This window comes from Amblyomma maculatum, unplaced genomic scaffold (assembly GCF_055883805.1).
Source record: "Amblyomma maculatum isolate TAMU_Amacu unplaced genomic scaffold, ASM5588380v1 scaffold_13, whole genome shotgun sequence".
Taxonomy (NCBI): Eukaryota; Metazoa; Arthropoda; class Arachnida; order Ixodida; family Ixodidae; genus Amblyomma; species Amblyomma maculatum.
The window spans coordinates 1,500,860-1,572,948 of NW_028146738.1; the positions used below are offsets into that span (position 1 = coordinate 1,500,860).

Sequence of the window (72,089 nt, forward strand, 5' to 3'; positions counted from 1 at the left end):
GATGCTTATTCAACTGCCATGTTGAGCACCACTTTTCTATTCGCAGTTATCGAAAAATTTGACTCCTCATTTCAACGTGCCACTACAGGATTTTACGTACTCTGGTAGCGTACATCGAGGAAGGCGGCAGAAAGAAGACAAAGTAGGTGAACGAGACGAAGATTACAGGATTATCTAAATGCACATGAACCCTGATTGGATAACTTTCCCTTTACTCTAAATGTCATTAAAACTTCATTCTAGTTTTTCTTCGGTTAATCAACCTTACTATTTATTTCGTACCGTCAAGAGCTCTTTGTGCAAGGTACTACTCTTAAGTACTTGGGTGTTGTCTATGATTCTTCAATGAGTTGCGGACCTCATATTGAACATATTAGGCATAAAGGAGAGCGTGCCTTCGGTCTACCGCGTCGCATCTGCCACAGGAGATAAGGAATGAGATCTGCCCTTGTTATGATCAATAGAATTTATCTGCGCCCTATTGTGGAATTCTGCCGCTCCTTCTTTCCAGGCGGCGCTGCTTACAAACTTCGACAACTTTTCTTAGTTGAAAGGAAAGCATTGCGGCTTTGCCTGGGCCTTCCTAGTTTTGTGGCATAAATTGTCTTGTACTCTGTGGCCCGAGTACTTCCTTTAGATTCCCGTTTTCAGTAACTTGCGGTACAGCCTATTCTAAAATATATGATTTTTTCCTATAGTGTTCGTGAACAATTATCATTGGTCACCCTAATTTATTTTTTCGCGGCCATTGGTCTTCCTATCAAAGACCACATGTACATGTGCAGTCGATATTAGCTCGGTTGACAGTAGATGTGAGCTCTCTTTCAAAGGCCAGTCGTGGTAAACATCACGTTAATTTGGTCCACGATGACATTTATCCCAATCATGCCAATTCCTTGCCAGTGTCTAACTTGGTTTCCATTTAGAATGACCACTTGCAGTATTTTCATTCGGATGTTGTGTAATTGCCCTTTTGCTGCACAGCGAGAGGAAAAAGCGCGAGTGGGGATTTTTTCTTCTGAACTTGATTGGACCTTCTCACATCACCTTATTGATTATACCCAATTATAAATTGCCCTCCCCCCCCCCCGGGATCCAAAGGCAACAGTGTGGGAGAAAAAATTCTGTTGTGTGATGTAATCATCTTAAAGCAGCGTGAAACACAGGACAAAAGAACAGGAGACGACACAAGTGGTTTCCAACAACTGAATTTTATTCATAGAAAGGTATCGTTATATAGGAACCAAGCACAGATTAAATCAAGACGAGACACTTGAAATCACCGCGATTGCCTTAAAAAACAGTACGCGTGCGCAAAGTGAGGATTGAACACGTCAACACAACTAACAAAACTATCAACCTCCCACATGACAAACACCCGCTAACACCTCGTCGCCAAATATTCACCGAGAGCGTGAATCTCTTTTTCTTCAAGATTAACGGAAGGTGTAGCTACGCACGCGTCAAACTCTTTACTTATCAGAAACGCGTCGACCAGCTCTCTGCATATCCGATCAGGGTGACTGAACAAAATATTGGTCCGGTCCAGATGGGGGTAACAATCTTTACATTCCCGGCAATGAGCGGCAAGGTTGGATGACACAGCTCCTTTTTCTGATTTGCGGTGTTCATACAAGCGCTCATAATTACATCGGCCTATCTGGCCAATGTACGATTTACCGCACGAAAGCGGGATGGAATATACCACAGCCCTGCCGCAGTCAAGCGATTTTCTGTGCGTTACCGTGCACTTCATCCTCCCCTGGGCGCGTTTGGAATCCAGCTTCCTCCATACTGCACTACAGATGTTGCCCAGCATATTTTTAGCTTTGAAAAGTACTTTTATACCGTATCTTGCTCCAATCTTTTTCAAACGGTGTGAAATTCAATGTAGGGACGGAATCCCTGCTATTCTTGTTTGCTCTCTAACTTTATCAGACTCTTTTCTAAGATTTAAATCCCTATTCATTAACCTTTCCGATACTTGTGCCAACGCACCATCCGGAAACCCAGCGTCTCTAAGTCTTTCAAATTGCTCCTGGAAGCTGGCCTCAACCCTATGGGAGCACGCCTTCAGCAATGAAGCCTTGAGAGAGGAAGTCGCTATGCCTGCCTTTACCAACTTTGAATGTCCCGAATTGTAGCTGAGGAGGGCCTTAGCGGTTCCTGGGGTATACTCCCAACACACCCCTGTCGCATGGCATATGACCTTCAAATCGAGAAACCGTATAGAACCAGAGTCCGGTCGCACAAAAGTAAACCCTAGACCCTGGCCCCTCTCTTTGAAAATCTTAATTACATGAGTGACAGTCTTGCGCGATCCTTGGATCCAAAACACCAAAAAGTCATCGACACAACGAAGCACTTTCACAGCTACGCCCTTCAGATCCTCTTGCAGTCATGTCCATCCTGCTGAGAAAAATGTCACTTAGCACAGGGGCTACCCGAGATCCAACACAAACACCGGAAGGTTGGACGTAAACCTTTTCACCCCATCCAACAAAGCTGGAACGCAAGTAAAAGAATCAAAGTTTAAGACAACTCTCCACTCTGACACCACACCTGCCAATGAAGTCACATTCGTCGTTATCCTTGACGATACATGCCATAACGTTCTCCAACAGCTGTGCATGGGGCAGGGAGTAAAAACGAACCTGTACATCCATGCTGAAAGCATATTGCCGCCTGTGCTCCAGTGCCGACAGAAAACCAATAACCTCTGTAGACTTCTTAACCGCAAAATGGTCGGACAGCTACAGGGAACCTAAATGTCGTTGTAGATAGCCTGAAACAACATGCTACCAGGTATCACGTTCTGATGCAACTGCCCGAAAATGTACATCAGGTTTGTGGGCCTCGACTGTAAAAAACAGATCCAACCTTTACTCTTGCGGACGGCAGAATACAGTCCTTCCAGACTCCTCTCGTGCAACATACTCAGGGCTTGTCTCTTGGTGGCAGCAGGCCTCAAATCCCGTTGTATAAAATTCTTTCCCAATGCCTCTTCTGCCTTCTTGGTGAACACACCTTCTGGTGCAAGAACAAAGAATCCTTCCTTGTCAGACAGGAGAAGTCTGAAGCCTTCCGGATGTTGCTTTGGCACAGGTATTGGAAATGGTTATGAACAGGGGTTTAAATCTTGGAAAAGAGTCTGATAAAATTAGAGAGCAGACAAGAATAGCAGGGATTTTGTACTTAAATAGAATTTCACACCGTTTGAAAACAGTTAGAGCAAGATACGGTTTAAAAGTACTTTTCACAGCTAAATATAAGCTGGAGAACATCTGTAGTGCAGTACGGAGGAAGCTTGATTCCCAAGGCGCCCAGGCGAGGATGAATTGCACGGTAACGCAGTAAAAACCGCTCATCGACTGCGGCACGGCTGTGGTATATTCCATTCCGCTTTTGTGCGGTAAATCGTACATTGGCCAGATAGGCCGATGTAATAATGAGCGCTTGTTTGAACATCGCAGATCAGTAAAAGGAGCTGTGTCATCCAACCTAGCCGCTCATTACCGGTAATGTAAAGTTTATTACCCCCATTTGGACAGGACCAATATCTTGTTCAGTCACCCTGATCGGATATGCAGAGAGCTGGTCGAGACGTTTCTGATAAGTAAAGGGTTTGACGAAAATCTTGAAAAAAAGAGATTCACGCTCTCGGTGAATATTTGGCGACGAGGTGTTAGCGGGTGTTTCTCATGTGGGAGGTGTATAGTTTTGTTAGTTATTTTGACGCGTTCAATCCTCACTTTGCGCACGCGTACTGTTTTTAAAGGACATCGCGGTGGTTTCACGTGTCTCCCCTTAGCAAAAAGAAGTACGTTTGGAATACACAGCGGCATATTTTTTACGCATTTTAAATGTAATTCGTATTCACGAATGTGCTCAAAATATGTCTGAAATATGTTCATCAAATTCCTTGCTGAATATTCAAAATGTATTTTTAAAATGTGTCAAAAATATCGTATCTGAAAGTACATTTCGAGTATAGTTCAAATAGGTGAAAAAATATGTAGGCATTTTTTACATACTTAAAATGAATTAAATATGTACTTTTGCAAATATGAAATAAATTTGTCTGAAGTACACTTCAGGTATAGTAAATGGGTGGCCCTTGAAGATATATTTGCAGCACCCTTCAAGCATCCTTAGAAAAACCATGCTTAAAATCATATTTGGGGCAGCATCTTGAAAATGAATTTAAAATGTACTTTTGTAAATGTGAAAGCAATGTGCCTAAAGTATACCTCAATTATGAAAATGGATATTCCTTGAAAATATATTTCAAGCACACTTCAAGCTGCCTTCAAAGATCAGTGCTCAAAATCATATTTGGGGTAGCATATTGGCAATGAACTAAAAATGTATTTCTGCAAATGTGTATTTAATTTGTCAAAAGTACAATTTTAATAAACGGACACTGGGGACTAAATTTAATGATCATTAAACCTTGTGCAAATAAAAATGCATTGTAATGATGTAGATGTGGATGACAGCTCGTGCGGACTGGCCACACGTGCGCATCCGAACAGTGATGCCGTTGTTAGCTGGAACGGTCAGGTAACGTGGCCGCGTGAGACTGGCATTCGGCAACGCATCATGGTACCCTGCCAGCCGCCAGCCCGTATGTTATCTGACGCAAGCGCTCAGCGCTCCAAGCCACATGCAGGCGACGCACGCTACTGTCCCACACCTCGCTGCCAGCCATTGGCATTAAACAATGCCATTCATGTAGGATGCTCTTTTTGTTTTATTGTTTTCCTGTCATTTTCGTTGCCGTCCGTGGGTCCACTACATTGCCATGTGTGTTCAAGCTGTCTCTGGCTCCTGGTGGACCTGGGGCCACTAACAATATCACAGACATTACACTACCTATTACCGCGCGAGCTTTTTTAAACACATAAAACAGTGCTTCGAATAGTGTGCAGAACCCATATTCATTGCTCAACCCTTAATTCCTTCTGTGGATTATTTCAAAGGTAATGAAAGATATATTTTTTGCATATGCAACAAAGCTACATTCACAGAAAGAGTGCTCAACAATTTCTGAAATTTTAATCCAGCAGAAAAATTGACACACACATAGGCGCTATTGCACTGTATGGTGACAAGCAAAAGACATAATGTTGCATTTCAAGAAGAGAGCTTTGTCGGGCTGGCTGGTTCATGTTGAATGGAAGGAAGGAAATGCTCAAACGGACGGGACGTGTAGGAAGGCGAGACAGACACATGAGCTGCTCATGCGCCTGTCTCGCCTTCCTACGTCCGGTCCGTTTGAACTGTTCCTTACTTCCATTCAATGTTGCATTTACCCACAAGCTCCTGTTCCAAGAAACTGCCAAAAAGTTCTTGACCAAAGTGAGACCGAGCAGGTCGGGCTTTTTACTCATTCTGGAACACACTTTTTTTCCAACTTTTGCATGGTTTTAAATATTGATAATGTCAAACTGAGTTACATTCATCAAGCTGACCATCTTTCCCAATATTTTTTCATTTAAAAGGGACTTCTTGCTACTGCGGGTCTTAATCTCTGGCCATTAATGAGCTGGTGGCCAAGCAGCGCTGAATTAAGATGTGGGCTAAGGAGGCTGCGGCCCAGGGTCTTATCTCCGAAGATAGGAGGAGAGGGCCAATTTATTCTAACCTGCTTCATATATAGGACGGCAAATAACGTAACTTAGCAACAGGTATGAAGAGGAAAACTAAGAATGAGACGGGGTCCCTGCTTAATCCGACTGATTTGTTTAGCAACAGGAGAGACCTTGTCGAGCTGCAAAAGCAGGGATTCCCCACCATTTTTGGAGGCCCCTTTCATGTGAGGTGATCTGCACCTGCTTATGTTACCACAGAAGTTTTAATTATTTCCCCTCCATCCTGTGACATATATTATGTTGAGGCATGCAAAAGGAAAGAAAAATAAAGAGCCTCTGCCCGTGCCACAAAGTATAACGGGCTTCCATCCTGTGACAGTGGACTACATAAAAAAAATGTAATTGAAAGAGCTGATGCAAGTAATTTTTTTTTTACACCGCCACCTTCATCCCTATCACTATCGCCCTTCATCTCTCAAATAGTTCTGTCTGTTCTTTTCTGCTTCTTTAGGGGAGGAAAATGGGCTATGTCAGAGTGAGTGCCGGACTAGTCATGTCTGACTGTTAATGGCTTTGCTTCTGTTCTGTGTGGTGCCAAACTAATGCATCACTCTCGCACTAATTGCAATAATCACATCTTGTCCTTCTTAAATTTAATATATATAGAATAAAATGGGGCATATTGCAGAAGTGTAGGATAAAAGTGAGTAAGGACAAAAAAAAAAAGGGGGGGGGGTGTTTAGGTAAGCGCTTTAGCCCAGGGCTATTTTTTAACTCTGCAAAAGACAGAAAATTAACGCTCAAAATCCAGTCAGGCTGAGCAAAATGTGGTTATTTTCATCATGGTAAAAGAAAACAGCTTTTCTTTATGCCCTCTAACTTTCCAAACAAGTGTTTGTTGCAATCTATAGTTGTTCCTTTCTGTGCAAAAAAAAAGGAAATCTCTTATCTGGCATCTTTATTTTAATGAATCTGCAAAAAACTATGAAGTTTCGAGCTCTAGACTCGCTGCTTCATCAAGTAGGCATGGCTGAAATCATATTTAAACAATGTGTTGAAACTTTACGGATATATGGAAGCACAGAAAAAGTGGAAATCATGACTCATGTGTCCCTTTGTAACTTATGAGCTGCTCAGTGATGTATGTATCATTGTAGGACAATAATCACGAAGGTTGCAAGACATTCAAAAAATTTATTACACATTTTAAACCAACAAAGAATGGTGACTGCACAAAGAAAATAATAGAATCAAAATATAACAGCACCTGTTCTACAAAATGAAATGAGTGAGAATACGAGCCATCCATTAGAATCAGCCAAGTGACACCCGAAGAGCAATGGAGTCAAAACAATAAGCTTAGCCCATTCACGAAGCCAGAGACAACCACGGCTTCATCTTGCGTTATGAGCCTTTGTTTTAGCCATCCTATGTAGTTCCCTGTAACCCAGTTGTTTGAGCATCAAAAAAAAAAAAAATTTAACAATCGAGTAAGACGTGCGAAAGCTTTTGTGCACAGGTGGCAGTTGATGGAGACGAGGACATCCAGTGCACAGTGCAAGAGTGTGTTGCAGTCTGCACATGGGGGGATCCACTGCAGTTATAGCTACAGCACTTCATACTTGCTTCCCATGAGTAATTCCTGGGTTTGAATCCACTATGTCCCCATTGTTTCTTTTTAGTGTGAAAGCACTACAAGCAGACACACAAGCATTAGACAATTTGGCTATGCCCTGAACCGCTGGATTAGTGCTAAATACATTCATGCTCACATAAGGCACAATAAAAGACACTAACTTCAAAGCATCCTGCCCATTCGTAGCTGACCATATTTTCCAAAAGCCTAGACAGTCAAAGCCTAAGAAGCTGATGCCCACCTGCCCCCTTTGCCCCATTACTGCTGCCATAACACTCAACAAATGGGAGGAAGCCGCTGGCTTGGTAATCGCTGAACAATATTGTTATGAAGACGAAATAATCTACAATATTCTTACTGATATTGCCGCCAACTGACCCTGCCACTCTGTCACTGACACAACAGCTCTAGCCAACTTTGGCACCGACCCTGCACAGAACATGCAAGTTCCAACTGTCGACTTTCAGAATCGGCAAGCCTCGCTGCCTCAAGCATTCACAAGAGCAGTGAATGTTATATGACCTTGCTGGACTCCTTGATTGTGACTTTCAATGGCAACAGAAAGCTATTAATGAATAGATGTCAAGATGAACATAAGTATACCCAACAGCTTGCCTTTTCAGATCACTTGCCCCCCTCTCTCCCGTTTTATATCACCCTTTCAAAGCATGATGCTCCAAGCCTTCATTACCATTTCAAAAGCTGATCAGAGTGGAAGCAAGTGCTTATAGTGCAGTTCGGCAAGCAACTTTTTCTTATAAAGGCAAGATCTTGTCAATGTGCCTGAGTAAGCAAGCAGCGAGGAATTCACTTCACCAAAGACAAGATATCTGGAACGTGCCCACTCTCATTAACTGACAAAGATATATTAGTAGCAGATTTAGGAGGAGGAACAACTTTTATTTCATTTATCTCTTTCTTCCCAAGTGGAGCCCTGCGTTCAGTGCTCCATGTGCCACCACTTTCCTCCAGGCCCGTTAGACTACAATTGTAAGAGGTGCAAAAGAAAAAAAAAATGAAAGGCCAGAAAGTGAAAAAAAAAAACATAGAGACAAAAAATAATCGGAAAAAGAAGATGCACAGAGAACACATCCTTCACTACATCAGGTTTAAACTGTACCCAAATACTCGCCAAGCAGGCAAAATTAGGAAAGATGTATGAAAGGGTAAATGAAGCACAATTATAAATACATACCTCATAGAAGCCACATGACAGGAAAAAAAAGCAAGCTTACTTGTAACAATGGCAAAACACTTAGCAGGGAGAAGGAAAATGTACATATATATATGTATGTATACAATTGGAAAAAGAATGAGCAAAAATGACAAATGTAAAAGTAAAGGCAATAAAAAACTCAGTAAGCATCCATGACTGGAAAACTTCCAAAATGCATAAAGCTGCACAAGTGGAAACAAGGAGTGAAAGAGGAAACCGACACTTACTAAAGGTAATGCCTATTGCACCAATACTGCAGGCTTCTGGAGCTCAAGCCTCAGTGAATAACAGTGCACCACAGAGGAGTTATGAAATGTATCGACACAACTCGTGTAACTATTGTTAAAGCATCTAGCAGAGCTGGTTCAGTCTAAAGGAGTAACTCAGACCTGCACATCGCAGCACCTCCAGCAAAAAAATGATAATAATAGAAAATAAAAGAAATAATAATAAAAAGAAAGAAGTGGTATGCCCAAAGTACCTATTTGCTCGACAAAGAAGCAGGAGCCCTCCTCTGTACAGAGCATAGTAGGGGGTCTGCAGGGGGTCTGACACCTTCCAATTACCTAGCTCAGTCTTCAAACCTCATTGGGGTGCAGATGATCTCTATTGGAGGTGAGATGGTCAACACCAGGCTATTTAGCTGAGTCAATTTGTTTCTTTTCTACCAAGGGCAGTCATACTCGCTTTCTAGCCACAGTGTGAGTAACTGTCACATGACACCAAAGCAGGCACAATGTTGGTAATCGGGGATGAAACCATCCACCACATCAAAACGAGGTCACGGCAAGGCAAGGTCCCTTGACTCTATTAATAAACAGGCACTTAAGATGTGCCTTTTCTAGCCACTTCAATATGCTTCACAGCAGTCCTGCACACTGGAGCAGGATCTCAATATTCGTACGAAGAGCCCCCGGGGTAGTAACACCAGCCACACCCATAAAAACCATTAAATTGTTTATAGTTTCCGACTGCTGAACGAATGGCATCCACTGAATATGCAGCTGCAAATACCCTTATTTGGACCTGTTCTCCATGTTTAACTAATGAAAATCCTAAGGAAAGCTTCTGTAGCTCCTTTGCAAAGAGTGTAAAAAGAGTGGTCATGTTTGGCTTTGAAAAACCAAAACAAATAGCAGGCATAAGCCTGTTCTGCTTTCAGACTGCAAGGTCCAGCTCAAGAATATCACACTGAACTGGCCAGATGTCAAACGTTAATTTTTAAAACACTTTAATTCTATCTGTATTCCACAATAGTGAAATATTGTGAGTTGAAAAATCAGCCGACAGCCTGGCATGTTCTATGCCATCCACTACGTCATCACACTTCCTCTGATTCTTTGCGGAAGCAACTTCAAGTTTTGCTGCCCAAGACTTCGTTGAAGCTGCTCTTTCAAAGGAATTACAAGGAAGGAAGAGCAAAAGGCTATGTCAATATCCCATTCACAGTTCTCGCAGTGAATCTCAATCTGAGCTGTACTACCCAAGTACCTGGTACAATGAAGACAATAAAAGTGGTTCTCAGCTTCAGGAATGTGTACACCCAAAGCTTTGAAAAGCAAGTATATTTCAATTTTTTTAGCTTTTCCTGGGTACTAGATGATATTCAGCAGGTCCAGCGGGTCTGTCATCCCCCTGGTCGCTGACTTTATGGCGCATCACATAGGACATGAGAAGGGCTGCAACTTGTGTCCTCTCATCAGCAACTTGCAAAGTACTTTGTTGAGCTCTGCAGTCAGCATCTTAAAATAAATGAGATATTCCACAAATATTAATTGGAGGAAAATGTTAGTTTACATCAAATTTTCCTACAGTCCACTTATACATAAGTGCCAAATAGCAGAGTCTAACTGATACAATGACAGGTGTATTTTACTGACAAACAGTGCGATATGGTTCCTTGCATGATAAATTCCATTTTTTTACATTTGTTAGGGTCAGCATAAAGGTGAGCATGTACTGAACATGCAAGCCAGAGAAAGGTTATCTGCCCAAAATGCTTAACATTTGCACTTCATTCAAAGCTTTTGGTGTCAAGATGGAATTATCTGGCATTTAAATCTTCAGCATTTCAGAAAAAAAGAAACATGCTCACTTGAGGACCTCAGTCTTCATCAGAACCTGAGCTGTCTGCATCACTTGGCACAGGATAAGGTACTGGCACTTCTTCCTGCTTTGATAAAAAAAAATGTGAGTCCAGAGGAGAAAATCTTGCCTCACTCAATAAGAACTTAGCCCAGCTTTCCTTTCTGAAATTACTGAAGCTTAAAATATTCATATCATGGTAAGCTTCATGAACAGCACTGCACGCCACTTACAACTATTATATGACAGTAGCATATTAATCAATGTTGCATGGCAGTTTCATTAAACCAAGGAGGGGGAGCAGAAAAGTGGACACAACAGAACCAATTCTTTAAAAAAAGAGAGGATGGCCACTACATGCAATTCATTTTTATAATCAGTTTATGAGGCTCGATAAACGTTTAAAGAGACAATAGCTATCCCTGCTAGTTTCCTATTTAACTAAAATTTGTTCAATTACTTTTTAAATCTTCACATAAAGGCTGGTTCACATGCAAGCAATTGAGTGAACTCAGTGGTGAGCGGCATCGACACAGCAAAAAATTTCCAACAGGTTGGAACTGGAGAGCTGAAGCTGCCGGGACAGCTCAAAATAAGTTTTTTAGTTACTCCGGCAGAAATTGCTGGAGTTCTCACTTGCATGTGAAAGGCTTAAGCGCTCATATGGCAATTATAATCTTAAAAGCAACTGTTATAACTGAAATTGATTGAAACGCCCACCTAAAGCCGTATATGTAAACACTTTGGATGTTAAGGGGAGTCAATGGAACGAAAAGGAGAAATGCTACATGGTGAACGCTGGAAGGCCAAGTTTGCTACATGGCCGCTTGCCAACTGCAAGCCAAAAAGTGTTCGTAATTTCAGTATCTGGAACGATATTCAGCCAGGAAGAGCACCTTTTTTAGTAGTCTTGGCGGCATTAGAGTTAAAATCAGCAATTCTCCAGAACTAAACATTTAAATAACTAAATGTACATTGGAAAAGTGTAAATCTTAAGCAACTACATTGCCATAGGTCAAGCACTCATCTTTTATGTCTTTTATGATAACCTGAGTCTCCTAACATTGTGGCATCCTATGGCAGACACGAGTAATTGTGTGCAGCGAGGGGTAATTATGGCGTGCTCTTGTTGCAGCAAAAACGTGAAGATGCACGTGGTAGCACTGACTGACCATGATTTTGCTTCTTCCAGAGCCACACATGGCTCCTCCTAATGGTCAGGCTAGATACGTACATAGATCTGATTCTGCTAAACAATATTTAAGTATATATTTAGCAATTCTTTGCTTCCACCTTGCGCAGCTGCTAAATTAGAGGAGAAAAGAGTAATTCAGGCCCTACCAATCTTGATGCATAGAAGGTGACAAAGCCCTGACAAAGCCTTGAAGCATATTTTTGTTTATCCACTTCCCTCCAAAATCACAGTGACATACCTCTCCAAGTCACTGAACTGCTTTTTGCATAATTATCGCAGGCATTACTGATCACAGAATCTCACTCTTGGTAGCGCGAGTGACACTCAAGCTGAAAGAAAACTAAAAAACCTTCAGCGTGGTGCATATCAAAGCCACATCCCTGTTTATGCAACAATGTGACCAGGGCTTAAAGTGCTGTTTTGTGATATGGGTCAGGTATTAAAAGGTGGGAAAGAAAAAAATAAAAAGTATCTGAAGAGCCACTGACTTTTCAGTAAATCCATACAACTATAGGTGTCATTTGCATTAAAATTATGATTTTAAAGTCATCAATAAAGCTTGACAGAAGCAAATTAACAGACTTTAGTGAGTGACCTTATATTTATTGATGACCAACCTCAGATAGGGTGTCCCCTAAGCATGGTAAACACACTTGATAACACTGTGTATTTTGGAAACTGCAACTTGGTGACATTGGAAACCCTGTCCTTCTACAGGTGCTCTCATTTTTCAGCTTTTGTCAAGCCATTTCCTTGCGTTAGCAGCAACTCAGCCACTAATTCCTGTTTCTTGCCTGAGGCTATCAGTGTTCAGAGCGATAAATGGATTTCAAACCTGCAAACCTGGTCCTTTCTCCATGAATATGAGCATAATACTATGCTTTCATACATAGTCATCTTAATTACTGCATTACGACTTGGGATTTCACATATCCTTCACACGTGACATCACACCACTACAACACGTACAAAACCAAGCTTTACGTATATTTACATTCAGCCCATACTGTGCCAATATTCCCAAGTTTTTTCCGCAACTTAACATTCTTCCCATCTCTGCCTTACTCACGTATAACTTAGGCACTTTCACATATTGTTTTGTTAGTAACAACAATCTTCTCTAGTTTATATATCGTCAAGATCTTACTGACCCCAATACCATTAGATTTTCATCATGAAGTAATTTTCTCCTGCCAAGAGTGTGCACTAATTACCGTAGTTGGATTCACATCAGTCAAAGCATGGAATAACATACCTCCGGACATCAAATCAAGTCTCTTGCTACATTTGTTTAATGGCGCTCATTTTGTTCTTCAATTCTTCAATCATTCAGTGCCACCAACTAATGAAATACTTTACACACTTCGTAAAAAGTTACTTTTAAAACTTGTTTTCTTGCACATGTTCACTTGTTTGTATTAATATTTGAATAATGGATACTTGTATTTTCTTGTATTACTTTAGGCTATGCTGCTGTTCTTCCTTTCATTTTTTTTTATGATATGATACTACTTGTCGCTCTGTCTACGGCTACTTCTTTGTGGGGTATTCTATAATTTCAGAATGAATTTTTCTTCCTTGCCTCTATAACATTTATTTGTTATAGAGGCAAGGGAAAAAATTATTATTGTTATAACATACTATATTTTTACTTTGTACATTTGCTGTAACCACTGCTCCCTTTCATAACTCGTTTTAATTAGCTGAGGAGGTCCCAGTACAGTACATTTCACTATGGGACTCCTTTTGTATTTATTTATTATGTATGTAATGCTATCATATATGAAGTGAAATAAACTTGAAACTTGACAAAAAAAAAATTGAAATCTTGGACCCTGGTTGCAGTTTTAGTTTGGATCTTTAGACCTCAATCTTCTTTTTTTTTTCTACTTGCAGCACAATAGGTTACAAAAAAAAAAACAAGCACTAGAGCTACTGTAACGTTTCCATAACAAATTCTGGGACAGGCCAAACTAAAATGTTACAATTTTACATGCGCTGTTGCCGGCTGCTCCAGGAGAGTGTCATGCACATCTGTGCCTACTGGCAAGCAATATCTTGCTTTGGCCTGGTGTAAGAAAGGCAGGGTTATTGGTTATCACATTTATCACTTTTTAGTGGCAGCTCTAATAGGACACCAAGTTTCTCAACAGAGAAATAAAAGGTATTTTGAAACATCTCAAAATAAAGACCATCAAGGAAAGAATGCAGTGTGAGATGTCATGTGTAAACTATGCTAACTGTGCTTAGTTTGAACTGTGCTGAAAATTAGATACCAGATTATAAATCGAGAAACTTCGTACTGTGCGAATATGAAGTTCCTTGTAGTGGGGGCAACTGAAACAAATATGTAATTAAACACTGACAACTTTGTGCCATGAGCATTCTCTTTCTCTGCCAAAAGCTTTTTTCATACCTGTCATCAATCCAGGGGCACCTCTCTATCCTCGTCTTCATCAATGCTCTGTGTAACCTGGTAACAAAGAGCATAGATGTTAGACATTAAATCAGCCGACTTCATGAAACATCGGGCACACCGTTAACATACATTCAAGTAAAGCTTCGAATGCAGAGCTCTATGCAACATGCTGAAGTGCATGTGCCCCCCCCCCCTTCACACACACACACACACACACACACATAGCGGCCCTTCCTACTATGCTATATATCTAATAATGTAAATAATATATCCTGGTTCATATGTTAACCGCATGGAACTAAAATAGTAGAGTTAGGGCAAGGGTGATGCATTAGTTTAATTTCAGCTCACAGAATCCAAGCACAAGCTATTTAACAATCAGACGTGGAGGTAATGCATAAAAGACTAGTCCTGGACTCACACTGATATGGCCTGTTTTCCTCCTCCAAAGCGGCAGAAAAACATTGATGGAACTATTTGAGAGATGTAGGGTAATTGTGACGGTGGTGGCAGAAAAATATTTTCCTCATTATCTCATTTATTGTGCAGTTCCATTTTTTCAATGTTGTCTATCACCACAGGACTGTGAGATTCACAGTAAACCATTAAAATCACTTCTCCAGTCACTAAGCAAGTGCAGATCACCTCACAAAAAGGGACCTCCTAGAAATCCTGTTTTTGCATCTCGACAATTGGTCTCTCAACAGCTAAACAAAGATTATGCGGGGTTCTGGTTTTCTCTCTAAGTGCCTGTTGCTGGAAGTTCCATTATTTGTGATTGCATATATGATGCAGCTTAAAACAAAGCCCCTTCCCCCCCCCCTCCCTCCCCCTCCTCCTACTCTCATAGGTTGCAGCCCACTGGGAGCAGAGAGCTTATTTAAGTCTATGAAGGTGCTGTACGGAATACCGTGCCAATTACTGTAAAAGGTCAGTAAACATGGCGTCAGTGTAATGTCCAGCGCCCAGGCAGTGAGAGATTCAAAGTAGCAACTTCCGGGATGTTTGGCGTACTTATAACCCCCCCCCCCCTCCGCCGCTTTTTTTTTTCTTTTTTTTTTTTTTTTTACGAGAGATCTCGACTGCGCACACACTTATGCAAATGAGACGCTCCTCAAAGATCGCGCTTTCCGACCCCAGAACAATTATTAGACTCGGCTCTATGTTTTCAAATGAAATGAATTAACACCATGAAAGCAAGCCCAGATTTGAGTAAAGTCTGTCCGCGCGTCTTTAGCCAACCGAGCTCGAACGTATATATTTACCTCTCCGGCCGCCTTGTACTACTGCAGAGTGGTCGGTAGAACTGTCGTCGTCGTTGATCTCGCCAAACTGGGGGCGTCGAAGTCAGAAGCTCCACCGCTCGAAGAGGCATGAGAGGTCTCGGCAGCCATGTGCATTCTGAACCGCCGATTTTCTGTTTTTCTGTGCATGAGCACATATCTTGCTCAAGGTGGCGTTTGCACCCTAAAGGCATAGCGCGCGTCGTTCCACAGGTTCCACAGTCCCCCTTTTGTCACAGAACTCTCATCGACGAATCAGTCCAATAAAACGTATCCAGAAATCGTCCTGCCTTTACAGCTAGGCCTAGGCCTTCCCTTGGCAAAGCGGTGTGTGTTTGTCGATTAACTCTATGGATCTATGGTTTGGTGTGGTTGGTGTGGTGATTAAATAGATAACTGCCACATATCTGGTGAATAGTGTAGATCATGAACGTAAATGTACATACCACTGAAATTAAGTGGTACTATGCGCCACCTGCCTTTTGTATTTTCTGAAAACTACCTTGCAACAGTAGCCTTTAAGCCACAGAATCCTTGGCCTACATCGTTTTAATTCACTCGTTTTCATTCTCGGGATAAAAATTCAAACGCTGAAGAGCGTGAAGGACTGTCCGTTGAACATGCATGCATGGGTACATGAGCGCAGCCGCGGTATCCAAGTTGAAACGGACGTTCAGGGCACAAGATTAATTCCCGGGTCGCTCGAAATTGAATTTGGCTTTCCTGCAGTAACGCACTTGCACAATTGAACCGCTGAACGATTATGGTCTAATTGCCATAGTTTTCTTCAAGGATCATATATAGTTATTTGATACTGCCCATGGTAAATTGCATGGTCTAATTTGTTTATAGAACTTAATTCCCAGTTGATATATCTGGCTGGCTTATAGAAATTTCTTGCAAAAAGGGTCCTGGGTTCGCGCTGCAAGCTTTCATGCTCTACGTGCTTCCAGCATTAACACACGCTCGACCCCATGACTAGAGCACTGCACCTGATTTTCCGGTTCGGGCCCGGCCCATGCCCACCGTTTAAAGGCCCAAGCCCAGCCCGGGCCCATAACTCCAGGCCCGGGACTGGGCCTGGCCCATGCACACATGAACCAGGCGCGTACCTGACCCGCGTTTCCACTAGGCCCGCCCCAGGCCTGACAAAGTCTGCATGCGCAGACGCCTTAAAAATGTACTGCTTACCGCCAGTACATAAAAATAAGCCAAGATGAGACAAAAAAAAAAAAAAGAAACTTACAGTAATAATATTCTCAACAGAGAATTAATTGCAGTAGTATCTGTAGAAGCAAAGGTTTCGTCAAGAGAGTTTTGGGAAGACATTTTACTCCTCTGTCTACAATACGCTTTCTTTTATTCGGCGTCAAATAAATAAATCACTGGACCAAATTCAGCGGCAGGTTTCCTTCATTTCCGAAAGAAGCTGTATACACAGAAAGCCCCGGCCCGCGGCCCGTTCCCATGCAGTGTTCTACCGACCCCCTGCCCCAATCCCGATCACGTATATAACACAAGCAAATATACGGGACGTCGTGTTAGATACGTATGGCGAGCTTAGTACGGATCACACATATGCTCTTTCACATATGTACTACAATCAGCTGAATACGGCAGCGACGATGTCTTGCGATGTGTTTGCTAACACGTTGAAATGGCCACAGAGCGTAGCGTGGCGGAACGTCCGTGGCCACGATGGCCACGATGCCGATCTTCTCTGTCTCTTACTCAAGTGATTAAGAGGGACTCACGTATACCACTTTCAGGACTAGATCATACCTCCTAAACCTCCTGCGTCCCTTTTGTTTTCCTGAATACATTCGAGGGATGCACATACATCATGACTGATGTTTTGTGGTCGTGTGCGCCTCTCAGCTAGCAGTTCTAGTGAAATGATGCCGAGACAGCGAGAAAGCCGAATTGTTATCCTCTCGAACAATCGTCCTCATAACGCTGCGGACGAGTTCTTCGTTAACTTCCGGGCAAAAGGAGCAACATGCAGTACGACTTGTCTGACGACGGCGACCGCTAATTGACAAAAAAAAAATAAAAATAAAATAAGAATGGAGTTGATAATGAAATTGCTACGCCTTTGTATATGAAGCTGTACACATTATGGTACGTTACAAAACCTAAGCAGACACAAAAGCAGATGCAGAAGGAGCTGTGTAAGAACATTGTGTGTGTCAATGTCAAGCGAGACAAAAATGTGTCGTGTAGGCCTATAAAATTTGAAAAATAAATATATAAAAAAAGTTGCTTGTATTACGGCCTCCGAGATCACCGTTTGGTGATCTCGGAGGCCATGCTTGTATACATGGTAAAAAGATGTCATAAGTGAAAAAAAAATAAATGAGGAAAAAGATCGTTAAAATAAAATAACAAGGGCTATATTTGGGTTAAATGGTGTGAGTTACTACTAAAAGAAGAGACAGAAACATTATTTACTCCTTATAGGTGGCGGGTGCGACACACGTGCGATTAGGCCATTTTGGGATCCATTGGTGACATGTGATACCTTGTTCAAGTTCGCGCTGTTCCAATTTCCCGATGAGTCTTTTGCTGTAGAGTATGTTAATGTAATTCAGGGGCACGACGCAGTCGTCAAACGTAACTCAAAAACCTTGCCGACGTTCAGCAGCCCTTCACAGAAGGTTAATCGGATAAACGTTGCCTGGCCCGAGAGGATAAAAAACGGCGGGCAACTGGCTCATCAAAGCTGCTCGTCGCGCAAGCTGTCAAGTTCAGCCGTAAGTATACAGACTGTTATTGTATTTTTTGCAGATGTAGAACTGGCGCCCTTGCATTGAGCCAGATAGCGCTGCTATTTCGCTGTGGCGGTATGCATGCATGTTTATCAAGAAGGAGGAATAGACTTCGCGTATCTCCTCCACCCGCGTCTGGCGCTTCGCCTCGGATGCTGGCTGGTGCGCGTTGTTCTTCGGTCAGGTTGATCGCGCCCAGCTGGGTCTCAGGGTCAGAGCTGTGCAGGGTCTCCCAGGTTCTTTGGTTATTTATATTTACGGCCCTCCTTGGGGAGAAGGGGCATGCACGTAGTACTCAACATGTCGACAGTGCAGTAATTTTTTTTTCCCCAACGTTGGTATTAAGGGAGAAAAAAATACGATGTCACGCCACAGAAAGACTTTTGGCACATATCGCAGTGTCCGGATTTTGCAGTGACGTAAACAAGTGGAGCCATGGTTAAAATACTTTATGCTTGTTTCTGTACTCTGAAGGGACGGAAGAGGAAAGTTTTTCGTCAAGAACTGGACCTAGATACCAAAAACCGGCGTTATTGGGTTTTTCAGATGCCGTATTTTTTTTACCGGCGAATGTTTATCAATGTTTTTTGGTTAGAACCGGAAAGTACATTGCCTGCTTGTGCCGTCTGTTTTTTTTTTTTTTTTTTTTTTTTAGCGATATTTACTGCCTAAAGGCATCAGTAGGGTATGAGATGAAGAATGAAGAAATGATTAAATTAATGGAAAAAGGTTGGGTGATTTTATGAAGTGAAGGAGTGAGCATGATGTCCCTCCGTCCAGGTGATATACGAGGCAGGATGGTTTGCTGGTAGGCTAGCTATCGCCAAGTGCCGGATTCGTGTCAATTTCAGTGCTGGGCAGTCCCACAGCAAGTGGTGAATGTCGGCTTCAACATTTTTGTTCTTGCATATCGGACACCGTGGGTGGGGATATAAGTGTCCCCGCCCAGGGTGTTCGATATGTAAAAACAAATATGAACGTAGTCATTGCTTTTTCAGAGCAAGAGCTCAATTTTGAACTGTGCCATTTGTATGTTAAGGCAAGTGATGTCATTCACAAGCCATAATATAGAGTGAAGCAAAGACGGGTAGGAGAATGTCTGCTAATAGGTTTTCTTCTTCCTAGCTGTGCGCAGCAATCTGGAAATATTACTGAATGCAATGCTTGAGGAAGAGGAGGGATATGGTGATGCCCATCGACTGAAGACCAGCAAGGTTTCTGTCTTCTGTACCTTCCATTCATGTGTTATAGGCCATAATGAGAAAATGTTTTGTATTGCTTTTTAGATTTCTGTAAAAATGTATTGTTTTCCTTCTTTGACAACAGCATAAAATGCTTACGTTTGCAATCTAATCCCTGAGACAGAGTCAGAAATTAAATAGATCTGCAGGCCATTAAGATATGTTTTAAGATCATCATGTAGCAACTTCCTTATTCGAGTTGGCAGTGTGCTGCAGAAGCCTGTTTGAGCCAGAAATCCTGTACAGGGTGGTCGTGAACCCCATGTGTATCGGCCAGCTCCACAGCATCTTGGAGCTGGTAGATTGTCAAATTATTCAGCAGAAAGCTTTTTATGTTATTCAGTAAGTCTGGCACACCAATTTCAGCGAGTTTAACATGCAGTACATTGGCAAAATAAATTATTTTTCTGAGCCTTAATGGGCAGCTTGGTGGCATCACCTGTTGCCTTAGTGTTGATGCTAAGCTTTCACTATTCTCTTAAGTACCACAGCTTGCTATTGAAAATAATGTTCAAATTGCATTCTTCATTATACCATTAGTCTCTTACATTCCTCCAGGCCTCTTATTGATGAATGACTGCTGCTTGTTAAAAGCTAGGAATCAGTTCTAAATTGTTTGTGTTTAAGCAGTTAAACCTCATTTTTGAAAAAAAAATTATGGTGTTTCTTTTTTGTATAATAGAAGCCAGGAAAACGAAAGGGGGAGACAGCATCTTAGGCTGGAATTAGATCAAAAGGTAAGCAACTACATGTTTTTGGCTATGTTGAAGTAGTTAGAAGGCTTATCTATGCATAACTCATATTGAATAAAAAATTGTCATTGGCAATTTAAATACACTTTTGCAATATTATGATCCTCCACATAAATAAGAGTTAAAATCAGTCAAAAAATTTTCATATTGTGTCTACTGGAGAAATGAATGGCTTGTTTGCAATTTTAATGGCCTGGGAATGCAGCATCATATTATGCATGTAGTGATCACACAGCCTCAGCTCTCTGTGTCAATTTCTACAGGTCATGTTACAGCTAATGATTACTTTTGTAAATGGGGAAGGATTTTCACGGTACAATTGAGTGTCACAATTAAAGGCCTGTGATCAATCATTACATGGCACTCTCTGGCACATTAAATGATTGGCATGGTGCATGTGCAGAATTAGACATATGATGAGGAATGTTTTTCAATGCCTGTCCCAGTCCTATCTGCCATCACTGCAAATTTGTGACTGCCTGCAACCCAGTATTGATTTCAAAGCTCTCTTCAGTAAAAAATTTTTCATATTGTGTCTACTGGAGAAATGAATGGCTTGTTTGCAATTTTAATGACCTGGGAATGCAGCATCATATTATGCATGTAGTGATCACACAGCCTCAGCTCTCTGTGTCAATTTCTACAGGTCATGTTACAGCTAATGATTACTTTTGTAAATGGGGAAGGATTTTCACGGTACAATTGAGTGTCACAATTAAAGGCCTGTGATCAATCATTACATGGCACTCTCTGGCACATTAAATGATTGGCATGGTGCATGTGCAGAATTAGACATATGATGAGGAATGTTTTTCAATGCCTGTCCCAGTCCTATCTGCCATCACTGCAAATTTGTGACTGCTTGCAACCCAGTATTGATTTCAAAGCTCTGGCTTGACTTAGAAAGGGGTCCATTCACAGCTGGTTCATTTATTGCTATGTCTTGAAGCCGGTTAACCATTGGAGGGCCTGTCTAAGAGTGCACTGTCTTAGCTCAGCGAAACTAACAATAAACGAACACGCAGCGCAGTGCTAATACAGTGGAACCCCACTATAGTAAACTCGGATATAGTAAAATGAAACTGAAGTCCCAGTTCCTCTTCCATAAGTGACATCTTTTGCCTAAATGGTAAAAACATTTTTGGTAACAATCAGTTGTCGTAAAGTGCACCTGGCCACGGGGATGTACTTCCCTTGAAATTACATCACTGCACACGCACTACTTAGAATCGAAGGGCAGATATAAAAAAAAAAAAATGCAAAACTGCTTGTTTAATGGCTTTATCATCAGGCTCACCAACACTAAGGAGCCAACTTTACATAAGCCTTAGAACCGTGAAGGAAAGAATGCAGTTCAGTTCAGTTCAGGCGTTCAGTCGTGTCCGACTCTTCGTGACCCTATGGACCATGTCACGCCACGCTTTCCGGTCTCTCACTATCTTCTTAACATCACATAGCTTCATCTGCAATGCATAGGATAAAAAAGTAAAGGTGGCTATGAATATGGAAGGAAGGTGGTGCAGTTCACTCAGAAGTAAAAGAGCGGAAAAGCGTAGCAAGAAGTAGGGAAAGAAAGAAATTTCCGAGCTGCAGGGCGAAACACAAGGGAGTGATGGCAAGAAATGTAGGCGCGGCATGTTCAGTTTTGCTGTGCTTGACTGTCACATACATTTCTCATCTATTGCCTTTTAAATGCCCTAAACAGTGGAGCGCAATGCCGTGTACATTCAAGGCTTTGGTTTTCACATGAAATCACTCAGTTGAACAATAATAGAGTAGAATGTTGAGCTAATTGGTGTAACATCTTGGAAGGAGGCAGCAGAGCAGGGGAACAAAACCGAAGAAGCGCACACAGACACAAGGACAACGCTGCACTGACAACTATATTGATCTGAACCCGCGCATCTTTTCTCCCTTCACTTTACCTCTGCAGCTAACTTATTCCTTATCTTTAACATCCTGCCAACAAGCGTAATCTGATTCCTTTTTCAACAGTACCACTGAAGGCGTGGTAACACACTGGTCTTCCGAGCTCCTGATTGCACGTGCTTCGAAAATTTCCCTTGTTAACCTGTCCTTATTCCTTCTCAAAACCTTCACATTGCGAAGGTCAGCTGGACATTTTTGGTCTTTGCAAATACAAATAAAGCAGCCTCTGCAGTGCACTGCGAGGTTGGTGTCTGACTTCTCCGATATTGCTGCAGCGTGCTCTCTAATTTTGTCATTAATGAATCTTCCTGTTTGTCCAATGTACTGCTTGATGTAGGTTTTTTTGTTGTTTTTTTAGCGCAAACAAAGACAAGAAAGGCGAGACGTTTGCGCTAAAAAAAAAAAAAACCCTACATCAAGATGAACTACCAACTCGCCCAGCAGGAAGTTTTAGTCAATGTATTGCTTCCCACAATGTAAGGGAATCTGGTAGACAATCCCCTGGATACAATCGGAGTACCTTGTCTGGTGCGCAGTTTGCAAACTTGCCTTTGGCTCTGTTTTATGTCGCAGGACACAATCCGGATGCCATGTCTGTGTCCAATCTTCATCAAATTATGGGTCAATCCATGAGTATATGGTACCACTGACCACTTATTTCTTTGTTTAAAGAAATAATGTAAAGGGCATCCTCGGAAAAAGGAGCCGTCCAAGTTTACTTTACGTGCGCCTTTACTGCTGATTCTGATCACATGTCGGTGGCAGCACTTTGCAAAGTGTGGAGGCCATGTGCTCCTGTGTTCTCTCTTATATTGCTTCTAGCTATACTATGTCGCATAATTACATGCCAAAGTTATGGCACGAGCACAAGACTGCCTGTCTTGTTTGCATGATAGAAAAAGTTATGCGTTCACATAACCTTTACTGTGTTGAAGAGCTGGAAAGGAGCAGACATTTTCTGCCAGCCAAATAGTCTGTCTCATCATCATTATCATCATCCTTTTCTATCCCTTAAAGGCCCCAAGTGGGGTATTACATTGGGGGGGGGGGGGGGGGATCGATAACATATGTATCAGCGGTCAGGAAATGAAAAACGAGAACAGGCACTACAATGCAGTAATACAACAGCAATACAAGAATACCATAAATTGTACCTGAGCACAATTCAAAAACTCCTAAAACAGACTATGGCAGTATAAGAGCAAAAACAAATGCAACATAGACCACAATCACATAAACTCGAAAGAATAAAAATTGCACAGAAAGGAAACCATTGTAGTTGTTCGTTTAGATCGGCAGCAAGTATAGCCGTAAATTTAAATGTCATGCTTGGAGGCTATTGATTCGGATAATTTATTCCATGCTGCAATTGGTCTAGGAAAAAAGGACCTGTTGAAAGCATCAGTGTGACCATGAAGACGCTGAACGCTCATTGAATTATAATGGCAACAAGAAGTGCCTAGTGGCAACTCTAAGAGCAAGTTTGGTCAATGAGGACAAAGTTGTGCAATTTTCCGTCGGAATTTCCAGTGGGTGAAGGTCAAGGGAGGCTTTGATACCAGTTATGTAATCCAAATAATATGCGCTAAAATGTTGTTATCTGAGCACTGTTGCTATACAGTGCTTGTCGTTCAGACTTAGCACTGTATGCGACTACTTTTTTAGAGTACAAACATTTTCGTTGAATTGGGAACCAGAAATCTTGCATCTAGAAAGAAAAGTGCAAATTTTCTTGGGCTCACTCATTCAGAATGCACATTGAATATTTTAATCTGAGTGCTCGCTTTGTCTGTTTCATCTGAGGCAGTTGAGACCATTGCGCATTATTTTGAGCAAGGGAGTCCATTTAACCGAGCAGCTGGCGGGTGCGTATGTAGGCACACCTTCTTCCTGTAGGTATTGCTTTATGTACACTGGAATATGGACACTGCCTCCTTGCATTCCAATCTTATAGTTGGTGCTGTGCAGTGGTAGCTCAATCGGCGTTGGTTGTACAATACATAGCTGCCTTTTGTGGTGCCACCTCAAGGACGATTTCTAAACTCTGCAAGTGATACCTTTCTGATTATGTCTGCAGACCTTGTGCAGGAGCAAATGAAAAAAAAAAAAAAAGGTTATTTTCTAAGGCCCAGACAAAGGCAAATAAGTTTTACTCAGTAGCATTGTTGGTTGCTGCACGACATAGTGCAAATGATTTCTAGCTGAGTAGCATCTTTGTGTTGCTCTGTGCTGTCGGTAGCTAAATAAGTTTGCGAAATTTAAACTTCACCCATCTGAAGCTCCAATGTGCAGTGTTGCTCATGTTTTCTTTCTGTAATGTTCTGTTGTTTTATAGTGTTGCCAGAACTTGTTGACGTCTTCAATACTTCTGGGATGGCTGGTGCAGCAGCAGGAAATACTGGAGGTACTGAGTGTTTTGGCTGTCCTGTAAGTGTTGATCAACTGATGCAATGGAAATTAAGTTAACCTGTAGCCCTTTATAAGAGGTACCTATTCTGCATTATTTTTTTATACCCGTTGCTAAGCATGATTCTCTCAGAAAGTACTGTGTGTCAAGTTGGGTAGTGTAAATGCCTCATTGGGGCACTGAAAATTGACCTGACAGAGCTGCACAGTCTAAGCTGTAAGAAATCTAATCATCCCAGATACACCTTCAGTTTTACTATGAACAGAAGAGTTTAACATCAAGTCTAAACAATGTTTGTTACGCTGTTGGGACCATGAAGGTGGCACATCTATTAGGTCAAAGTAGGGAATTCGCTTGTAGGATGAAAGAGCACTGAACAAGTGTAGAGGGGGAGCCTCAGTTAGCAAGCCGAGCCAACATTTCGACAAGGGGACTTGTCTTCGTCTGGGCAGCACAATTACTGGTGGAGGTTTTAAATACGGTTTTGCTTCCGAAGAAGACAATCTAGGGAGGGGGGGGGGGAGAAAGAAGCAGGGCGAGAAGTGAAAGAATGTTTCCTTGGGTATGAATTTCTATGAGCATGGAACCAGTGCTTTCATCATCACATGAAAAAAAAAAAAAAAAAAGAAAAGCAGCAGCAGCAAGAAAATTTAATATGCAAAGTAAACGATTGTCAGCACCTAAAGCAGGTTCGATGCTGACACGTGTTTCTTGAAAGGGGACAGGTAGAACGAAAGGAAGATGGTTTACCCGGTATGAAGAAGTACTGAACAAGGGTAAAAGGGGTGCGCCTCAGTTCACAGGTCGAGCCAACGTTTCGACAAGTGGACTTGTTTTCGTCTGGGCAAAGTGATTATCACTGGCAAGGGTTTAAATATACTTTTGCTTTCGAAGAAGAAAAGATTAGGAGGGGAAAGTGGGTGAGAAGAAAGTAGGTGAAGGAGTGTGGAGGGGAGGATGGGTGAGAAGGAAGTAGGTCATGCAGTGAAAAAATAAATAAATCTTCAGTATGTATTTCTCAGCCTGGAACCAGGGATCTTGTGGTGGCCTGCAAAAGAAGTAAAAGCAGCATACCAGGAAAAACTAAAATACCGGGTAGATGATTTGTCACCACTTAAGAGGGTTTGGTGCAGATACACCTGACAAAGGGACAGGCTTTGCAAAGGGCCCTGATAAGGAATATATCTAAGGGGGCCAATTCTTAAAACTTTCTGCAAAGCTGGTGGTGGTGGTGGGGGGGGGGGGAAAGAGGGAGGGAGGTTAGTACAAAGTCACAGGATAATAACTGCACAGTGAACCACAAATGACATGCAAAAGAAAAAGTTTGAGGACAAACTCAAGCAACAAGTGATAAGGGGGAAATGTGTTTGGAGAAGCATGTACAGCTTATGCTAATGCAGAAGGGAATAGAGTGTACATGCGTTGTGAATAAACTGTACAATTAATGCTATGTGGGATTGTTTCCCCGAATAGTTATATTGCATAGGGAATATACTTAAGGGATTCTCTTAAGTGGTGACTAATCATCTACCCGGTATTGTAGTTTTTCCTGGTATGCTGTTTTACTTCTTTTGCTGGCCACAGGATCCCTGGTTCCAGGCTGAGAAATACATACTGAAGATGTTTTTTTTTGTTCACTCCATGACCTACTTTCTTCTCATCTTCTCACCCATCCTCCCCTCCCCATTCCTTCACCTGCTTTATTCTCACCCACTTTCACCTCCACAGCTTTTCTTCTTTGGAAGCAACAGCGTATTTAAACCCCTGCCACTGATGATCGCTTTGCCCAGACGAAGACAAGTCCACTTGTCGAAACGTTGGCTCGACCTGCAAACTGAGATGTACCCCTTTTACATTTTAGGGAACGTAGCGCAAAGAAGACAAGGACAAATGCAAACGCACCAACTCACCCAATTCAGCATTCTTGTACCCCTTTTACCCTTGTTCAGTGCTCCTTCATACATTGAAAGGGACAAGCATTCCAAAGGGACCTGATGAGCAATACAGCTAGCTGCATGGGAACAGCTATCAAGAGGTTTTGGAAAGGGGAGAGAAGGACAAAAAAAAATTAAAATAACAACAAATCAGAGTATACTATACCTGCCAAGCATGGCATTATCTGAAACGATTCAAGGGGGAACCAAAGTAAGAAGTAATGAGAAACGAACATGTTTGAAAAAACACTTGGAGCTTTTGCTATTACAGGAGGGGGGCGGGGATACAGAGTATGTACATATGCTATGAATAAAGTGTACTATTTACACTTTATGGGATTGTTGCAATGACTAGTTGTGGCAGAGAGGAAATATATTTAAGGAATACTAATGCTTCTTTCAAGATATTGTTGCAAGATAACGACAACGAAGTGTTTCCTTCACTTGCCTCTTGGAAGGGACAAGGAGATGACAACAAAGTGGGCCTGGTTCCATGTTGCTGCTCGCGGCTATGCTTGTTGAGGCTGTTGTAAATATACTGTATATACATAGTTTCCACGTAACAATATTTGCTCCTGTTGGTTCTAGTCTTCTAAATTTATGGATTAGATATCCCACCCTATAGTTTGTGTCCCTTGAAGATTTAAAGCCCAACATGGAGAATAAATAAATAAATTTCAATAACCTTACGGCCCATCTGATTGAAATGCTGGGAAGCTGCTTTTGGGAGGTTTTTGCCTGTGTCTGCCCGATGTTCATTTACCCTTCTGTTCATTGATTGCCCAGTCTCTTTCGGACAAGTTCGGAGCCATAATTGAAAACCTGCTTGAAAAGCCATGCCCTTTGCTGACTGCAAATATCGCTCTGTAGGATGAGTAAATGAATGCGCTTCTTCGACTGCGATGGGCAAGGCACTGATGCGTGGGGTGCAGCACAGATGTCCGCACAGCTTCTCCGCACCTCCAGTTCCCCCAATTTACTGCATGTAACACACTGCTCCCCTGCAAGTCCACCGTCGTCTGGGGAAGCCATCGCACAGGGCAAGCCACGAAACTTTCGCTTACCAGTGACGACTTGAAATGTGCCCATGCCACAAAAGTGTAATGCGATGATCAATTACAGTACTGGTACCGGCAGCTGATCAGAGTTATCAAAGCTTATGCTACGCCGCACGCTCAGACTATAAGGATGGTCGACTCTGGCAAAAAAAAAAAGAAAAAAATAAACAGATCTGCCGCTCCAAGCGGCCTGGAGTAGAAGTTGCAGTGAAGGCATGTCGTGAATGTGGCAGTTAGTCTTACCACCATATTCACGACTGCGCCTTCACTCTAACTTCTACTCCAAGCGGCCCCCGAGGCTCGTTTTTCGTTTCAGAAAACAACCTCCACTCGAATAACTCCCAACAGTGGCAGAGAGAACTCGAGTTTTCTCAAGAATCTCTAGTCCGCAGTGCCGCTGCCTTGGCGCCGCTCCTCGACCACTCCACTTGTAAACACTGAGGACATCACATCGTTCGCTCGCTGTGTGGACTTTGTTCTACCGGTATACCAAACTTCACGAAAGTGGATATGACGAGGATGCACCAAACCTTTCTCTAAAGCATTGGCTGAAAGTGACAGCGACCCAGGACATCTGGCACGTTATAATTTTACAGGTGTGGCCGTAGCCTCTTGCTGCGCGTGCCGAGCTTTTATAACTGTGATCAGCCGCCGGTACCAGTACTGTAACTGATTATCGCATTATGCGTCTGTGGTGTGGGTACATTTCAAGTCATTGCCGATGAAGTGAACAACTTTTCGGAGCCTACTGAGTGCAGAGTTGAGGCGCGCATTTCACGGTTAATGGTGAGCTTGCTTGCAGGTGGACTCGAGCTGTGGGGAGGCGTACTCCTTCCATAGCTCGCCTTGTCTGATGAACGGCGGCAAACTTGTCGTGGGGGAAGAGCATGTCACATGCAGTAAGCTGGGGTGCACCGAAGGCGCGGTGGGGCTGTGCGGACATCTGTGCTGCACCCCACGCATCAATGGCTTGCCTGTCACCTGAGGGTGCGTAGTGCGTCTTCGGACGCGCGGCACTGTCGAGGGAGTGCATGGGTGTGCTTGTCCTACGGAAGGATATTCGCTGCCAGCGAAGGCATTCTCTTCAAGCACATTTTCAGTTAGGGCTCCGAATTCAGTGTGTATGCGCTGAAACGCACTGTGAAGCAGCATGCAAGTTTTCACCGTTTGCCCCCGAGCCCTCTGAAGGCCAAAGCCATGTTCATAGAAAGTGCCGGCTTTTACTTTTGTTTTTTTTTTTCAAATGTATTTTGATGTCTGTCAAAGCATGGCAATAAAAAAAAAAGGCAAAGCAGCAAAGGGCGAGAACATCTCACACCAAACAAATAAAACTCTGTCACCAGCAGCGACTGTTGCCAGGCGCAAAAGCATTTTTGGTAGTTTTTCACAGCCACCCTTTTCATCTAGCCCGCAAAACAAGTTCCACTATGCTCTTAGCATCGAACTTGCTTGCGAAGATTGTTGAAGACTCAACATGAAAAACTAAGCGTGCTACTTTAGCACACAGTTTTCGGGCCAAAAGTACGCCTTAATTTCATCCCCTTACGTCATTTGCGCTGCTTCGAGTAGAGAGAGAACTTGTCAGAGGAAATGCCGAGTTGGATTCATGAATCCTAATTGGCCCTGAAGTGGAGGAGTGGCTGTTTTCTCCACTCCAAGCACTGGTGGTAGAGCGTCGAGTCGAGGCACGTTTACAATATGGGCGCTAGTTTGCATTCATGTGAGAAAACCATTGAGAACTTATAGTACAAGAATCAAACTGAACTTGGTGGTAGTTAGGTTCTTCTTTTCTTGTTGTTTTCTTCAAATTTCTCTCATCTCCCGATTACATGGACCGGAATTCACTCTAATTGCAGAATACAAAATTTATTTACACTATGTACACCATTGCAGCACAACTTCACTTCAGTCAGGGTGCGGCCTCTCGTCACGGCACCCGAAACGAGTCTCCCGTTTTTCCGCGTCGCTCGGACGCTTCAAAGTCGTTCTCCCCTCGAATGCCTTCTCGCCAGGCTCCCGGGGAATCCTCACTTCCCCCGTCGTTTCGCCGCAGCTGTGGCTGGTGAAGACGCCTTCCACCCCCGTTACAAATGTTGACCGCCAGCGCCCGTCGAATTCTCAGAAGCCGACTCGCTGGCTCGGCGGGGATGGTTGCAGGCAGATCGGATGTCTTCGGGAGCGACGCTATTCTTCTGCTGGTCGTCCGTGCGGCGCCAGCTCGCAGGCCGCCTCACCAGTTGGGACAGTACAGAGGGAGGAGGCGTCTGCCACGGCCGCTCCGAATGCTTACAAACACACACAAACGAAAGCAAAATACACACACATCTGGCAGTCTTTTCACGAGTTCTCTGTCCGCGACCAGGGCGCTTCGAACGCGCACTTAACACCTCTACCGCCACTGTGATGCGTGACTTCTTGGAATGCATCACATCTCACACAACACCAGTGCGCGGCTGGTGTCCTTGATCCCCCTCCGGCGCACCATGACAACAAAAACAAACTTAAAATTTAAACAAAAAGGGCCCTCGCTCCCTCTGAGCAACGGAGCTGGTGGTGCACAAGCACCGGCAGCGCGTCAGGCCAGGCGCGGGATGCCTCCGACCCCCTGCGGCGGAAGGCGGTCCGTCGGTTCAGTGTCACCCATACGAATGATCTCCAAAATTGTGTCCCTTTTGGCAATTTGCTCTTTTTGCGTCCTGCTTTTTGTCCACACACTGGACTTCATGCGTCTCTCGCGAAAGGTTTGATTGAAGCGCTTCTTTCTTTCGTTTCTCTCGGTCGAGCGGGATGCGCGCTTCTTCCCTTGAAGAGAATCTCGGTCACCCTTGTGATTAGTCCGCATGCAATCATTTGAGGCCCGCCCCATTTTTGCCCTTCGCGACTGCCGTGGTGCCCGCGGCTTACGCGATTGACTTGCGACTTTCTCTCCCTTTTCAAGCAAACGTTCTGCTGCCGCCTCATTGGGAATGCACACGCTCGCACTGTCCTCCGTCTCTTTCGACATACCACGGCCGGATAGCTCATGTATGCTCTCCTTGCAATGTACAACCCTTTCATTCAGGCAGTTCTCTCTTTCAGCGCCGTCGCTACCATCCTGCTCTGCTGCGTTGACCGTTACAGCCACATCTACCTCAGGACCCATTTCGTCGTTGTCACAACCCTCCTTCAGTGCAGTTATGCCTACGCGCACTACGGGTGTCATTTCTATCTGCTCCGGATTTGTGGCGTCCTCAACAATCGCATCTCCCTCGGATGCCGGCGTGCTATTCGGAGCACCGCATAGCGCATTGTCAATCGTGTCTACGTTTCTTTCCGTCTCAGACGCATTAACAACTGCCTTCTGATCCTCAATCTCGGCCTCACTGCCGCCTCCCGAATCAGCCAGTCTGCGGTCCAAACCTTCCGCTCTCTGACCTTCTTCGAGACTCTCCGCGATGCCCGTTCCTTTGTCTGAACTCACCGCTTGTTTCTTGCCGGCCGCCGCTGCCCTGACAGATTCCCCGTACTGTAATTTCGCTGCTGCCAATTTCATTTCTGCAATTTTCAGTTTCAATTTTAACCGCGCCATCTCGACGGCAAACGACAACCCCGAGCCTCCGCTGACGCCCCCTACCTTTGTGCCCGCCACCAGCTCCATCTGCCCATCTCCAGCACCCCGGCCCCATCCTTCCCCGCTACGGTCCCGCAGACTATGCCCCACAGTTGTCATAGTGCGCCGCGGAAGAGGGACCTACAAGACACCAACCTGTGTCGTGCTCCGAAGATGGCTTGGCCCGCTGGTCAGCGCCCGAGGTTCATGGCTCAGCCCTGGCTCCTTTGTTGTCTTGCCTCCATCGATCCGATGGCCGGTCCGCTTCAAAACGGAAGATCCTTGCCGACTGCGCCAGTTAAATATCAGGTTCTTCTTTTCTTGTTGTTTTCTTCAAATTTCTCTCATCTCCCGATTACATGGACCGGAATTCACTCTAATTGCAGAATACAGAATTTATTTACACTATGTACACCATTGCAGCACAACTTCACTTCAGTCAGGGTGCGGCCTCTCGTCACGGCACCCGAAACGAGTCTCCCGTTTTTCCGCGTCGCTCGGACGCTTCAAAGTCGTTCTCCCCTCGAATGCCTCCTCGCCAGGCTCCCGGGGAATCCTCACTTCCCCCGTCGTTTCGCCGCGGCTGTGGCTGGTGAAGACTCCTTCCACCCCCGTTACAAATGTTGACCGCCAGCGCCCGTCGAATTCTCAGAAGCCGACTCGCTGGCTCGGCGGGGATGGTTGCAGGCAGATCGGATGTCTTCGGGAGCGACGCTATTCTTCTGCTGGTCGTCCGTGCGGCGCCAGCTCGCAGGCCGCCTCACCAGTTGGGACAGTACAGAGGGAGGAGTTTCGTCTGCCACGGCCGCTCCGTTTGCTTACAAACACACACAAACAAAAGCAAAATACACACACATCTGGCAGTCTTTTCACGAGTTCTCTGTCCGCGACCAGGGCGCTTCGAACGCGCACTTAACAGTGGTCTATATTGCTGAGACTTTCAGTTTGCACATCCCATTCCTATTATACCTGCAATGCAGTTGCAGGCTTTCAGGCACCGTTAAAACATTCACAGCGCCAATTGGTTTCGTATTGAGTGGGAGCACCCATTTCATGGCAGTTGTATCAACACATGAAGCTCATAATAATTTTTGATGGCAATGTTTGCACCTCCAGCCGTCAGTGAGGATTTTAATTGAGATGTCCCAAGTTTGATCAAAAGGTTTTCTGTGGGTAAAATTAATGGTAGAGCACCTGTTTGGAGCAGCTTGGCTCCACAGAAAATTTCAACTGTACTGATATTTTGAGGTATGCAATTGTATGTTACCAAAGCTTTACTTGTTTCGTTTGCTGTTTCTTCCAAATTCGCTTGTATTATAGTCACAAATGCATGCATTCAAGATTAAGCGGAAAGGGAAGGGTTTGAAAACTTGGGTTTTGTATTTTCTACACCGCTAAAAGACAAACTGTTCATGCAGTGAAGTTCATAATATAACAGTGTTTTTTTTATATAAATGCTGCTGTGTAAAAACAAAATTTCGTTGTAAATTAGGATGGATTAGGGCGGACGTTAAGAAGCGGAGATTTTTTTTTTTTCTTGTTTTTTTGCCAGAGTCGACCATCCTTGTCGTCTGAACGTGCGGAGTAGCATAAGCTATAGTGGATGCGAATGTTAAGAAGCGGCACATTTATCTTTTTTTTTTTTTTTTGGCGAGAGTTGTCCATTCTTGCATTTATAAATCAACGAAAGCATGCGGTCAGCTGTGATCATGACACCGGCTTTTAGAAGGGCGGTATTGGTATATCTAACCTGGCCAGATTCGGGCTGCATTTGAGAATTTTATTCACTTATTTTGCGTAAATAGGGGCTGCCATATTTGTTACAGCTTACAGTATTTATTATTTTGTTACAGTATTTGATTGTTTTAAATGTTAAAAAGAGGGCTTTAATTTGTGTCTTGTTTCCTTCCTCTTCAGTTCATGCGATGTCAAAATTTCCCCACCTACCTTACTCTATGGTCCAGAGTTTTTTGCGTCACAAATTCAACAATGCAGCGAGTGCATTGAAGAAAGCAAGTAAAGAATCATAAACAGGAAGGGTCAGGGTTCGGGCTAGTGGGTAATCTACATGAGGTTCCATAGTGCACATTAAAGAAGGGACAGAACACGAGCGCTCGTGTTCGGTCCTTTCTTTGATGCACGCTATGGAACCTCATGCATAAACGGGAAGTATGTTTCATTTCTCATTCTCTGATAAAAAAAAAAAAAAATATGCTTCCAAGATTCTAACCCGCACTCCTTTATTCTGAAAAATGGAACTATTATATTCATGTCAGGATCAGATAAAAAAACAGAATGCCCCATTGTGGTTTCCATTACAGGTTGGTGGCTTTGCCATAGTCTACATTTCAAATACGGCGTTTCAGACATTGCGGTTTCTAACTCCAGCTCAGCTTTTTTACTTTTGTTTTGTCATCATTCATAACCATGTTAAGAAGGAACGAACCATCTAATTTCTAAAGCTTGTTCTTGTAGCAGTATATGATTGTTAATTGGAATGTTAAAAAGCCTACTTTAATTTGTGTCTTGTTTTCTTCCTTTTCAGTCCACGTTGCGTCCAAAGTTTGGAACCTATCCAGATCTGCGGTCCGGACTTTCTACTTGCTTTCGTTTAGCACGAGATCAGTGTTTTGTTACTCTATATATTGGTGTATTGTAGCACTGTTTCTTGAAAATTAAACTCTGTAAATAGATATTGAGTGGCATAGGCGTATTTCTTTTCCATGGACTGTATTGTGATTTAATGTGTGATATGATATGGCCGAAATTGTTTGCTGCGAGTACTATGAAAGACCCCATAGTGGAGGGCTTTGGAAATTTCGACCACCTGGGGTTCTTTAATGTGCACTGACATTGCACAGCACTCAGGCGCCTTGCTTTCCACCTCCATCGAAAAGTTGCTGCTGCGGCCAGGATTCGATCCCACATGCTCGGGCACAGAAGTCTTGCACCCTAACCACAGCACCACCACGGTGGGTCATTGTACTCAAATGCTTCAAATAAAGATATAAAGGAAGTTGTGTCACATATATTCAGACTAGGTGGGTAAAGTACGGACGGAAATAACGGTAAGTTAGCTTAAGTAACATTGACTTTTGAAAACTGTCAACCAAGGAGCATGAAAAAGGGTCATGACAATGGACACAAATGTCGCATTGAGGTGTTTGTCGGTATTGCCCTTCATTTATGTTTCTCGGTAGCTAGTTTTCAAAATGTCGGACGTATTTTCAGCATTTGGCAGCTATATTTTTGGTGCATTTTTGCAACATTTTTGTAATGCATCAAAAATATGAGCGCATCACATTTTTCATGTATTTTTAGTGCATTCCGAGAATGGTATAAATTTATGCTTTTAGTATATTATTAGTATATTTTTCTTGGTTTGGAAAATATAACTGCAACATATTTGTAATGCTCCAAAAGTATGAGCGAATCCTATTTTTCATATATTTTTAATCCATTCCAAGGGTACTTTCTCCCAGCATGAAAAATAGGTCAAGTACATTAGTAATACTTTCAAAGTACATTGTCAGTCTATTGGTGGAAGATTTTGTAAACCCTGCCAAGCTGAAGAAAGTACATTTTCAGTATGTTAGAAATATGCTCAATAGGCGAAAAGCATATTTTAAACATATTTATATTAAGATATGCAGTGTTGTACTCCTAGTATATTTATAACATATTTGTATGGCATTGGGACAAAAAAATGCGAAATTAATACGAAATAAATACAATGCGTTTGAAGTACATTTTTAGTATGCCTGTTTTTTGCTAAGGGTCGTCTTGATTTTATCTGTGTTTGGTTGCTATATAACCATACCTTTCTATGAATAAAACATCAGTTGTTATAAAACGCTTGTGTCGTCTCCTGTCCCTTTGTCCTGTGTTTCGCGCTGCTTTACGATTAATCCAATCCAACTCGCCCAGTTTTCTACACTCGTGTGATGTAAACTCGCATACATTGTGCGCTCTATTGTCTTGACCGATATAGAAGTGTGGGAAATCGGCCTGATATTGTGATTTACATATCCAAGATTTTGAGTCTTTAATATAAATTTAGCAAGCTTCCACGAGCTGGTCATCCAAGTGTGCTTAAATGAGCAGTTAATATAACAAAACTTCTGTTGGGGTAGATGGTGCATAGCTAATTTTGAAATGAATACAAGCGCACAAGAACATGCACAAAGAAAGCAAACACACAGGAGAGGCGCTCGTCCTGTCAGCGCCTGTCCTATGTGTTTCCTTTCTTGTGTGCGTGTCCTTGTGCGCTTGTATTCATTTCAAAATGAGCAGTTAATATTCAGTCGTTCCCGAGAAGAAGTATTGGAGAGCATTTTTAACATGCCAGCTTTAGTACCATAGGGCTGGGGCCGGAGTGCTTGCATTTGAGGTTGCAATTGCTAACTCTGGCATAGACAGCTCGCAAAAATGCGTCCCACCTACTGGCGACGCGAGCGGCCTTATCCATTGCGATGAAAAGTGAGCTTCTGAACCATGACCATGGGTATCAAGTAAATAAGCTGCTTCGCTTGGCCTCAGCATCACAGATCAGGAGCAGACTGCCTTCTGCACAGATTTAGCACGGTTAAGGAAAGGAAAAAGTGCATGCGATCGCGTAGCATTGTATAATAAGTAATGGAACTCGGCTTTATGCTTTATCTTGGCTGGCTCCACAGCCTGGTTTTAAAAGGACAGCTCGAAACTTGAAAGAACCAATTAAAGGTGGGCTGATTATGGCGCAAACCCTTCTACGCAACTCTACGGCCCACTAAACAAAAGAAAATTCAAGAATCAACCTTGAGGAATTCGACGGCGGACCACATGAGTCAACAGAAAATACAGCAGGTTCAATGGAAGCGCGCAACTACGGCATCGCAGACGCCGCACGTGACTTAGCGTCAGAAGGGGTCAAAGGCTACAGGTAAGTCCGAAGGGCAGATTCGTATTTGCTATAATTTACAAAAAGACTCAGCTAAGCCTTCTGGCAAGATTTTGAAAGCAGATCCTGATTTATAGTACGGTGATCACTGCTGATTATACTATTATTGTGCGTATAAGATGATGTTAGAACTCCAGAAGTCAACAAGGAGCGATCAAGAGCGTTGCCCCCAAGGAAGATGACATCCCGACAACTGCGGCAATGAAGGCCATTGTCGTGAACCCAGTAGCACAACACGCCCGCAATAATCTATATTAAAAGCCCAAGAAATATGAGTACTGTTGAAATAAGAAGATAGAAGAACCTGAGAACAACGATCTCAAAGCCAATCCAGCCGCGAAGTGCTAAGAACACCGTTATTGTAGGCATTGGCCAAAGTCAAAGGTGCACAAGCGGGCAACACACACTACATACCTACAGAATTTCACTATATTCACGAGTCAAATCAAATGGAACAGAAACCTTATGGCACAGTTTACAATAGGCTGAAACCTAGAAGCAACAGACCTTGCCTGGGAGGTCGAACTGAAACGCACGGAAGTTGTTGGGATAGGAGCTTTTTTAGATGAAATCCAGGACTCCTGGGAAAAATAATATCAGTGTGGAATTTAGGTACTATTTAGAGGACATCTTCGAAACCATAATATTTGAGCACCACCCAAGTGGCACAAAGTCGGCTATGACGTAGGGGTCCCCTTAGGGCCCGTGGGGGCAGCCCATACGTGCCCCATAAGAGATTTGCAACACGTACCCAGAGAAGTCCCGCGTGGGCTGCCCAAATTTGCAGCGATCGGTCCCAATCTTTATCCGTGTGGGCAGCCCGAGAAGGGCTACCCGCATTCAGCCCAAATAGCCGAATGTGGGCGGCATAACAGAATCATTAATGATTCATATGTTTGTGCTGGCAGTGCCCCCCTATTGAACAATATTTAAATTTTTAAGTCGATTAATTCCTCCAATACCTGAATAGTACCAGCGCGGGCTTTGCGGAGGCCAGTCCGTTTCGGGCTGGCCCACGTGCTGCTCTCATGGGTTGAACCTGCCATTTTCGGGGCTGCCCAAGTTCCATTATTAAATCAAGTGTGCAACATTGAGCACTATTTTATTGCATTATATTCGACACTCAGTAACATAAGAGAAATATATTCCTAACACTACAATAATGAGGGCTGGCCCACATCACCCACAAAATGTTGGTGTAAATGTTTATTTCGGTGGTGAATGTAAAATAATAATGGCGCAGGAAACAATTGCAGGTAGTTCAGTACATACTCGTAAAGCGCAACAGTTACTGCTGCGTATTGTCTGCCAATACTGCATATTTCTACAGTTTTTATATTAAAATGGATAGTCTTTATTCATGGCATGGATATGCTTAGGACATTTATGTTAAACCTCCAGAAGAGGCAATTAGCGGCCGGTAAAAAAGGAATTACATAAATAAAAGGCTACCCTAAAGATAGGGTGGAGACGTTTCAGAGCGGCAAGCCCGCCTAAGGCCAAATCGGGGCTTAGTGCGGCCTTTCATGCGCAGCCCCAGTTGGGCGGATCTTATTCTTACAGCATGGAAAACGAACATGTGTTGCATTTGCCCGCAAGTATATATCCCAAGAAGTGCCCGTGTGGGCAGCGTGAAGGCATGCCCGATTTTCAGCCCTGCCCCAAAGCACGCGGTACCTATTCGGCTTATGTGTTGGCAACCCCATTAGAGGCAGCCCGTCTTTTATTTGCTTTAGGCTCACATTTGCATCGGATCTGCGCTAAAGTGCCTCGCAAGAGACCGATGCGAGCAGAAGCGGGAAGGAGAACTTTCCTGCCCCGCTACAGGCTATGCCGAAATTATCTAGGTTTTTGCATCCTTATTTGGGACAGCCCAAGAATTCTCTGCATGAAGCCAACATTTCCGTCTGACCTTCCCTGAAGTAACCCTCAAGGGTCCCATGTAGCCAATGTAAGGGCACAACCGTATTTAGCCCCGCCGCGGCCCATGAGGGACCTATCGGGCTTTTGAGCCGGCAGCCCCAATCAGATTATACCAGTCTTTTTCTACACAAAGCGTACACTTTATTTTGATCGGCCCTAAAGTTCCCCATGCGGGACCCTCGAGGGCCAGAAGCGGGAATATGTACTCAGTTAGTCCTTTACACGCCTATATGATGCCCATATGGTTCACTAAAGGGGGCCCATGGGTATTATTGCGGTTGCCCAAGCCCAACTTGCCCATACGGCCCTCAGGTGGGCCACGTAATGTGAGCTACTTCGGGCCGTTGAATTACAAAACTTTTAAACGCATGTGCTATGCGGTATCAAAGATGGACTTTCAGCTGTCTTCAGTACGTCAGACGCCTGTTGATGTTGCCATTCATAATTTATGTTGGGTTGCGGTTTCGAAGGCTGATTCGAGAGATTCTTAACTGAGCAGCTACTATGCTTATTGCATGCTCCAGCCACTCTTGGAAAAGAACTACCGTACCTAAATATGCCAAACGCTTGAGAAGCACTTGCGTGAGCATACCAGAGACCTCGTTGTTGGGAGGAGATTTCATTTTAGAGGCCGAGGACATAGCAAGAACTACAAGGGCACTGGTTGTCACAGACCGAAAAAAAAAGTATTCATAAATGCAACAAAATTCTAGGAGATCTCAACGAAGGGGACAAAGATGGACTTCATGACTACCGAAATCGATTTGTGAATTGTCGCTAACACATCTGAAGGAACTGAAGCGCCTAACGGAGCTGTTTGAGGCGAAGTGACAGCAGCGAAATGAGAGTGTCTCTCGTTTAATTTTCTGTGCACGTGAGCAAACACATTTTTCTATAATTTCAACAAGCGCTGTCCCATTGCTCCCGGCAGGACAGCTGAAGAGAGGGGTACAGTGAGCAAAAAAGCAAAGGCAGCAGCTTCGAAATCGGAAGCACCCACTTCAGCTGAGTGGGGATCACCATATTAGAAACACTGTACGGCGGATCTGCAGGCAATTTCCCGGTGTCAAAACGCCAGGAACTGCGGTAGTGCAGGGGATGAGGGTATAAAAGCTCAACTCGAAATCGGTACGGCCTGGCTTTAACCTCTGACAGTCACATCAAACAGGCAAAATTTTAAATTGCGATCTTTCTGGGAAAGCGCTAGTCACCTGCAGGCCTAGTGACCGGTATACGGACAAAGCTCCAGCAGGAACAAGCGTTTTGAATAAACCTTCTGGGGCGATCCTCGTGGAAACGCCGCGGTGACCCTTCCAGGCAACGAAATGCGGGCGGAGAGAAGTACGCACAGCCAAAGTACCAAGCTTGATGAATGCTTAAGGTCACTTAGACACTCAGTGTTGGCCAACGTGCTTAGAACGCGTGGTTTTCGAAATCACTGAATTTTCGAAAATAAAATACAGAGTAATAAAAAAGCTCTTCCTGGATCACGTCAGACTAATTTAATTGAATGCCGCCTTCATCGAACGAAACAAAAAGAACCGGCCCGGAACTACCACCATTCATAGGTAAGCATTTCAGATGTATCCATCCTGCCGGACGACTATCCTACCAGGGCGAAGATCCCTGGCCGGGAGAAGAAACCACCATTGATAATTAGAATGCTGGCACTGATATGATGGTACGGGCTGTAAATTAAAAGGAGTAACGGAAAGGAAGACGACGGCTACACGCAAGGCTGTAAAGAATAGCCGACCCTAAAAATTAGCACAAATTACCATGACTGAAAGTCTAATTAGAATTACTCCAGCCTCCATCCCATCCAGTACAATAGTAATATGTACCTGATAGCCATGGTATAAATCATGGTTGCTGTGCGTTTAAGAAGCCTTATGCCACGTGAAAGTTAACACGAGAACCAATGACATGCATGGACTAAAATTTTTAATACCTATCACAAGCTTTACAGCTGCAAAAGATTTTATAAAAATCAGCTGTACGTTTATGGCCAGAGTTACCATCAAAATTCTTGAACACCGTAACATTGAAGACATAGATGCGTTGTTTTTAATTAGAGATGTTCACTTGCACTATTTATTACTTATACATTAAAAAAATTGTAGAATCCGCATGATCATAGTCAATTTCCCTCGTGTGTACGTGCCGCCCTGTTTTGAGGAAAACGACAACCGGCAAATCCGCTCACGCGCCGTGAACGTCTCATTCGACCTTAACGCTTCTTCTGGGAGCTTGAATTCCGTTTTCGAAGACCCTTACCGCCTGGGCACACAACCGCTCCGCCCTTGGTCATGGACGAGGACCACATCGTGGACGGGGAGGACTCCGGAATAGAAGGTGAGAGCCCTCCCATTCTTCGTTTTTACAAGAATATCCGCGTAGCCTTCAATTTCTTCATATAGTAACAGACGAGTTAATTCAAAACCGCACCAGTACTAATAACCGTAGTGGTCGCTCCGCAGGTCATCGTTTGTGAATGGGTGAATGGCGACAAGCAAGCAATTACTGCGTCTTTTCTGATGCACTTGTCTTCCTTGGGACACTACACACGGCCGAACATGAGTCTCCCAGTCTATGAGGGAATTAACGCAATTGGATGCAACGTTACCTTGTGAGGAGTTAAATTCAAAGGTTCCTGGCACTCTACCGATGTGATGGCGATGATGAGTTATGATCGTATAGAGCGTCGGTGGAATAGCGCCTAGCTCCTTCGTTCGCTGAACCGGCGACACGTTGCAAGAGTGCGAACTCTTCGATATAGAGCATTTTATCGCTGTCGCTGCCATTTTGTGTATGTGGCGCCATCTAGCACCCGAGTTGAGAACAACCGCTATGATGGAGTGTGTAAGACTGTAAACATAGTGCATTGCTCCCCATCAGCTAACCAGATTAGACATTTTCGGCTATACAAGACATTTTGTGTGCAAAGGCTGCGCGACGTGAGTGCTTTCTTGTGGAATGCCCTGGCGTCCCTTAGTATACCAGAGAGGAGCAGCGGCGTTGCTCGCTCCCGTTCGAGGCTATTTTCCTCCTTGCCTGGAAAACAGTCTATAAAGGGCGGTTGTTGAAGAGAGGGCCAAATGCAAGTCCAATGAAGAAAAGGCGGATACAAAGACGGCAGTGCTGAGGCGGCCGAGACCCAGTGCGCTTTCCCCATTTGGCACCATAAACCCCCTTAAGTCAGTTTTCCCAGATTTATGGAGCACATCCATCGCATCAGTCATGGTCCCATTACTGATAGCCGAGTCATTTGAGTGCCGAGGCTAGTGAAACTGATTTTTTTCCCACGTCAAGCATTTCTTTGAAACTGTTGTGCCTCTCAATCATGGCTACAGCCCCTAGAACCGACACTCACTCAATAAACAATAGCAGCTCGCTGCGGGAGCCACACGTGTCGTCCAAAGGCCAGTAGCCGTCCCAATCCTGTCTCCGTTTTGGGGCATATACACACGGCGAATCTTAAAAGGCCCATAAAACGTTCCCTTCTCAGACACCGAAGTATGCTCCAGGCTGGCTTTGTCTGGTCCGAATCGCACATTTCGACAAAAAGCTCAGCGGCTAAGCGATGGGCAATCTTTCACCGCGGCGTGTCCGCCGGCCGTATACGACAGAGGGGGACCTAGTCAGAGAGAGCAAAGGGCGGGACCCGAGCGACCGGCAACCTGGCCGGGCGAACAAAGAGGGACCAGGTCAGTGAGAGCAAAAAAGGGGGGGGGGGGACCCCAGTAGTCGGCAAGCTGTTTGGCGCCGCAGGCTCCTAACCTGACAAGAACTCCATCGGAGCACCTGGCATAGCAGTATAATAGAGTGCCTTGACAAACATACGAGGCATGTGTTAACATTTTAATTCACATTTATTGCTATGCGCAGAAAAGCTGTAATTTGGAAAAGCGAATATCTCGTAACGCATTAATTCATATGTTGGTCGGCTTGCATTTCCGCTAATTTTCCTTTCCTTCGATGAAACATCTCGGGATGAAACATCTTGAACACGGATTCTTATCAGAGAGAGAGAAAAACTACCTTGCGTTCCATGAACGGGTGGCTGGATCATCTGTTGGTTGAGGCTCACTCGCTGTTCAGCTCTTAGGCTGCAGTATTTGCAGGGATGATATTACGGCGAATATAGCAACGTTTCCTGCGCCAAGGCCAGAAAATACGTGGCTGTAAAATAAAGCAATATAGATAACTATTGGTACCATAGTAACGGTGGGTGTTGTTGGGTGTATGACACTTAAATTATTTAAAGATTCGTCTCAGCTGCTTTTGACGCGGAATTTTCCCTCACGCGCAACGGAAGGCATCCAACATCTGAGGCTTGACGCGTACCTTCACCGGTGCCACAGAAAACAAATATTTAGTACTGTGAACAGCACATGCGATACCTTTTGATTTAAGATCGTCTCAAATACGGATTTCTCGGTCGCATTAAGGTCACCGCGCTTATTTCAGGCTGTCAACGAACTTTATATTTTATATTTTTCAATAATATAGATAATTTTATTAAGTTTCAACATCTATTTAATAACATGTCCTTTATTTTTGCAGATGACTATGGTAAGGAAATCTCAATATTTGTATGTGCTGTTGACCGGCGTGGCGACTCAGCGGTTCCGGTTCCGGCATTGGGCTGGATCCAATACCAAGGGATGGGATCCCAGCCGCGGCATCCACGTTGCAATGAAATGTCTTTGTTCGCAAAGCCACCCTTTAGAAAATGATACCAAACAAAATCGTTAGGTTGCGGAACAGGGAAATAAACAGAAGAACACTATATGTGTGAAAGTCCTGGTAATCTTCCTCCGTATTATTCTCTCCGGTGCTGGTCGTCTCTGGTCTCCACAAACTGGATGCTTGCTACACGATTAAAGGCGCAAAGAAATAACGGAAGAGCAATGTAATTTAGAATTCTGATGTTCAAGCTTGGCTAGAATAGCGCAGTTAGCGGAAAAGCTGTCAAGCATGGCGTCCGCAGTCCTCTTACTAAACAGTTGGTCATGTTCAAGTACGCTGCGTGATTGAGCAACGAAATAAACTACAGCGAAGTAAACAGTGACCACCCATGCATCATATTTTGTAACGCTGTCATTTTGAATGCATATCTATTTTTTATATCGCGTAATTGAAACAAGCGTCGCTGTTGCATCTTATGAAATTAGCAATTTGCTAGTCACGGAAGTCATAACCTTGCGGGCCCCAACGTCGACGATAGCCTTCACTTGGTGCTCGCATTGACCAATCGTTGGCTACGATATTCAACCATTGACGAGGTATTGTTCGCACTCAATGAGAAAGTTGTCCGGCCCCTTGGATTGGACGCTTGAATCCACAGATTTGTCACCGAACAACAGTGACCAACGCTATATGACCAAATGGATAAGGAATGGAGAATGAGTACTCGCTTTGTATGAAAAATACGACAATCCCCAACAAAATGTTGACAATACCAGCGCGCCCATGCAGCCTACATGACGACTGCGCATGGGTGACAAGGTGCCAGCAAACAAAGCTAACAGCGCAGATCTGAGTAGAGCCGCATGGTGTCCCCTCGCCTAATTACCCATCCCTGTGCGCGCACATTCAATCGCTAGTTCTTTATCGCCTATCTGCTGTCGGGACTTTCGCTGCAGGGAGAGAATGTCATGCAGCTCTTAGCGATGCCCCAAGTAGAACAAAGTGGCTATGATGTGGGGCCCGCGGTAGGCTCATGGGGGCAGCCCATACAGGCCTCATGCGGGATTTTCAAGTCGTGCCCAGAGGGGCCGTGCTTGAGCTGCCCATTTTTGCAACCACAGTTCCTAATTTCTAACTGCATGGGCAGACCAAATAGGGCTGCCCGCATTCGGCCCAGATAGCCGAATGTAGGAAGCATACAAAAATCACAAATGGGCCCTACGTTTCTACAGACGAGTGCCTCCCCATTGAACAACGTTTTAATTATCATGGCGGATAATACTCCTGCAACAATCTAATTGTACCGGCACGGATTTTGCGGAGGCCAACCGATTTGTGCTGGCCCAAGTGTTGCTCTCAGGAGTTAATCTGGTATTTTCTGGGGTACCCAAGTTCCATAAACCATCAAGTGTGAAAAATTGAGCAGTATTTATTTACCTCGATTCTATACTCTGCAGCATAAAATAAATTTATCCCCTACACTATAATACTGTGGGCTTGCCCTCATTGCCCCCCTGAATGTTGGTGTGAAATTTTATTACGGTGTTGTGTGTCAGATAATAAGGGTGCCGGGGAGATTTTAAGGTAGTTCGGAATATACTCGTCAATCGGAACAGTTACTTCTGCATATTTTCTGCCAATACAGCATGATTAGCATCGTTGCTAGAGTGAAAAGGATAATATTTAGTAATGGCATGCATATTCTTAGAACAGTTATGTGAAATCTCCAGAAGAGGCAATAGCGGCGCCTATAGTAGGAATTACAACAATAAAATGGCACCCTTAAATATTGGATGGAGAAGTTTAGGAGTATAAGCCGGCTTTTTTTAGAGCCCACTGCTACCTTTCATAGGCAGCCCCAATTTGTCCCATCTTATTTGTACCGTTATAAAAAAATGTATGATGCATATGCCCGCAAGTACAAAAAAACGGCCTGTGTGGGTAGCATGGGCACAAGCCCGCTTTTCATCCCGGCCGCCACCTATACCGTACCTATTCGGTTTTTGAGCGGGCAGTCCCAATTGGGGAAGCCCATCTCCTATACACCTTCTAGGGTAACAAACTGGATTCCAAGGGAAGGAAAGCGTAGCAGTGGGCGGCCGAAGGTTAGGTGGGCGGATGAGGTTAAGAAGTTCGCAGGGGTCAAGTGGATGCAGCTAGCACAGAACCAGGGTAAGTGGAGAAATATGGGGAGGCCTTCGCCCTGTAGTGGGTATAGTCAGGCTGATGATAATGATTATGATGATGATCTCTTATGCATCCCATCTACCCTAAAGTGTGCTGTTCCATTTGGGGCAGCCCAGGCCTTTTCTGCATGAAGCCCGCTGTCCCCTCTGACCTTCTTTCGAGTACCCATCAAGGGTGCCACTAAGGCAACGTGGGAGAATTACCGTTATTAGCCCCGCCGCGTCCCGTGCGGGAAAATTTGGGTTTTTGAGTGGGCATCCCCATTTGGGTTAGCTCAGGTGTTTTCTAAATAAAACCGGAATTTCCTATTCATCGACCGTGAAATACCCCAAGAGGGACCCTTGAGGGCCGGAAGTGGGAATATGTAATCAGTTAGCGCTTGGCACGCTTATGCGGTCACCAGATAGGAAATGAAGGAGTAAGCGCAAATCGGGCTTTCCTCTTGATACATAAAGGGAGCCCTAATGGGTATTATTGTGGCTGCCCCAATTTGTCAATACGGGCCCCAGAAGGGTCCCGATACTTGTACTAGTTGGGTAACGATACGACCCTGTACAGGCGGCGAAAACCGTGCCATAGAATCGCGAAGGCCGCAAAATGAGGTGATTTTTGTTTTTTTTGCATTTCGGACTGCGGCATCTATTGTTATGTAGTACTGTATTGAAAACCATTAATAGCATTAAATTATTGAGCTGCAGCCTGAACTGGCTACACCGATGATACCGAGAGAAAACACTTAGTTTTCCGGGCAAGGCCACATGCTTTGCGCCGTCACGGCCTTTCGCGCCAGCCAGGAGCCAGGCACAATAAGGATCGTTGCCCGGCTTTGGCGCTGGTTTCAGTGCTTTCACAGTAAAACTATATTGCGTAAGTGCTGGTATCTCACCCCAGGAGGTTAAAGGCAGTCGTTGATCGTCATTATTCTAGAGCGGCGGAAAGTCGTACTGTAGAGTCACGGTAAAAAGGCTTTTTAACTAGGATCCAAATTAAGTTATGGTAGCCTGGATTCTGCAAGCGGTTTTACTCTTTCTGTGGAAAACTGCGCTAACCGTCTGCTTGTTTCCCCGCGGAGACTTCGTCAACGAGGCTGAACTGCCCGATCTTGCAGTTGAATACTTAATGGAAATCTTGGTAACCTATTCAGCTTTTACCATCCAAGCTCTCTTCAGTCCTTAACACATGGACCGCGATAGTTTCGCGGCAGGGGACGGTCCGAGAGTGTCTCGTAAAAACACTTTCCTTTGATTGCACAGGGACACCAACTTAGCCTACTCTTCCTGCATTTAGTAACGCGAGAGAATAAAAAAGCGATGCCCCAGCACCGTGAAACCATTTGAGTGCTGCAGAGAGTCGACCGGAATTATCTGCAGTAATATTTTTTTGTTCCCCAAAATGTATTTTTCAAAAGCATAACTAGCGTTTTTTTTTTACTTGCTGGAGGAGCAATGAAGGACTAGAGAAACTGGAGATCATCTTGAGAAGTAGTACGCTGCGATGTATTCTTCAAGGTACAATTTAGGTACCTTCAGTTATTGGCCTTCGAAGAAAGCCACCACTTGGCCTGCTACAGCCTCACAGCTCTGTCCCAGTAGCCACGCAAATCCTAGTCAGGCAGAGTACTCTAGACAAAAAAGCGGAGTTTGATCTCTGAGACGCGCCTGCAGACGTTGTTGGTAGAAACGTTTTATTTTAAGAGTTGATTTATTGAGAAATATCGATTAACAGCCTTTTACAGCGGTATAACCAACGTAGTGAATTGTTTCAGACCGTTAAGAATATTTACGTTCATGGTAGCTTAGCGCAAACTCAAGTTACTTAGCTGTTTCATAAGGCAATATTCGTTCTTGATGCCAGTTCTTAAGAAAATCCTACTAATAAAGCATAGAGAGCGATAAAAAAGCCGCATTGGCTGGAATACCCTCAATCACTCTCAGTTTGCTTCACTGTGCTGGGTCCGCCGTGTACTGTATTTTAAAAGCCTGGCTTCTTTTAGCACGGACCTGGTATAGCCTTCGCTGTCGTTATCGAAAGGTGTACCAGCAAACTTAACCAAGGATTCAAATGTACTGAGGCATAGTAGTAGAGGCAACTTGAGCTATGCTGTTGACTACTGTATGCGTTCATACATACATACATACATACATACACACATACATACATACATACATACATACATACATACATACATACATACATACATACATACATACATACATACATACACACACACACACACACACACACACACACACACACACACACACACACACACACACACACACACACACACACACACACACACACACACACACATACATACATACATACATACATACATACATACATACATACATACATACATACATACATACATACATACATACATACATACATACATACATACATACATACATACATACATACATACATACATACATACATACATACATACATACATACATACATACATACATACATACATTCATACATACATACATACATACATACATACATGCATACATACATACATACATACATACATACATACATACATACATACATACATACATACATACATACATACATACATACATACATACATACATACATACATACATACATACATACATACATACATACATACATACATGTATATGCGTGTGATCTATGGTTCAATAGCTGAGGCTTACAACTACTGACGAAGAGAGCAGTGTTCGATCATGGCCGCGGCGGCAGCGGCGTTTCGACGGAAGGGAACGCCAGGCAATCGGGTACTGTGTGATGTCAATTGACTTTAAGCAAACCATTATGGTCAAGTTGTCTAGAGCAACGACTAGCGCGTGCATACACATACACACACACAAGCACACAAACACACACACACGTATATAGATAACTTATCTCAAACGCGACGCGCAACACTCCTTCTCCCAACTCTTCCACCACCTCAGCAAGGAAAGTAAAAGTAGGTTGTGAGAACTGTGGCCCCCATGGAGACCGTGCAGTTATGGATGGACTGTGTGATCGATACTTTCGACGTCAATGCAGATGTCGCTACCGCTGATATATGACCTGAGAGTGCAGTGTTTTATCTTGAGGTAGACCTGTATTTTATTACATGCCCTTGCGTGCGTATACTTCTCGCCCTTAATAATTGTGGCGCATGATAGTGCAGAGAGTTGTGCATGTCGTAATGGGCTTGATGCCACATAAGCAGTTAATGCAATTACGCGTGAAACGCGATGTTCAGTATAGACTCGCATTCGCACTGCACTGAAAGGGATACTTCGAGTTGAAACTGCTTCCTGCATGTCTCCATGGCGGCGTTCAAAGAGAAGTGACCTAAACGAAATGTGGACGGCTTCGAACGTGATTACCAAAGCTCCTGATATAACAGGAGTTTAATTGCTTCGCAGATTTCGAGGAGGGAGTTTCCAACGGGTGGTGTTCGACGTGATTGTGGAAGAAGGCGTGGAATCCGACGACGACGAGGAGGAAGGGCCGATTGGGCGATTTCAGCACGTCCCTGGTGGCATCGTCATCAGCATCGAGAGTGACACCTCGGACGCAGACACAGATTCGGAGGCGGACTTTTATGTTTACATAGGTCCCTACGCAGAAGGGGAAGATGAGAATGCCCACGAAACGGACCTCAGCGAGGAGGATTTTGACTACGAATACTGACGGTCCTCTGAAGGCGGAACCTGACACTCCCTGATTGCAAGCTGCTAGAAAAAACAAGCCAAAGCAGAGGACTGGCCTGTTTACATCTTTCTTTTTAATTTTCCTTTGAGAAGTACCGCATGTTTGTTTTTATAAACTGTCAACGAAGAAAAAGAGTTGGTTTGTGTGTGTGGTAGTATTTCGGATGGAATTTACAGCAACATTGATTGCGTTATTGCAAGGGTAAATAGTAGCTTTGAGGTCTGAATGTTGGCCGACGCGGCTGACCAAGCTTTGCAATATATATGAAGCAGATGGGTACCCATCCTCTGCAGATGGGTAGCCCACAAAATTTGTTGGGCTGTGCCAACAGCCCTGATGAGCATTATGCCTGATGAGCATTATGTTGTGGTTAAGCAATAAGATGTTATCGGAGCGAGTAAAAGAAGGCGTAGCAGAAGAAAACGGTGGAAACACGCGCGGCTTTAAAAATCAGTCTGAATGTGTTTGTATTTACAATGCATCCTGCCTTATCCCCCACCGTTGGTATGTTTCATCACTACTGATAGTATTATCATTATCATGATGTTCATTAGCCTGCCCCAATTAGGGCCCTTGTTACCATAACTGCATGCACGACACCGACTCCATCCTGCTTCCCGCAGGGAATAACAGCAATATGTGCGCGACGCTCATCGTGTAACGAATATTTACTTTTAGTTTAAGAAGCTTGATTTTGCCCGGAGAAAGTGCAATAATCCGAAAAAATTGATATGCGTCGCCTGCTGATTCTAACACTAATACACAAGCTGCTGTCAGCGATGGAAAGGAAGCTATCTTAGAAGTTTGCTTTTTATCCATGCCCATAAATAACCTTGTCATTTTCTTTTGACGGGTTAGTACATGGACAACATGGAGGTCTTTTTTGTTAATTACAGAGGATAATCTGCGTTACTTATTTCTTGAGAAGATACTTGTAGTTGCCGCCCTTGCCGGGGTGAAATCCTTGAGGGTACCCGCCACTCCGTGTTGAGATTACGAAAGCAACCGGGAAGACCGCACATCCACTATATACGAGGCTTTAGATCGTATAGTGTTTTGTTTTCTTTTTTGAAACGGGGGGGGGGGGGGGAGGTAGAGGGTCGGAAACTCATACTGCACTGACCATTCTTCTATCCCGTAGCTTCAAAGTACGCAACCAGTCGTAATAGAATCTGCTGGGAAGGCAAAGCTCACCAATACATTTAAATAGCGGACTTCTTCATCCCGGTCACGTGTAGAGCTACTCGCGGCGTACAAAATGAGAGGAGCGCTTTGCCAAGGGATCATATTTCGTAGCTCTGCATTACAATGCACGCCTTCTTATCTTGCATTACCCTACTATGCTGAATATTAACTTTCGAAAATTTGACAAGCTGGATGCCCACATCATTCTGACCTGACGACCCTCAGCGACATACCGGGAGAAGAAACAGTGATGCTTATTCAACTGCCATGTTGAGCACCACTTTTCTATGCGCCATTGTCGAAAAATTTTACTCTTCATTTCAACGTGCTACTACAGGATTTTCCGTACTCTGGTGGCGTACATCGAGGAAGGCGGCAGAAAGAAGACAAAGTAGGTGAACGAGACGAAGATTACAGGATTATCTAAATGCACTTGAACCCTGATAGGATAACCTTCCCTTTACTCTAAATGTCATTAAAACGTCATTCTAGTTTTTCTTCAGTTAATCAACCTTACTATTTTTTTCGTACCATCAAGAGCTCTTTTTGCAAGGTACTACTCTTAAGTACTTCGGCGTTGTCTATGATTCTTCAATGAGTTGGGGACCTCATATTGAACATATTAGGCATAAAGGGGAGCGTGCCTTCGGTCTACCGGGTCGCATTTATGATCAATAGAATTTATGTGCGCCCTATTGTGGAATTCTGCCGCGGCTTCTTTCCAGGCGGCGCTGCTTAAAAACTTCGACAACTTTTCTTAGTTGAAAGGAAAGCATTGCGGCTTTGCCTGGGCCTTCCTAGTTTTGTGGCATAAAATGTCTTGTACTCTGTGGCTCGGGTACTTCCTTTAGATTCCCGTTTTCAGCAACTTGCGGTACAGCCTATTCTAAAATATATGATTCTTTCCTATAGTGTTCGTGAACAATTATCATTGGTCGCCCTAATTTATTTTTTCATGGGCATTGGTTTTCCTATCAAAGACCAGATGTTGTACAAGTGCAGTCGATATTAACTCGGTTGACAGTAGATGTGTGCTCTCTTTCAAAGGCCAGCTGTGGTAAACATCAGGTTAATTTGGTCCATGATGACATTTATCCCAATCATGCCAATTCCATGCCAGTGTCTAACTTGGTTTCCTTTTAGAATGACCACTTGCAGTATTTTCATTCGGATGTTGTGTAATTGCCCTTTTGCTGCGCAGCGACAGGCAAAAACGCGAGTGGGGATTTTTTCTTTTCAACTTGATTGGACCTTCTCACATCACCTTATTGATTATACCCCCTTATAAATTGCGGATTTTTTGGCTATTGTTTTAGCCATCCGTAGAGTTTGGTTAGATCACTACAAGGTTACTGTAGTGACGGATGCTCCTTCAGTTTGTACTGCCTTGACGTCTTCCACTAACTCTTCTTTGCGTCTCCAGTTTATGACCTCGCGCCGTCTCATATCCGAGAAATTAGACTTCTGTGGGTTCCCAGCCATTGTGGAATTTCAATGAATGAATCCACGGACTTCCTTGCGTCCGCTTCTTTGAATGGCGCTATCCTGTCATTAATTCAAGACTTCTCTTTATGTGTGGCGGCGCGATTATAACAGTTTCTTTGGGTGAAATCATCACAACCGGCCTTTTTATCTTTTAACGACTTCCGGCATTTGAAATATAATTGGAATCCTGGTGAGTGCCTTTCCTGTCAGGGCGAGGTGTGTCTGACAAATGAAAGGCGTACGGTTCCTCCCCTTAAGTTTTATCTTCATAGATCGGGCTATTCTCCTTCAGCCATATGTGTTCATAATGCAATGAACCTCAGACATTGGAGCATTTTTTCCTGACCTTCGCTGTTTCGCCTCCCTCGCGAAAGTCTTCAATGAAATTCCTTGCAAGCACTTATCTATAGCATTGACTGTTCCAAATTTGCTTCGTTTGCCGCAACTCAGCTGGGCTTCAGTAGCGGAACAGTTCGCTCAGCGGAACACAAATTTTTGCACGCGTCTAGTCGGACTCCCTGCTAGGTGTGCCGATTCCGATTTTGCTGCTCCTCTTCAGGTGCTTATTGAGTTCAAGTTATTCCGTTTTTGTTTTGTGATCAGTATGGCCTTTTTTATCATACTGCATATATATATATATATATATATATATATATATATATATATATATATATATATATATATTAGCCGTTGTTTGTTTTCAGGTCTAAAAGCTTAACTCCCTTACTACTGGATTCATGTGTGGCCAATCCACTTCGTGGGTATGTGCCATTATCCGAGGGCGAAACAACAACAGATGAAGATGAATTGTACTAGACCTGAGGTACTGCGAGGCCCAGGCCGAAACTAATCGTGGGTTGCAATGGTTAGCGTGCATTATAAATCCGACCTTCACCTTGTCCGCGCTGATGCACGCGTCTCTGTTGGCGAAAACTGAAGGAGGTAATGCGAAAACTACCAACGCTACCATTGGAATCTGGCTTACTGCACGGCTAAAGCTACTTCACTCTTGAACAGAAGCAATCAAAGCAGAATGACAAGCTGAACCGTACTGCCATGGACCTGCTGGAGCGCATGACTATCAAGGAACCTCACCCGATACAGGTGAGAAAGAAGCGTGGTCGGAGCATCCCTAGTTGGCTCACCTTGCCTAAAATTATCCTCTTACCTGCCAGCCGCCTTACTCTGAAGTATGCCCCTTGAACAGCTACCTCCCTCCTTTCACCAAACGCGCTCACCGAAATCAATGCACCAGCAAAAAGCATGAAGCCGGGCCGTCTGTACCTGAGCGCTGGAGCTCTAATAGGTGCAGCTGCATACCACGGTGTTATGTACAACAGAAGCGTCCCGCACAGCAGACCGCCTCCAAAGACCATAATCAAATTTGACCTGGGCAATTAGGAAAACCTCTGATTCTTAGGTGCAGATCAGTAGGGACACTGGCGTGGCAGCATCTCTCTGATTTACACAAGCAATGCATCCATTGCGTTCCTCAACATCGGGGAGGTCCATTCGGATTGAATAGATGCCTCGTGAGCTTCTAAGTTCTCAAAGCCATGCGGATTTTGCGACCCGCCTTTCCACCTCAACCTCGCAATCGCCAAAGCTCCTAAAATTGGATAATGCTGCCCTGCTTTTAACAAGAGAGAAGAACCTAAGGTGCTGTACACGTGCTCTTATAACTCCGTGTACGGTAAAGATCCATCTCGGTCTAACCCAACCCATGCAGAGGAGGTGGCGCTTTAGATGATTCGAGATGGGCTTGCCTTAACACCTGCAGGGACTCGAAAGTGGCCTCTATTGAGAGATTTGTATCCCGACCCTTAGTGCCCCGACTGCAAGTCCAGAGATACAGAAGCCGATATCCACCACCTGCTACGCGGACGCGGCACCTAGTAGCAGCTCGCCTCCCCCCCCCCCCCCCCCTCTATAATCGGTCGACATACGCCGCTTGAACGCAGGGACCGCATCATCATTCCCGCCTAGTCTTCATTACACCAGAAAAACGTTTTTATATACACGACCATAACCTTCATCCATCGTCGCATTCCTTTGATGCCCCGAGGCAATAGACATCGCAAAAAAAGAGATCCAGGGCTAACGAAGCGTCGCACAGTTACCCCTTTAGAATATAGTCTAATTCAGACAAACTTGAAATCTTGACGAATTCAGTCTGCACGCGCAGAGTTCAGGCGAGAAATTAGCCCTTCAACCCACCTGGATATAGCCGATAGTAAGTGCAGAAATTCTCCAAACATCCATTATTCCTTGCTGACTGAAAGCGAAACCATTGATGGCGGCAGCACCCATACCAAGGTTCACCCAAGATTTCCGCTACATTTCCACGAGAAAAGGGGGAGTGGCACTACAAACCGACGCACCATCAAACAATGCGCGTGGACCTGGGTCCGTGGACTGCAAAAGCGCTACTAACAAATTCGTTGGTCTGGACGTACTATTTGAACCACATTTAACCCCATATGCATCTCTTTAGCTATATCCTACGGGAAAAAATTAACCCTGCTTGTAAGGTTGATGGAAAGGAAGCAAATGATATTCACAATGAGGAGAATATTTTCGATTCCTCAATTTATCGATGGTCTTCTAAGCCTGAAGTTTTCCTCTGTATTGTGACGAAGCAGGAAACTTAAATTTGAGCACCAGTTTAAAAGAGAGATGCCTCTTTGATGTGTGATCTCCAAAAATTATAAGCGAATAGCGTGGTCTCGGCACATCGGAAACGCTGCATGTGTCCGACGACACAAAAATGTCCATCGTATTGCGACTATGAAGGGGAGAAGTTGAAAATTAGAATATATTCAGAGCATCCATCGGCTTTGGCTTATTTATCTGCCTAGAAGCCAAAGCATGCGAAGTAATAGACGTGCCAAGAGAGGAAATAAACTAAAGGGTTTATTTTCTTAGTTTTCAGCCATTATACTTGTAAACAGTAAATGTAAAATGGCTGTGTTGGTTACGCATTACTCATACAATATCGCGGATGCAATTTATTATAATATCCTTTTTCTGTATTTTAGTTGTGTTTAAACTTGGTAATGAAACTTTAAATGGACAAGGCAAAATTTTATATTTAATTTCTATTTATCCGGGGGTTAAAAAGACGCTAGACGATTTAGTGCACAGAAAACATCTTTCGAAAACACTTCCTCATAACCGAAATTTGCGAACATCAATCCCAAATGATTAACACCCCATGAATGCTTTACGAGGATTTTAATTGTTGTTACTCAAGAAATATGCAAACTAGCTTAACGCAAATCGCAGGTCGAAAATCAGCCTACACAGTTACAGCAGCGCATAAAATTTGCTAGGAGTGTATGCATAATTAACGAAAATATTCTCAATTGCAGGGTCCCCCCCCCCCGCCCCCTGGGAGCCAAAGGCAACAGTGTGGGAGAAAAAATTCTGTTGTGTGATGTAATCATCTTAAAGCAGCGTGAAACACAGGACAAAAGAACAGGAGACGGCACAAGTGGTTTCCAACAACTGAATTTTATTCATAGAAAGGTATCGTTATATAGGAACCAAGCACAGATTAAATCAAGACGAGACACTTGAAATCACCGCGATGTCCTTTAAAAACAGTACGCGTACGCAAAGTGAGGATTGAACACGTCAACACAACTTACAAAACTATCAACCTCCCACATGACAAACACCCGCTAACACCTCGTCGCCAAATATTCACCGAGAGCGTGAATCTCTTTTTCTTCAAGATTAACGGAAGGTGTAGCTACGCACGCGTCAAACTCTTTACTTATCTGAAACGCCTCGACCAGCTCTCTGCATATCCGATCAGGGTGACTGAACAAAATATTGGTCCGGTCCAGATGGGGGTAACAATCTTTACAATCCCGGCAATGAGCGGCAAGGTTGGATGATACAGCTCCTTTTACTGATTTGCAGTGTTCAAACAAGCGCTCATTATTACATCGACCTGTGTGGCCAATGTACGATTTACCGCACGAAAGCGGGGTGGAATATACCACAGCCATGCCGCAGTCGATGAGCGGTTTTCTGTGCGTTACCGTGCACTTCATCCTCCCCTGGGCGCGTTGGGAATCCAGCTTCCTTCGTAGTGCACTACAGATGTTGCCCAGCTTATTTTTAGCTTTGAAAAGTACTTTTAAACCGCATCTTGCTCCAATCTTTTTCAAACAGTGTGAAATTCAATGTAGGTACGGAATCCCTGCTATTCTTGTCTGCTCTCTAACTTTATCACACTCAGAATTTTCTAAGATTTAAACCCCTATTCATTAATCTTTCCGATACTTGTGCCAACGCAACATCCGGAAACCCAGCGTCTCTAAGCCTTTCAACTTGCTCCTGGAAGCTGGCCTCAACCCTATGGGAGCACGCCTTCAGCATTGAAGCCTTGAGAGAGGAAGTCGCTATGCCTGCCTTTACAAACTTTGAATGTCCCGAATTGTAGCTTAGGAGGGCCTTAGCGGTTCTTGGGTTATACTCCCAACACACTCCTTTCTCATGGCATATGACCTTCAAATCGAGAAACCGTATAGAACCAGAGTCCGGTAGCACAAAAGTAAACCCTAGACCCTGGCCCCTCTCTTTAAAAATCTGAATTACATGAGTGACACTTCAGTTGTTAGAAAGCGCTTGTGTCGTCTCCTGTCCCTTTGTCCTGTGTTTCGCGCGGCTTTACGATTAATTCAATCCAACTCCCCCTGTTTTCTTTACTCGTGTGATGTAAACTCGCATACATTGTGCGCTCTATTGTTTTGACTGATATAGAAGTGAGGGAAATCGGCCTGATATTGTCATTTACATATCCAAGTATTGAGTCTTTAATAATATAAATTTAGCAAGCTTCCGCGAGCTGGGCATCCAAAAACACCAAAAAGTCATCGACATAACGAAACACTTTCACAGCTAGGCCCTTCATCCTCTTGCAAAGTCATGTCCATCCTGCTGAGAAAAATGTCACTTAGCACAAGGGCTACCCGAGATCCAACACAAACACCGGAAGGTTGGACGTAAACCTTTTCACCCCATCCAACAAAGGTGGAACGCAAGTAAAAGGATCAAAGTTCAAGAAAACTCTCCACTCTGACCCCTCACCTGCCAATGAAGTCACATTCGTCGTTATCCTTGACGATACATGCCTTAACGTTCTCCAACAGCTGTGAATGGGGCAGGGAGTAAAAACGAACCTCTACGTCCATGCTGAAAGCATATTGCCGCCTGTGCTCCAGTGCCGACAGAAAACCAATAACCTCTGTAGACTTCTTAACCGCAAAATGGTCGGACAGCTTCAGGGAACCTAAATGTCGCTGTAGATAGCCTGAAACAACATGCTACCAGGTACCACGTTCTGATACAACTGCCCGAAAATGTACATCAGGTTTGTGGGCCTCGACTGCAAAAAAACAGATCCAACACCCTACCTTTACTCTTGCGGACGGCAGAATACAGTTCTTCCAGACTCTTCTCGTGCAACATACTCAAGGCTTGTCTCTTGGTGGAAGCAGGCCTCAAATCCGCTTGTATAAAATTATTTCCCAACGCCTCTTCTGCCTTCTTGGTGAACACACCTTCCGGTGCAAGAACAAAGAACCCTTCCTTGTCAGACTGGAGAGGTCTGAAGCCTTCCGTATGTTGCGTTGGCACAAGTATCGGAAATGTTAATGAATAGGGGTTTAAATCTTGGAAAAGAGTCTGATAAAGTTAGAGAGCAGAGAAGAATAGCAGGGATTCCGTACTTAGACAAAATTTCACACCGTTTGAAAACGGTTGGAGCAAGATACGGTTTAAAAGTACTTTTCACAGCTCAATATAAACTGGAGAACATCTGTAGTGCAGTACGGAGGAAGCTGGATTCCCAAGGCGCCCAGGCGAGGATGAAGTGCATGGTAACGCACAGAAAAGCGCTCATCGACTGCGGCACGGCTGCGGTATATTCCATCCCGCTTTCGTGCGGTAAATCGTACATTGGCCAGACAGGCCGATGTAATAATGACAGCTTGTTTGAACATCGCAGATCAGTAAAAGGAGCTGTGTCATCCAACCTAGCCGCTCATTGCCGGGATTGTAAAGATTGTTACCCCCATTTGGACAGGACCAATATCTTGTTCAGTCACCCTGATCCGATATGCAGAGAGCTGGTCGAGGCGTTTCAGATAAGTAAAGAGTTTGACGCGTGCGTAGCTACACCTTCCGTTAATCTTGAAGAAAAAGAGATTCACGCTCTCGGTGAATATTTGGCGACGAGGTGTTAGCGGGTGTTTGTCATGTGGGAGTTTGATAGTTTTATTAGTTGTGTTGACGTGTTCAATCCTCACTTTCCGCACGCGTACTATTTTTAAAGGACATCGTGGTGGTTTCACTTGTCTCGTCTTGATTTTATCTGTGTTTGGTTCCTATATAACCATACCTTTCTATGAATAAAACATCAGTTGTTATAAAGCGCTTGTGTCGTCTCCTGTCCCTTTGTCCTGTGTTTCGCGCTGCTTTACTATTAATCTAATCGAACTCCCCCAGTTTTCTTTACTCGTGTGATGTAAACTCGCATACATTGTGCGCTCTATTGTTTTGACCGATATAGAAGTGAGGGAAATCGGCCTGATATTGTCATTTACATATCCAAGATTTTGAGTCTTAATAATATAAATTTAGCAAGCTTCCACGAGCTGGGCATCCAAGTGTGCTTAAATGAGCAGTTAATATAACAAAACTTCTGTTTGGGCTAGATGGTGCATAGCTTATTTTGAAATGAATACAAGCGCATAAGAACAAGCACCCAAGATAGCAAACACACAGGACAGGCGCTGACGTCCTGTCAGCGCCTGTCCTATGTGTTTCCTTTCTTGTGTGCGTGTTCTTGTGCGCTTGTATTCATTTCAAAATGAGCAGTTAATATTCAGTCGTTCCCGAGAAGAAGTATTGGAGAGCATTTTTAACATGCCAGCTTTAGTACCATAGGGCTGGGGCCGGAGTGCTGGCATTTGAGGTTGCAATTGCTAACTCTGGCATAGACAGCTCGTAAAAATGCGTCCCACCTACTGGCGACGCGAGCGGCCTTATCCATGGCGATGAAAAGTGAGCTTCTGAACCATGACCGTGGGTATCAAGTAAATAAGCTGCTTCGCTAGGCCTCAGCATCACAGATCAGGAGCAGACTGCCTTCTGCACAGATTTAGCACGGTTCAGGAAAGGACAAAGTGCATGCGATCGCATAGCATTGTATAATAAGTAATGGAACTCGGCTTTATGCTTTATCTTGGCTGGCTCCACAGCCTGGTTTTAAAAGGACAGCTCGAAACTTGAAAGAACCAATTAAAGGTGGGCTGATTATGGCGCAAATCCTTCTACGCAACTCTACGGCCCACTAAACAAAAGAAAATTCAAGAATCAACCTTGAGGAATTCGACGGCGGACCACATGAGTCAACCGAAAATGCAACAGGTTCAATGGTAGCGCGCAACTACGGCATCGCAGGCGCCGCACGTGACTTAGCGTCAGAAGGGGTCAAAGGCTACAGGTAAGTCCGAAGGGCAGATTCGTATTTGCTATAATTTACAAAAAGACTCAGCTAAGCCTTTTGGAAAGATTTTGAAAGCAGATCCTGATTTATAGTACGGTGATCACTGCTGATTATACTATTTTTGTGCGTATAAGATGATGTTAGAACTCCAGAAGTCAACAAGGAGCGATCAAGAGCGTTGCCCCCAAGGAAGATGACATCCCGACAACTGCGGCAATGATGGCCATTCTCGTGAACCCAGTAGCACAACACGCCCGCAATAATCTATATTAAGAGCCCAAGAAATATGAGTACTGTTGAAATAAGAAGATAGAAGAACCTGAGAACAACGATCTCAAAGGCAATCCAGCTGCGAAGTGCTAAGAACACCGTTATTGTAGGCATTGGCCAAAGTCAAAGGCGCACAAGCGGGCAACACACACTACATACCTATAGAATTTCACTATATTCACAAGTCAAATCAAATGGAACAAAAATCTTATGGCACAGTTTAGAATAGGCTGAAACCTAGAACCCACCGCCCTTGCCTGGGAGGTCGAACTGAAACGCACGGAAGTTGTCGGGATAGGAGCTTTTTTAGATGAAATCCAGGACTCCTGCGGCAAAATAATATCAGTGTGGAATTTAGGTACTATATAGACGACATCTTTGAAGCCATAATATTTGAGCAGCACCCAAGTAGCACAAAGTGGGCTATGACGTAGGGGTCCGCTTAGGGCCCGTGGGGGCAGCCGATACGTGCCCCTTAAGAGATTTGCAACACGTACCCAGACAAGCCCCGCGTGGGCTGCCCAATTTTGCAGCGATCGGTCCCAATCTTTATCTGCGTGGGCAGCCCGAGAAGGGCTGCTGCATTCAGCCCAAATAGCGGAATGTGGGCGGCATGCCAGAATATTCTTATGTTTGTGCAGGCAGTGCCGCCCTATTGATCAATATCTCAATTTTTAGTCGATTAATACCTCCAATACCTGAATAGTACCAGCGCGGGCTTTGCAGAGGCCATTCCGTTTCGGGCTGGCCCACGTGATGCCCTCATGGGTTGAACCTGCCATTTTTGGGGCTGCCCAAGTTCCATTATTAAATCAAGTGTGAAAAATTGAGCACAATTTTATTACCTTATATTCGACACTCAGGAACATAAGAGAAATATATTCCTAACACTACAACAATGAGGTCTGGCCCACATCACACACAAAATGTTGCTGTAAATGTTTATTTCGGTGGTGTATGTAAAACAATAATGGTGCAGGAAAAACTTGCAAGTACTTCAGTACATACTCGTAAAGCGCAACAGTTACTGCTGCGTATTTTCTGCCAATACTGCATATTTATATATTTTTTAGAGTAAATTGGATAGTCTTTATTCATGGCATGGATATGCTTAGGACATGTATGTGAAACCTCCAGAAGAGGCAATTAGCGGCCGGTATAACATGAATTACATAAATAAAAGGCTACCCTAAATATAGGGTAGAGAGAGAGAAATAACATTTATTGCACCCGTCAAAAGGTTGGTGAGGATCCGAGGCGAAGCTCTGTCCCAACCATGTCCTCCCCCTCAGCCGTCGACCTGGATCCCTTGGATCTTAGCAGCGGCCAGGGCAAGACGGATGACTTCTCGTTGCCGTTTTTCGTCCTGCTTGAGAAGTAGTGCCTCCCAGGACTCATCTGTTCGGTCAGGTTCTCCAAATCTAGGACACGTCCATATCATATGGATCATGTCCGCTATGCCATCGCAACGTTTGCACCTGGGGCTAAAAACTTCCGGGTGCCACTTGCTGTAAAGCTGCGGGTTCGGGAATACTCCAGTCTGTAGCTTACGCCACATAACCTCCTCGCTTTTGTTGAGTTGCTTACACGCTTTTGGTAGTACTGATCTGCCTAATTTGTAATGATTTATGATATCTTGGTAGGTGTTAAGGTCATCGTCAAACTGCAGGGGCTCCTCATCGCGCAAGGGGTACGGGGTTGCGCATAAGTCGTCACTGGGATCCCGGAATGTAGCTAATCCTCGGGCCAGTACGTGCGCTTTCTCGTTCCCCCTCAACCCCTGGTGCGCCGGTGTCCAAATGAGCGCGACCTGCTCTGCCGGTGGTGAACCACTGGCCAAGACTCTTGCTGCTATGGCCGAAATGCGGCCCGCGTCAAAGTTTCTAATCGCTGATTTCGAGTCTGTAACTATAATTTTGACCTGTTGTGTTAGAGCTAGCGCGATGGCCACCTCTTCCGCCTCCGTTGTGGTCGAATTTCTGGTGCTGCAGCGTACTACCGAGCCCCCGTCTTCTCTAGTTGCTACTGAAACACGTCCCCTACCGTTCGCGCATTGTGCGGCATTTGTATATAAGACGTCCTGTCTTCCCTCAAAACGGGCTTGCAGCGCTGTTGCTCTATCACTCCTCCGGCTCTTATGGTAAACGGGGTGCATGTTTTTGGGGAGCGGAGGTATTTTTAATTTGTCTCTAACCTGTCTAGGTACTTTTTCTGTACGTCTGGAGCATGCTTGCGGCTCATACCCCAGTTTTTCCAAAATGCTCCGACCAGTACGACTGCGCAGCAGTCTCTTGTATTGTGAAGTCCTTGCAGCTTCAGTGAGCTCTTCGAGGGTATTGGAGACCCCTAGTCTCATAATCTTGTTTGTCGATGTATTGGGTGGTAAACCTAGTGCCGTTTTTATCCCTTTACGAATGAGAACGTCAAGTTTCTCCTTTTCTGCCTTTTGAAGCCGTAAATACGGCGCCACGTAGACTATCCTACTGATTATAAAAGACTGGACTAGCCTAAGGAGGTTAGCTTCTTTCATTCCCGCATGTTTCTTTGCGATCCGCTTCAGGAGTCTACAGGTTTGACTCGTGCTAGCGTCCAGGCTCTGTATCGTTTCCGAGTTCCTGACGTTGGCCTGAATTCGTAATCCCAGAACTCTAATGGTTTCCACCGTTGGTATAACGTTACCGTTGACCCTGAGCGTTATTTTCGGGTTATCCTGCTTTATACGCCGATGATGGGGCGATCGCATTGACGTGAGAACGAGCGTTTCCGATTACTCGGCCGAACATCTGAGCCCGATCGGTTCTAAGTATCTTTCTATAACTTCGATTGCCCGCTGGAGTGTCTGTTCAATTTCACCGTCACTGCCCCTGCACATCCACAGAGTCAGGTCATCTGCATATAATGTATGGTGTAGCCCTTGGATTTCGTCTAGTTTTGGGGAGAGGCCGATCATGGCGATATTAAACAGCGTCGGGGACAACACCGATCCCTGTGGTGTGGCTTTGTTTCCCAGTCGAATACCTTCTACTGTGTGTCCCCCCATACTGATAGTTGCCGTTCTATCGCTGAGGAAGTCGCGTATGTAGTTGTACGTGCGAACTCAAACATCTAATGCACTGAGATTCTGCAGAATAGCCGAGTGCTTCACGTTTTCAAAAGCTTTTGACACGTCTAGACCAACGATCACCCTGGTGTCTACTGTTGAATTGTGTATGATCTGTTCTTTTAGCTGCAGCATGACATCGCATGCGGCCAAATGCGGTCTAAATCCTATCATGGTGTTCGGATAGATATCGTTGTCCTCCAAAAACCGGTTCAGCCGGGCCTGAACAACATGCTCCATTAGTTTCCCCACGCATGACGTGAGCGAGATCGGACGCAAGTGTTCGAAACCCGGCCGCTTCCCCGGCTTCGAGAGGAATACGAGGTTTGCGGCATTCCATGTCGCCGGCAGCCGACCGGCCTCCCAACACTCCTGCATGAATGCTGCGAGGTGTCGGATCGACGCGTCGTCCAAGTTTCTTAGCATTCGATTGTTGACTCTGTCCGGACCTGCAGCAGTCTTTGTTCTCAGTCTATTTATTTCTGCCCGGACTTCGGCAACCGTTATCGGGCTATCTAGCTCCGGGTTTTCCTGGCCCTTGTAATCAGGCATTTGTTGGCCTATACCCTCTGCACAGTTCAAATACCGGTCTCGGACTTGGGCTATGAGAGTAGCCGCGGTCCCATCAAAGGTATGTATTAGCCTGTGAATTTGCTGCCTGGCCTCCAGTTTAGATTTGTCGGGATCTAGAAGATGCCGAAGTAAGTGCCACGTACTTGCGTTCCCGATATTCCTGTCCAGTTTTTCACAAATGCTGCCCCAGTTTTGCCTCGTTAAAACAAGCGCATATTCTTCAATTTCTTTGTTAAGCACTGCCAATTCTCTGCGCAAGTTCCTATTCCCTCTTTTCTGTGTGAGTCTCGTTTCTAGATCCTTCTTTTTACGCCAGAGCCTGACCATGTGACGGTCTACTCCTTCAATGTCCTCGTCAACCTCCACCTCCTCCGCTGCTTCGTTGACCGACTGAATGACCTTTTTATTCCAATCGTCAATGTTACTTATGCCTTCCTCGTCACCTGTGCGGCCATTTCGGAAAGCCTCCCAGTTCACCAAAGTTGCCTTTTTGGTGCGGACGACCGGTGGGCCGTTATCTACTACGATTTCTATAATTTTATGGTCACTGCCTAAGTTTTCACCTGTGTTGCACCACGTGGCGTAAATGCAGCCTCCGGTTAGAGTTAAGTCCGGAGATGTGTCTATCGAAACGCTGTTACCCTGGCGGGTTGGTTTCGGGGGTCCGTCAGAAGCAATAAGCCATTCTGCTGAATGCTGTTCCATAGTTCGCGTCCTTTTACCTGCGTGTATCTATACCCCCATGCCATGTGATGCGCGTTAAAGTCCCCTACTATCAACAGGGGTCCTCCTTTCGCGATCACTCGCGCTTTGGCGAATAGCTCATTGAAGTTGCATTGACGTTTTTGTCGAGGCGGGCTATATACATTGAGGATGAATAGACTTTTAAATTTTCTTTTTTGTGGGATTATCTCGATTAGTATATGGTCAACCTTTTGTTGTCCCGGTATTATGCAGCAGCACCGTTATATTCCTTTTCACAAGGGTGACCACTCGCGTGTTGTCATCTCGTCCCGTGTATGATTTGTAACTCGCTAGCTTAGCGTGCTTACTGCACTCCTGCAATGCGATTACTTCGGGTTTGTCAATGTTCGTCAAAAAAGTTTCCAGTACCGCGCGTTTGCGACTGAAGCCCCTACAGTTCCACTGCCAAATCGTATTTCTACAGTGATGCAAAGCCATTTTTAATGTTATGAATCTCTTGGTAAACCAACTGAATTCTCTCGTCTCTCCTAGCCATTTCGACCCGCATCTCTGCCATAGCACTGTTCAGGTGTTCTAACGCGGTCATAACTTGCTGTTGGAAAATTTTGTCGTCGTCTTCTTTTTTAGCGAATCGTTTTTCCAATCCTTGGACGCGGGTTTCGAGATCCGGCTCGGGATCTCTTTTCTTTTTTGCTGCAGGAGGACTGTCCCTAGGGGTCTTTTCCTGTTCCTTCTGCGGTGCCTCCGCTACCGGCATTTCGGTCTCCATTGGTTGTGAAATTTTGCCTATCGCAATGATTTGTTCCTGTAGTGCCTTAACTTGCGCCTGTAACAACTGATTCTGTTTTTTTTAGAGTCTGAACCTCAGCTGAGTCCTGAGAGTCACTACTCACTCCTTTTGATGGTGTCTGCGGCGGTTTCTGCTGCTGCTGCTGCTGCGGCTGTTGCTTTGGTCGAGAGCCCTCCATTATCGTCTTGGACGACGGCGGCTGCAGTCGCGGGAACGAAGAGGAACGGGTTCTTGTACGGCTCTGGGACCGGTTGTGGGACTCACTACGCCCATCGCGACGACTAAAGCGGACCTGTTGCAGCTTCTTGGCCTCCTCCTCGGCGGCTAGCTTCTGTTTGGCTGCCTCCTCGGCGGCTAATTTTGCTTCCCACTTTCTCTTCTTGATAACGTAGGGTGTACGGAAGAGTTCTTTGCAGCGTCTGTCTCCCGTTAGGTGGCCCTTTCCACATAGGCGACATTGGGGAGTGCACTGGTGATCTTCGGGCGGCGATACCACCCCACAACCACGGCACTTAGGTTTTTCACTATCGCACACATCTGAGCGATGACCAAGTTCCCCACATCTGAAGCAAACTTCATATCTTTTTTTGAACAATCGACATGGCATAAGCATGCCTTCAATCCTGACAAATCTTGGGACTTCAGGTTCTAAAAAGGTGATAATAATAGTGGAAGTCTTCCCCATCCGCCGCACCCCAGCGACCGTTGGGTTCTGTGGATCCTTCTTCAATGCTCTGAACAACTGTTCTTCCGTGAATGTATCACAGATCCCATGGACGACTCCTCGGCCGCAATCCTCCGGTGCGATCAGATTGGCCACCACTTCATGCTCCTTGTCATCGAGTTTAAAGCAACGGATTGCGGCTACCTTCACGCCTCGACTAAAGTCCAAGGAATGAAAGAGCACCGTACCTTGCTTTCCGTTGACACACCATGAGTCCAGCTCCGACCAGCTGACTCCGGCAGCCATGGCGAGGGCCTGACTAAGCAGCGGGCCCGACGTGCGTTTAATGACGGCTAGACCTTCACGAGGCCTAATAATCACCTTGATACCTTCTTCCGTGAACCTCGGAAGATTTATAGCTATTGACCGTTCAGCCAATTTTCTTCTAGTTGCTTTACAAGCGCCATGAGCGGCTTCCCCGTTTGGAACGCGGTGTTGCACCACCTTGTCCTCCTTGGAATCATTCAGAAGCGTCCGCTTGGTTTTCGATTCAACCTTTTTCCTGAGCGTTTGTACCCAGGTGCTGTTGTAGTCTTCTGGATCAAGGTCAGTACCTTCTACGGTCACGTGCATCGTCATTTTTGGTCCACAAACGCGGCGGTAGACCAGCGGTGAAGGGCCTCCGGGCCGGTCTCCTCGGCCGAAGCCGCGCTAGGCCAAACGGGCGCTAGCGTTTCGCCGGTGGTCTGCACAAGACCGACAATAAAAACCAAACTGCTGCACTCACAGTCACAAATTCGGTGTCCACAAGATCACGACGCCTTCCGACGCACAATGGCACCACTGAAACCAAATTCCGGTGAACATTTCTGGCACATCGAGACAAAAAGTGTGGAGCCGACGCAAAACGCGTCCGCACTCCTCAGCCCCTGGTTGCCAACCAAGATAGGGTAGAGATGTTTCAGAGCGGCAAGATCGCCTAAGGCCAATTCGGGGCCTTGTGCGGCCTTTCATGCGCAGACCCAGTTGGGCTGATTTTATTCTTACAGCATGGAAAACAAACATGTGTTGCATTTGACCGCCAGTATAAATCTTAAGAAGTGCCCGTGTGGGCAGCATGAAGGCATGCCCGGTTTTCAGCCCTGCCGCAAAGTACGCGGTACCTATTCGGCTTTTAAGTTGGCAACCCAATTAGAGGCAGCCCGTCTTTTATTTGCTTTAGGCTCACATTTGCATCGGATCTGCGCTAAAGTGCCTCGCAAGAGACCATTGCGAGCAGAAGCTGGAAGGATTACTTCCCTGCCCCGCTACAGGCTATGCCGAAATTATCTAGGTTTTTGCATCCCCATTTGGGACAGCCCAGGAATTCTCTGAATGAAGTCCACATTTCCGTCTGACCTTCCCTGAAGTACCCCTCAAGAATGCCATGTAGCCAATGTAAGGGCACAACCGTATTTAGCCCCGCCGCGGCCCATGAGGGACCTAGCGGGCTTTTAAGCGGGCAGCCCCGATCAGACTAGACCAGGCTTTTTCTACACAAACCTTAAACTTTATTTTCATCGGCCCTAAAGTTCCCCATGCGGAACCCTCGAGGGCCAGATGTGGGAATATGCACTCAGTTAGCCCTTTCCACGCCTATATGATGCCCAGATGGATCACTAAAGGGGGCCCTAATGGGTATTATTTTCGTTGCCCAAGCCCAGCTTGCCCATACGGGCCCCAAGTGTGCCACGTAATGTGTGCTACTTGGGGCCGTTGAATTACAAAACTTTTAAACTCATGTGCTATGCGGTATCAAAGATGGACTTACAGCTGGCTTCAGAACATCAGACGCCTGTTGATGTTGCCACTCATATTTTATGTTTGGTTGCGATTTCGAAGGCTGATTCGAGGGATTATTAACTGAGCAGCTGCTATGCTTATTGCATGTTCCAGCCACTTTTGGAAAAGAACTACCGGACCCTAAGGTGCCAAACGCTTGAGAAGCGCTTGCGTGGGCATACCAGAGACCTCGTTGGTGGGAGGAGTTTTCATTTTAGAGGCCGAGAACATAGCAAGAACTACAAGGGCACTGGTTGTCACAGACCGAAAAAAAAGTATTCATACTTGCCACAAAATCTAGGAGGTCTCAACGAAGTGGACAAAGATGGACTTCATGACTACCGAAATCGATTTGTAAATTGTCCCAGCCACATCTGAAGCAACTGAAGTGCTTCACGAAGCTGTTTGACGCGAATTGACAGCAGCGAAATGAGACTGACTCTCGTTTAATTCCCTGTGCACGTGAGCAAACACATTTTTCTATAATTTCAACAAGCGCTGTCCCATTGCTCCGGGCAGGAGAGCTGAAGAGAGGGGTACGGTGAGCAACAAAGCAAAGGCAGCAGCTTCGCAATCGGAAGCACGCGCTTCAGCTGAGTGGGGATTACCATATTAGAAACCCTGTACGACGGATCTGCAGGCAATTGCCCGGTGTCCAAAACACCAGGAACTGCGGTAGTGCAGGGGATGAGGGTATAAAACCTCAACTCGAAATCGATACGGCCTGGCTTTAACCTCTGACAGTCAGATCCATCAGGCAAAATTTTAAATTGCAGTCTATGTGGGAAAGCGCTAGTCACCTGCAGGCCTAGTGACCGGTATACGGACAAAGCTCCAGCAGGAACAAGCGTTTTCAATAAATCTTCTGGGGCGATCCTCGTGGAAACGCCGCGGTGACCCTTCCAGGCAACGAAATGCGGGCGGAGAGAAGTACGCACAGCCAAAGTACCAAGCCTGATGAATGCTTAAGGTCACTTAGACACTCAATGTTGGCCAACGTGCTTAGAACGCGTGGTTTCCGAAATCGCTGAATTTTCGAAAAGAAAGTACAGAGTAATAAAAGAAACTCTTCCTGGATCACGTCAGACTAATTTAATTGAATGCCACCTCCATCGAACGAAACAAAAAGAACCGGCCCAGAACTACCACCATTCATAGGAAAGCATTTCAGATGTATCCATCCTGCCGGACGACTGGCCGACCAGGGCGAAGATCCCTGGCCGGGAGAAGAAACCACCATAGGTGGCTGAACAGGACCTAGACTTAAGAAAGCTACACAGTGTAACAAGCCTGCCAATGCCACCTCACAGGTTCAATCAGCCTCTGACACCGGATGCTGCTGATTGATAAATAGAATGCTGGCACTGATATGATGGTACGGGCTGTAAACTAAAAAGAGTAATAAAAAGAAACACGACGGCTACACGCAAAATTAGCACAAATTACCATGACTGAAAGTCTTAGAATTACTCCATCCTCCATCCCATACGGAACAATAGTAATATGTTCCTGATAGCCATGGTGTAAATCATGGTTGCTGTGCGTTTAAGAAGCCTTATGCCACGGGAAAGTTAACTAACACGAGAAACAATGACATGCATGAACTAAAATTTTTTAATATCTATCACAAGTTTCACAAGTGCAAAAGATTTTATAAACATCAGCTGTACGTTTATGGCCAGAGTTACCATCAAAATTCTTGAACACTGTCACATAGAAAACATTGATGCGCTGTTTTTAATTAGAGAAGTTCAGCTGCACTATTCATTACTTATACCTAACAAAAAAATGCTAGAATCTGCATGATCATAGTCAATTTCCCTCGTGTGTACGTGCCGCCCTGTTTTGAGGAAAACGACAACCGGCAAATCCGCTCACGCGCCGTGAACGTTTCAATCGAACTGTACGCTTCTTCTGGGAGCTCGAATTCCGTTTTCGAAGACTCGTACCGCCTGGGCACACAACCGCTCCGCCCTTGGTCATGGACGAGGAGCACATCGTGGACGGGGAGGACTCCGGAATAGAAGGTGAGAGCCCTCCCATTCTTCGTTTTTACTAGAATATCCGCGTAGCCTTCAATTTCTTAATACCTATAGTAACAGACGAGTTAATGCAAAACCGCACCAGTACTAATAACCGTAGTGGTCGCTCCGCAGGTCATCGTTTGTGAATGGGCGAATAGCGACAAGCAAGCAATTACTGCGTCTTTTCTGATGCACTTGTCTTCCTTGGGACACTACACGCGGCTGAACACGAGCCTCCCAGTCCATGAGGGAAATAATGCAATTGGATGCAACGTTACCTTGTGAGGAGTTAAATTCAAATGTTCCTCTCACTCTACCGATGTGATGGCGATGATGAGTTATGACCGTATAGAGCGTCGGTGGAATAGCGCCTAGCTCCTTCGTCCGCTGAACCGGCGACACGTTGAAAGAGTGCGAACTCTTCAATATAGACCATTTTGTCGCAGTCGCTGCCATTTTGTGTATGTGGCGCCATCTAGCACCCAAGTTGAGAACAACGGCTATGCTGGAGTGTGTAAGACTGTAAAGATAGTGCATTACTCGCATCAGCTAACCAGTTTAGACATTTCAGGCTATACAAGACATTTTGTGTGCAAAGGCTGCGCGACGTGAGCGCTTTCTTGTGGAATGCCCTGGCGTCCCCTAGTATACCAGAGAGGAGGAGCGGCGTTGCGCGCTCCCGTTTGAGGCTATTTTCCTCTTAGCCGGAAAAACGGTCTATAAAGGGCGGTTATTGAAAAGAGGGTCAAACACAAGGCAAATGAAGAAATGGAGGATACAAAGATGGCAGTGCTGAGGCGGCCGAGACCCGGTGCGTTTTCCCCATTTGGCACCATAACACCCCCTTAAGTCAGTTTTCCCTGATTTATGGAGCCCATCTTTCGCATCAGTCACGGTCCCATTACTGATAGCCAATGCTAGGATTTTGGAGCTAGTCAATTGAGTGCCGAGGCTATGAAAATGACTTTTTTCCCACGTCAAGCATTTCTTTGAAACTGTTGTGCGTCTCAATCATGGCTACAGCCCCGAGAACCGACACTAACTCAATAAACAATAGCAGTTCGCTGCTGGAGCAACACGTGTCGTCCACAGGCCAGTAGTCATCCCCATCCTGTCTCCGTTTTGGGGCATATACACACGGCGCATCTTCAAAGGCCCATAAAACGTTCCCTTCTCAGACACCGAAGTATGCTCGAGGCTGGCTTTGTCTAGTCCGAATCGCACATTTCGACAAAAAGCTCCGCGCCCAAGCGATGGGCATTCTTTCACCGCGGGGTGTGCGCCAGCCGTATACGACAGAGGGGCCCCAAGTTAGAGAGAGCAAAGGGCGGGACCCGAGCGACCGGCAACCTGGCCTGGCGAACAAAAAGGGACCAAGTCAGTGAGAGCAAAAAAAAAAAGGGGGGGGGGGGGGACCCCAGTGCTCGGCAAGCTATTTGGCGTCGGAGGCACCTGTCCTGACATTAGGTAACGCAAGGCAAGAACTCCATCGGAGCAGCTGGCATAGCAGTAGTAATAGAGTGCATTGACAATCATACGAGGCATGTGTTAATATTTTAATTCACGTTTATTGCTATGCGCTGAAAAGCTGTAAAGCGAATATCTCGTAACGCATTAATCCATATATTGGTCGGCTTGCATTTCCGCTAATTTTTCTTTCCTTCGATGAAACGTCTCGGGATGAAACTCTTGAACACGAATTGTTATCAGAGAGAGAGAAAAACTACTTTTCGTTCCATGAACGGGTGGCTGGATCATCTGTTGGATGAGGCTCATTCGGTGTTCAGCGCTTAGGCTGCATTATTTGAAGGGATGATATTACGGCGAATATAGCAACGCGTCCTGCGCCAAGGCCAAAAAATACGTGGCAGTCAAATAAAGCAATATAGATAACTATTGGTACCACAGTAACGGTGGGTGTTGTTGGGTGTATGACACTTTATTTAAAGATCCGTCTCAGCTGCTTCTGACGCGGAATTTGCCCTCACGCGCAACGGAAGGCATACAACATCTGAGGCTTGGTGTGTACCTTCGCCGGTGCCACAAAAAACAAATATTTAGTACTGTGAACAGCACATGCAATACCTTTTGCTTTAAGATCGTCTCAAATACGGATTTCTCGGTCGCATTAAGGTCACTGCGGTTATTTCAGGCAGTCAACGAACTTTATATTTTATATTTTCCAATAATATAGATAATTTTATTAAGTTTCAACTTCTATTCAATGGCATGCCCTTTATTTGTGCAGATTACTAAGGTAAGGAAATCTCAATCTTTGTGTTCTTGACCGGCGTGGCAACTTAGCGGTTCCGGCATTGTTCTGGACCCAATGCCACGGGATGGAATCCCAGCCGCGGCATCCACGTTGCAATGAAATGTCTTTGTTCGCAAAGCCACCCTTTAGAAAATGATACCAAACAAAATCGTTAGGTTACGGAACAGGGAAATAAACAGAAGAACACTATACATGTGAAAGTCCTGGTAATCTTTCTTCGTATTATTCTGTCAGGGACTTGGTCGTCTCTGTTGGAATATTTGTAAAGGCCACAAACTAGATGCTTGCAACACGATTAAAGGCGCAAAGAAATAATGGAAGAGCAATGTAATTTAGAATTCTGATGTTCAAGCTTGGCTAGAATAGCGCAGTTAGAGGAGAAGCTGTCAAGCATGGCGTCCGCAGTCCTCTTACTAAACAGTTGGTCATGTTCAAGTACGCTGCGTGATTGAGCAACGAAATATCTACAGCGAAGTAAACAGTGACCACCCATGCATCATATTTTGTAACGCTGTAATTTTGAATGCATATCTATTTTTTATATCGCGTAATTGAAACAAGCGTCGGTGTGGCATCATATAAAATTAGCAATTTGCTAGTCACAGAAGTCGTAATCTTGCGGGCCCTAATGTCGACGATAGTTTTCACTTGGTGCTCGCACTGACCAACCTTTGGCTACGATATTCAACCATTGACGAAGTATTGTTCGCAGAGAATGAGAAAGCTGTTCGGCCCCTTGAATTGGACGCTTGAATCCACAGATTTGTCACCGAACAACATTGACCAACGCTATATGACCAAATGGATAAGAAATGGAGAATGAGTACTCGCTTTGTATGAAAAATACGACAATCCCCAACAAAATGTTGACAATACCAGCGCGCCCATGCAGCCTACATGACGACTGCGCATGGGTGACAAGGTGCCAGCAAACAAAGCTAACAGCACAGATCTGAGTAGAGCCGCATGGTGTCCCCTCGCCTGTTTACCCATCCCTGTGCGCGCACATTCAATCGCTAGTTCTTTATCGCCTATCTGCTGTCGGGACTTTCGCTGCAGGGAGAGAATGTCATGCACCTCTTAGCGATGCCCCAAGTAGAACAAAGTGGCTATGATGTGGGGC

At 44.7% G+C, this 72,089-nt stretch overlaps 1 protein-coding gene and 1 long non-coding RNA gene across 3 annotated transcripts; one reads left to right on the top strand and one right to left on the bottom strand.

The window, feature by feature from the left end:
* Nucleotides 1-6,768: 6,768 nt before the first annotated feature.
* Nucleotides 6,769-15,902, bottom strand: LOC146172097 (uncharacterized). The gene is made up of 4 exons (XM_084585933.1): nt 15,411-15,902; nt 14,143-14,199; nt 10,542-10,619; nt 6,769-10,188 (listed from the first exon to the last, which is right to left on the bottom strand). The coding sequence occupies exons 1-4, from the start codon at nt 15,620-15,622 to the stop codon at nt 10,182-10,184; spliced, it is 354 nt and encodes a 117-aa protein (XP_084442059.1). The 5' UTR covers nt 15,623-15,902; the 3' UTR covers nt 6,769-10,181.
* A 1,987-nt stretch (nt 15,903-17,889) lies between these two features.
* On the top strand, nt 17,890-34,536 carry LOC146172098 (uncharacterized). Of its 2 annotated transcripts, none has more exons than XR_014702575.1 (5): nt 17,890-18,181; nt 19,322-19,410; nt 20,120-20,174; nt 24,454-24,545; nt 33,652-34,536. It is a non-coding gene; the product is annotated as an uncharacterized LOC146172098 (long non-coding RNA). The 2 variants fall into 2 exon arrangements; XR_014702577.1 differs by having other exon boundaries at nt 24,454-24,522.
* Nucleotides 34,537-72,089: the final 37,553 nt, after the last annotated feature.

Coding starts and splice junctions, on each gene's coding strand:
- LOC146172097 (XM_084585933.1), bottom strand. CDS start 15,622: ATGCCTTTAGGGTGCAAACGCCACCTTGAGCAAGATATGTGCTCATGC. Junction 14,200..15,410: donor AGTACAAGGCGGCCGGAGAG/GTAAATATATAC, acceptor CTTTGTTACCAG/GTTACACAGAGCATTGATGA. Junction 10,620..14,142: donor TGCCCCTGGATTGATGACAG/GTATGAAAAAAG, acceptor TTTTTATCAAAG/CAGGAAGAAGTGCCAGTACC.